The following is a 72,089-nucleotide window of genomic DNA, read 5'->3' on the forward strand; positions in this document are numbered from 1 at the left end:
ATATTTATTTCTAACTAATTAACTAACAAATACTAGAAAGCAGTAAAACTATCAATTAACAAGGATAAGGATTGGAGACAAGATTAAGGAGGTCTTGAGTTATGATTTTTTCTATTGTCGGAATCCTTTCCGCTACGTCTTCTATAAATTTGCCTAAGTCTTCTCTACCGATCATGAGTACTCTGACTGTCGTAACTTTCTCCCAATTAATTATCACAATTTACTAGACATATTCTCCCGAATTACGCTAACTAGCATTAAGTACGGCTCACTCGGATCGCACCAAGATTTCGTTATCCCTAATCCCACCTTTAAACCCTTCGTATTGATCCCTCGTATACGTTAGGAGTGATGTTGTTCAACAACTACCTAAATATGCTCTCTCTCCCGAGTAATACACATTAAATAGACACAGTCAATTGAGAGCTCTTCAACCAACCACAATAATAACGTAGTTGAACAAATAGAGAAAATACTACAACAAAATTATATTAATGTAACAGGAAAATCATCCTCCAATAGGTTCAATTAAAACCCTAGATAACAAATTAACTATTCATAATAGGATGCATAATTACAATTGTAGAATTCATAACCAATAATGAAAACAGGAAGAAGGAAGTGAAAATCTCGTAGAAGAATTCTCTGACTTGCTCCTAGTGTGTTTTTTCCTCCTTAGGTCGAATCCCCTATCAAATCTGTCCAATCTCGATCTCCCTCGACTGTCTCCCTTAAAAGTGACGTTTTGGGTCTATTTATATGTGTAGGAAAAGACCTAAACGTGTAGGTCAAGTCCTAGTCAAACCAGGAGACGAAATAAATCTTCAAAACTCGGAATGGATCTCGCCCCAGGCCTGACGTCGCCAGCCTAACGCCTGGTGGACCTGGACTTAGTCTGGTCTCGCTAGCCTAAATCCAGCTTCAAGCATGGCCTTTACCTGGCCTCGCCATCTTCAAGCTTAGCGTCGCCAGGGTCTCTCATTCACTGTTCTCGAGCGCACTTTTAATGTTTAAGTAACCCTTTTGCTCTACTTTCATCTTCAATTCACCTACACACAAAATAGACTCCATTACATGTAAGTAAAGTGTAATTTATCATTAAAGCATAAAAAATGCAAGGCAAATAATGTACGAAACTATGGAATTATAGACACACATCAATATATATAACTAATGTCGTAGCAGTAGTTGAAGAAGATCCGAATGCACAATTGTCAGAAAATAAGATCAAGATGAACCAATAACTATTTGATTAGTTAGTTTAGAAGTTTCATTTGTTATAAACAAGATGTTTGAATCATTTCATTTTTTTCTTGTATTGAACTTTTCATGTTTTGTTAGTCTAAAAATTTCATTAGTTATGGACAAGATGTTTAAATATTTTCATGGTTCTTTCTGGTATTGAACTTTTCCTATTTAGATATATAAAACAGACAATGGATTTAACTTAGTAGAGAGGCTACTTGAACTTGCCAGTGTTAGTTATTTTTGACCGATTTCATTATTACATCGGTTCTATATATGGTCGGAGAATTTTTTTTATGTTCTTGATTGATATAGTTCTCCATCAAGCTATCTAGACTGAAGCTTTATTATATGACGGGCAACCTTGAATTGATGCCAGGGTGAAGCTATCTCATTATGTTGATAGATTTTTAATAGATGTAACGAGCATGGCAAGTTTAAGGCATGAAGAGTATGGTGAAGTTGAGCTACTATTTTATATATACTATATGAAGAACGACAATTCATTTCTCAATCAATATGAGACACTTAATAGGATGACTGAAGTACTGTGCTAAATTTTAAGCCAAATAATTACTAAAATTAGTGATTTAATTCTCCAAATAAATTTTGGGTACAATCATCTGATATTCGAAAGTCATTAGTCCAACTAATTCAGTTTCATGTTGGGTAGGTGTCGCACCCCCTTTTCTCCCTCCGCGGAGAGAGGTCCGGGTTTTGACATTCCATGGGGTATGACAACTCATTTCCTTTTGGGAATTGGGTATTTGAAGAGTAGCCACCTAACGAATTACAGTGTGTTAGGGCACCTAGAGTGATTAACTCTTGGATTGGTTTGCATTACCAGAGATTTGGGGTAAGGGCTCGAAATAACCTCGAGGGAAAGGTGTTAGACACCTCTCTTGGTCCACAACTGTGTGTCCCAGCCGTACTCATATTCACAAATTAGTCCATTGCAAATAAACAGTTGAATCAAATAGGTTACAAGTAAAGCACATTGGATAACTCAAATAAGATAAAGACTTTGAACAAGTTGTATAAAATAAAGGTTTTAACAGAATAAGGAAAATTGGAAAATGAGGAGTCCTAGGTTGGTTAGCCTATAGGATCACCCCACACAATGTCCGGTAAACACTCCTCAATGAATTGCTACACGTGGCATTAACGCGTAGTCATCATATTCCATATCTACCCTTCCTATCCCCTCAGTGGTCATTTAAAGTGAGTGTTTGGTCAGCGATCTCTATTGCGTGCTGTTACCCGTCCCTTCTTAATTGTCCTGGAGGGATTTAGGACCTCTACCTATAGGTGGTTCTAGACAGACTCCTAAGGTTTTAAAGGTGAAAATACTAAGGCGACAGACAAGAACAATTAGGACTCTTAGCAAATAAGAACAAAAGAGAGCAATTAGAGGCTCAAAATTTCCTCCTCAAATAAGGCACATAAACAGCACGACTCAAGCACAAAAAAGGTCTTTTGTTAAACAGTATCCTAAGGCATAATGTCTAAGTGAATGTATAGAAAAACAGGCAGTTGGTTTTAAACCCAGAAGTAATGACCCTATCAGTTGCCTACTGATGTTTTAAAGCCTGTTAAAAAGATCAGAATGACATCAAGTAACAAAAACATTTCAGCATTGCAAGTTTTGGAAACGCCCTATAGGCTTGCCTACGCGTGGAATAATGATGACTATATTTTGTATAGAACGAGACAAGGCAGGTTTAAAACGGAATCTTTTAATCTTTATAGGCATGCTGTCTAAGGCAATTTTAAAAGAACTCACTTCAAGGAAATATAAACCACTAATTGAACTGATTTAGAAGTGAACTAATCGTTAACCAGATTAATTATTTAAAACCAAACTAGTTAGATCTATAGGAAGAATTTGATGTTGTTCCCTATAAGCATGATATCTATTTTAATATTGATTTTAGAAGCTCGCAGGCATGAACACACGTAAACACTTGTTATAACAGAATTTGGATTGAATTATATCCTATAGGCATGACATCTACTTGTGAAACTTATTAAGACCTATTAAACATGATATCTATTATGGAATCAATTGAGACCTATAGGCATGATTTCTAACATAACAAGATACAAAAGTCCTATAGGCAGGGTTTCTACTTATAAAGGCAAACACAACAAATTATAAAGTCCTATAGGCATGGTTTCTACCCGGATTACCCACAAACATGTAGCTACCCACCCTTTCACTAATTACCACAATATTCGTTTACAAGTTATTACAGACCATATGAATGAATTACATAAGTAAAAAAGAAAATAAGAAGTTATTCTATAGGGAGCCTACAGATAGGCCCAGATTTCCCAAAGCCTCAAATACCTCAATTCCATAGACAATATCATAGTCTAGGTGCATCAAAGTTCCCTAAGGATCTCAAGGATCCCGGGAAGTGCTTACACCTAGACTTGGTAACCAAAATGGACAAGTGTAGTATGGAAGGGCCAGCCTCAGTATGCCAGAGTTTAGAGGGTTCTCAAGAGGATCCCAAGGCAGTACACATACTGGAGGGGGCGGAACTTATTGACTTAAGAGTAGAGTGAAAGTGCTTGACACAAGTTGAAAGGTTTTAGTGGGAAGACTGTACTAAGAGGAAGTTTGTTTGAAATAACTTAGTAAAACAACAGAGACAGTTTGAAAAGATAGTGGAGGAGCAAACAACAATCCAAACACAACGCCTTTAAGATAGGTTCATACACAGCCAGGGGTCACATAACCAAAGCAGGTTCAGTAGTCAGGGGTCAAGGAATTTGGGGATATATAGAACACCCGATGGTACACACATTACAATTAAAGGTCTTAGGAATTGGTATAGACATGCCGAGACACAACTAACTAGACATAGTCATAGAACCAGACATAAAGAACAAACTTACATACATGTGTGATAGGGATTTGAGGGGTACATGGAGCACATGATGGTAAACACATAACAGGTAGAGATAATTGTTGCAGACATGTTTAGAAACAACATAGAGGGAGTAATATACCGATCCTAAGGAAGGGGAGTACATAACATGCTAATAATGTAAACATATCAACTACAAATTTCATAGCAAAACCATAAATAGAAGCAAACTAGAAACATGATGAACTGAAGCAATAAAAGAACCATATTGTTGTTGGAACTTGAATTGAAACTAGAACATACCAGTAAAGAAGACATCAAGCAAAGTGAAAGAGCAGGAGAATATAATGGTTAGCCTTGGCTTGCAGCCGGCTAACTTAGAATAGTAGGAAGTAGCACAAGAGAGAGAGAGAGAGAGAGAGCAGAAAGTTTAAGTGAGAGAGAGAGAGAGCTTTTGAACCAAGAGTGTTCGTCTGTTTGTGCTAATAAGAGAGTGTGTATATATAGTTTGAAAGCAGGTAGTAAATAAGGTAAAAGTTAAAGTTCATCCGTAATTATGGGGACTCAGAATCAATAAGTCGCGAAATCAAGGTAAGTACTCCTTTAGTTGAGGAGTCAACTTCAAATGGTAATAAACATGTGGCAAATAAGGAAGGAAATCTTATAAGGCTGAGCATAACAAATAAGGAAATATTTTTGCATAGTACCAGTACCCAACATGTAATAGAGGCTTGGTTCAGCATATTTCAATCAAGGAAAAGACTTAAGAAATCAATTAATAGCATAATTGACCGTAGAATAAGATTAGAAAATATTTTACAATGTTAAAAATCAGTAGAGATATCACGCGAAATCAGTGAAAAATCAATCACAAAGACTCAAGGATTCAAAAGTAGAAAATAATACTGATTTAGCACCACTTTATAAGAACAAGCACATAGTAAGCAAAAACCAGAACTCTAAGAGGTCGAGTAGGACAAAAATCGTATATAAATTAGGGATTCATGTAGAGCATAGTCTGAATTAATAGAATAAGCATGATACAGGTAGAAGAAGTGAAGAATCAGAAACATTGGTGAACAAAATAGGGTAAAATCACACAATAGGCAGGGATAACCATAATTAGGAACCTTAGCAAGCAATCACAGGGTAAAATCATAGAATCGCAGAAACATATAGATTAACTGAACACACTATCAAAACAAAACTCAGAAACCCAAGATTGGAACTAAGAAATTAGGGTTTTCAACATAGGCAAGTTGAAAAGGTAGTAAAATCATAGAATCAATCGAAATATGCAAGAGATAGAAGTTTAACATAAAGAATCAGTTTAAACAAGTTTTTTAGAAGAAGTTCTGGAAACCCTAATTTTAGAAGAAGGTGGAAACACTTTGAAATCGATGATTCTTGTAAAGAGTTACCAGGAGAGTGTAAAACATCAAAGAAATAGACTCAAATTGTTTAAGAATCCTACAGATCTAGGAGATGTAAGCAAAAATTAGGGTTTCAGAAGAAACCCAAGTAAAGATGAAAGAACCTGTCTAAAATCTCCAAGATCGTAACAAGTACAACAAGATTTCACTTAAAATCAACTAAAGTAGCCAAGAACAGAAAAATAGCAAATCCTAGATGCAAGTCGGCATGGCCCAGGGCCCTTGAAGGCCTCAGAGAAGGCGAGCATGACAATAGAGGAGCCATTGGATGCTTAGGAGTTGAAGGGAGGTCACCGGAGAAGACCGGAGAAGGGAGTCGGTAGTTGAAGGAGCTAAGGTTAGGTTGAGTGGTTGAGAGAGGAGAGGAGATGAGAGAATACAGAGGCAGCAAATTTGAGAAATGAGATAGGGTTAGAGGGTCGTTTGGGATAAAAAAAGGAAAGAACTCATGAGGGCCGTTGATCTTTTAGATCAACGGCTAGGATTTAATGGGTCTTGGGTCGGGAAGGTAGGTTCAGGTTTAGGTCGGGTGTTTTGGTTAGAAATTGGGTTGGGGTTGGGTTTAAATTAGGCTACAATTGAAATGCAAATCTGGCTATATTTTAAATAACCAATTTTCCCTATATAATTTATAATAAATAATAAATAATTTCTAGAAAATAATTTTGTATACAAAAATGATTTAAAATATATATTTAACATTTTAAAAATATAGAAGGTCGATTTTATGCATATAAATGTAATTATACCTTAAATGGGCTGATATTGCAATTATATGCAATTTAGTTTTAAAAATACCAATGCAATTATAAAAATGCATAAAAAATATTTTAACCATATTTTGGCATAAATATAGAAATTAAATGACTAAATCATCACAACAATAATTTGAGAGATAATTATTGGGGATTTTATGAATAAAAGGGAAGGAAATAAATCAATTTAAATCTTTAAAATTATGGAAAAAATTATAAAAACCTTGTGCATGCCTATATATGCATATATATACTATTTTGAAGGTATTTATGCATATATAAAAAATATAGGGAAAAATTGGGTATCAACAACTGTCCATCTTTACCCGGGAATGATGAAAGAGTTTTCGGGTAAAGAAATGATGGCCAATTTTTATCGGATGGGATGTTTGAAAGACATAGGCCAGACTCTGGTTTTCGAGTAGCCTATATATCCTTGGTTTTATAGGAATCAGGCCATGTATAGTTCTGGATTCATCTGCAGAGTATGCCGATGAAATTATTGCAAGAACGGACACACGATGCGGAAGCGGCTATGGTGAGTGGTTAAAGCTCGGGATAGTTGAAGGAACTGGATCGAGATCGCTCCTACTAGGATAGTGGTTGGTTACCTGCAGATAAAAGATGCTACAAACGTATTTTCGATAATTTAAACATGATGCAGATTCCCTTTGCACCATGAAGGTTGTCTTTGGACGGTTAAAGATGACATCCTTGGACCATGAAGTCCTGGGCCATGAATTGTTTAGTGAGGGATTCGTAGGCCATGAAATGATGTTCTTGGTCCATGACAATGGTGCCTCCGAACCATGACACCTTTGAATAATGATATGCAAATTTGAGAGATCCTTAGGCGATGACATGGTGTCTTCCGGCTATGAGGATGATGCCTTTAGACTATGACACCTTCGGATAGATTGGCTATATTTCAGCCCATGATATGCAATAGCCATGATGTTATCAAGACAATGATTAGTCTTTTGAAATGGAGGGCAGAGCTTAGCCCGATTGGAAAGCAAATAGATAGTAAAATAGAGCAATATCTATGCAAAAAGGGACAGTGCTAGGTCTCATGCAAATGTGGAGGCAAGGATTAGACTCATGCAAATAGAGAGGCAGGGATTAGCCTCATGCAATATGGAGTCAAGTATTAGACTCATACACGTACGGAGGCGAAGATTAGCCTTATGCAAATATGGAGGTAAGGATTAGCCTCATGCAGATATGGAGGCAGGGATAAGCCTCATGCAGATATGGAGGCAGGGATAAGCCTCATGCAAATATGGAGGAAGGGATTAGCCTCATGCAAACATGGAGTCAAGGATTAGACTAATGCAAGTAGGGAGGCAGGGATTAGCCTCTTGCAAATGTGGAGGCAAGGATTAGCCTCATACAGATATAGAGGCAGGGATTAGCCTCATGCAAATGTGGAGTCAGGGATTAGACTCTTGCAAATAGGGAGGCAAGGATTAGCCTCATGCAGATATGAAGTCAAAGATTAGACTCATGCAAGTGGGGAGTGAACGATTAGAATCATGCAAATAGGGAGGCAGGGATTAGCCTCATGCAAGTATGGAGGCAGGGATTAGCCTCATGCAGATGGAGAGGCAAGGATTAGCTTCATGCACGTAGGGAGGCAGGGATTAGCCCCATGCAAATGTAGAGTCAGGGATTAGACTCATGCAAATAGGGAGGTAAGGATTAGCCTCATGCAAATGTGGGAGTCAGGGATTAGACTTATGCAAATAGGGAAGCAAAGATTAGCCTCATGTAAATGTGGATTTAGGGATTAGACTCATGCAACGAGCGAATAACAGATAAGAGTAGTGTATTTCTTAGCTGGAGATGTATGTTCGGTGTCTGATAGCCGGTTGGATAGTGAATTTACTTTTTGTATACATGTTTTGCGAATGCTATTGTTACGTCAAATGTACCTGTGTTCAAAGAAAAGTTGTAAGTTTTGTGGGGGGAAGGTTGGTTCGTGCTTCTGTCGGTTGGCTTTGCTTTGCTCTGTTCTGAAAGCCTTTCGAGTTCCACTAGGTGACACCTAACTGTTATGGAAGTAGAGTTTTCGAAAATATACAATTTGATAAAAAAATAGAGTTGTTTTGGAAACGTATTGATATATCTAATAATTTTGATGAACTAGTGACTGCGACACAACTCAAAGACGTTGCAATTCTCTTATGGAATTTTGAGGGTCCTCCTCAAAATTCTGCCCCAATTTGGTAGATGATCCTTTGGCTGTTTGCGGATAGTAGGCCTTGCTGAACCTTCTTCGAAATTTTGAGAATCCTTCTCAAAATTCTTACCCAATTTCTTAACTGATTACTGGCTGTCTAACACATGTTGGTGTTGGATGAACTTGCTTCGGAATTTTGAGGGTCCTCCTCAAAATTCTGCCCCAGTTTCTAAGCTTGCGGGAAAATGAAAAATTTATTATGATATGACCGAACACATAAGGCTGCCTACGTATCCCCTCTTAAATGGGAATCAAGTCAAGCGTAGTTCAATATATCAAATGAGGAAATGTAAAGTATCTAAGCATAGTATCTCTTGACTGCGTCTGAATTGATCGGTTTTGGCCAAATTTCTCCATCCATTTCTGCAAGTATGAGTTCTCCTCCTGTTAGTACTCTGTGAACCATGTATGGACCTTGCCAGTTGGGAGAGAATTTCCCTTTGGCCTCATCTTGATATGGGAAGATCTTCTTCAGCACCAGTTGCCCTGGTGCGAACTATCTTGGTTAGACCCTTTTGTTGAAAGCTCTGGACATTCTGTTCTGATAAAGTTGGCCGTGACATACTACGTTCATCCTCTTTCCATCGATAAGGGACAATTTCTCATAACGGCCCCTTATCCACTTTTCATCGCTGAGTTCAGCTTCCTGTATGACTCTTAAAGAAGGAATTTCCACTTCAGCTGGGATGACAGCCTCGGTACCATAAACCAACATGTAGGGAGTTGCCTCGATTGATGTGCAAACCGTGGTGCGGTACCCCAATAGAGCAAAGGGTAACTTCTCATGCCATTGTTTGTGGTTCTCTACCATTTTCCTTAGTATCTTCTTGATGTTTTTGTTGGCGGCTTCTACGACTCCATTCATTTGAAGTCTGTAGGCTGTGGATTTCTTGTGCTTGATTTTGAAAATTTCACACATAGCTTTCATCAGATCACTATTGAGATTGGCAGTGTTATCAGTATAATGGACTTGAGAACTCTGAATCGGCAGACAATACGATCCTTGACAAAATCTGTGACAACTTTTTTGGTTACAGCTTTGTAAGATGCAGCTTCTAACCATTTTGTGAAGTAATCAATGGATACCAGAATAAACCTGTGTCCGTTTGAAGCAGTGGGCTCAATCGGACCAATAACATCTATTCCCGAAGCGGCGAATGGCCAAGGTGAACTTGTTGCATTGAGCTCATTTGGCATCACTTTTATCATATCGGCATGCACTTGACATTGAAAGCATTTGCGGACATACTGAATGTAATTCGTTTCCATGGTCATCCAAAAATAACCGGCTCTGAGTATCTTCTTAGCCAAGACAAAACTATTCATGTGTGGACCACAGGTCCCAGCATGCACATCCTCAGGTAGCTTAAAAGCTTCGTTTGCGTCGACACATCTTAGTAAACCCAAATCAGGAGTTCTTCTATACAAGTTTCCTCCACTGTGGAAGAAGTGGTTTGACAATCTCTAGAGTGTGCGTTTCTGGATGTGATTTGCATGCTTCGGGTATGCTCCTTTCGATAAGTACTCTTTGATGTCATGGAACCAAGGCTTTCCATCTGCTTCTTCCTTGACATGAGCACAATATGTCGGCTGATTATAGATCCTCACCGGAATGGGATCAATGTAGTTCTTATCTGGATGTTGTATCATGGATGACAAAATGGACAATGCGTCGTCAAACTCATTCTGAATTCTAGGCACATGGCGGAATTTTACCTTTGTAAACTTCTTTCTCAATTCCTGAACGTGGTGCATATATGGCAATATCTTGGAATTCTTGGTGGCCCACTCTCTTTTTACCTGGTGCACAAGAAAATCTGAATCACCGATTACCAACAACTCCTGAATGTTCATGTCGACTGTCATGTTGAGCCCTAGTATGCAGGCTTCATATTCTTCCATGTTGTTGGTGCAGGGGAATCTGAGTTTAGTAGATACCGGATAATGCTTACCTATTTCTGATACCAAAACTGCTCCAATGCCCCCTCCTTTGAAATTTGCAGCTCCGTCAAAGAACATTCTCCAACCATCATATGCTTCGGTAATATCTTCTCCTACAAATGGTACTTCTTCATCAGGAAAATACGTTTTCAAGGGTTCGTATTCTCCTCCCACCGGATTTTCAGCACGGTGATCTGCCAATGCTTGTCCCTTGACCGCCTTTTGAGTTACATAAACGATATCGAACTCACTTAGTAGTATCTGCCATTTAGCCAACTTCCCAGTAGGCATGGGTTTCTGAAATATGTACTTCAGAGGATCAATCCTGGATATGAGGTATGTAGTGTAGGCACAGAAGTGCCTCAATTTCTGGGTTGTCCAGGTCAGAGCGCAGCAAGTGCGTTCAAGCAGAGAATACCGTGCTTCATAAGGTGTGAAATTCTTACTCAAGTAATATATGGCTTGCTCCTTTCTTCCTATTTCGTCATGTTGTCCCAAAACACACCCAAAGGCTCTATCCAATACAGACAGATAAAGTAGCAAAGGTCGTCCTAGTTCTGACGGGACCAGAACTGGTGGTGTGGACAGGTACTCCTTGATCTTGTCAAAAGCTTTCTGGAAATTTTCGGTCCAGCTCGTTTCGGCATCCTTTATTAACATCTTAAAGATGGGTTCACATATGATTGTGGACTATGCTATGAAGGGACTGATGTAGTTGAGACGTCCTAGGAAGCTCATCATTGTTTTTGCTCTTAGGTGGTGGTAACTCCTGAATAGCTTTGACTTTAGTCGGATCCAGTTTGATCCCTCGACGACTGATGATAAATACCAATAACTTTCCTGCGGGAACCCCTAATGCACACTTTGCGGGGTTCAATTTTAAATTGTACCTCCTGAGACTGTCAAAGAACTTTCTCAAGTCCGCTATGTGATTTGCGACCCTCTTGGATTTGATAATGACATCATCCACTTACACCTCTATTTCTTTGTGTATCATATCATGGAAAATAGTTTTCATGGCTCTCATGTAAGTGGCTCTAGCATTCTTCAGAACGAATGGCATCATCTTGTAGCAATATACACCCCATGGTGTAATAAAATCTGTCTTCTCTGCGTCTTCTTCATCCATGCAAATCTGGTGATAACCCGCGAAGGAATCTACAAAGGATTGGAGCTCATGCTTGGCGCAGTTATCGATCAGGGTATGTATATTTGGCAGTGGGAAGTCATCTTTGGGACTTGCTTTGTTTAAATCTCGGTAGTCAACACATACTCTGACCCTCCCGTCTTTCTTTGGAACTGACACAATGTTAGCTAACCAGGTTGGATATTCAACCACCCTGAGAACCTTGGCTTTGATCTGCTTGGTAACTTCCTTCTTGAATTTCAGACTCATGTCTGGTTTGAATTTTCTGAGTTTCTGCTTGACTGGCGGACACATGGGATTAGTAGGCAACTTGTGAGCTACTATGGAAATGCTCAAACTGGTCATGTCATTATACGACCATGCGAAGATGTCCTCATATTCCTTGAGGAAATGAATGTACTCTTCCTTCTCTGTTGGTGACAAATGAATGCTGATGCGGGTCCCCTTGACGGTCTCGGCGTTTCCCAAATTTACTGCTTCTGTTTTGTCCAGGTTGGACTTAGGCTTATTCTCAAAGTTTTCAACCTCCCTGACAATTTCCTCGGGTATCTCATCTTCTTCCTCTGAGTCACTGTTCTCATGTTGCGTTGCCTCATTACATGTCGCAGTCACTGGTTCATCAGGAAAAGTAATAATAGCACCAAGAACTCGGCAGGCTCGGGATGGTGTGGCGGTCCAGTTTCTAAGAAGAGTTCCATTCGCCACAGTCTGAATAGTGAGGCCTTCTTCCTTTTCCTCCTCAATTATGGAGCCGCAGTCCATGTCCTCATCTTCCAAGAATAAATTCTTTAACCTAGCTAGTGCTTCTTCTTCTGCAGTTCCCCATATTGTGTCGGCCTGGTGGAAAGCTTGTTCCAAACGTGGCACTGGTTGCTCAAGAGGGTAATATGGTCCACACCAAGGAGGCGACCAATTCCTGTATTCTTTCCATACGTACTGGTATCCGAGCCCAAAGGTGGTACCATGATTTTTCTTTCGGATACCACTTAAGTCGTCCATTTTTGCTTTTCATCTGCCTTTTGTGTTGCTTGTAGGAGGAGGAGGTGGAGAGCCTCTAGATCTGGTATGATATACTGACGAGGCCAGTATGAGTGAACCAACCTAAGGGGATGAGAATAATAAAAAATAAGCAAAAACAAAAAGGTAACAAGTCAGCGAGGATTTCTAAAACGCTTGCAGTATTTAAACACATATTGCGAAATGTAAACTCGTGTCCTATTTTGGGAACCTCGTTGTGCCAGAGATAGGCCTAGCGACAAATAAATTTGGAGAACTTTTAATGCCAATAACTGCTTTATTTCATAATATAAAAATAGTTGAATCCCAAAACGACACTAAGATAATAATAAAATAAGTCACTACTTGACTTGGCCTTATTACATTTGGAAAGCGAGTAAACCTAATCTATTTAGTCTCGGAAGGGCCTCCCTCAGGTTGAATGCTCTCGTTGATCAAATCCTCCAGTTCGCATAGGTTCACCAGTAAAAATGCCTTTGCCAAATGTTCTCCTTCATTTCGCTTAGCGTTTTGGCAATCGGTGACTCTCTTCCTCACTTTTCCTTCCAATTCCAGAAAACTATATTCCAGATATTCCAGGTTTTCGCTAGCTTTGACAGCCCTCTGTTTCCATTCATTGATTTGGTCACTCGACGGAAGATTCCTCCACAATTCTAGCAAGGGTGAAGATATGATAAACCATACCGAAGTTGGGGACCTTGTGCCTCATTTTCTGCAAAACAAAAGGGCTAGAACTTACCCCCACCAGACTCGACTATTTATACATTTATGATCAACATATCGACATTTAGTTCTCAAAATTAATGCACAAAACGTGGTTGTGTCCGTTGGGATTATGGAAAATCCGATGGACTTTGGATAAGGATTATCTTAAAGGATTATTATGTGGACAACATAACTGATCCGACTAGGTTTGACCATGATGCATGCATAATTTTAACTAGAGTAAGGTTTCTATGGGGTTTTAGACTGGTACCCTCAAGCACACAATTCGAGGGGGAAGGCACGGAACCGTCGACTGCACCGTTGATCGACTGGTTTTACCACAAATAAGCCTTTTCAAATTTAAGGGTAGTAAATAGGAAGAGCGCAACCACTCATTAAAGTGTTTCTATAGGATTTGATACGCACGAGTGGAATATGATGCGGAGCATAATTTATGCAGCAATTAACAACATGTAGTCAAGTATTTTTACGTAGGAAAAAGTAAATACAGTTTTTAAATAATGGAAAGATGGTTACAGGAAAAGAAAACAAAGAGACAAGTCAGTTTCAGGGCAATAAAGAAATCATAAATGTGAAAAATAGACAGTTAAATTCAAATAAGGGAAAAGGGTACGAGATAAAGCATGTTTGGCTAATTTGTAAAAGATGAGTTCATTATGGTAAGAGCATAAAGGTATTCTCAGCAGAGTCGCCATACCGTCGCGCCCCTTTTTCTCCCTCCGCGGAGAGAGGTCCGGGTTTCGACATTCCATGGGGTGTGATAACTCATTTCCTTTTGGGAATTGGGTATTTGAAGAGTCGCCATCTAACAGATTACGGTGCGTTAGGGCACCTAGAGTGATTAACTCTTGGATTGGTTTGCATTACCAGAGATTTGGGGTAAGAGCTCGAAATAACCTCGAGGGGAAGGTGTTAGGCACCCCTCTTGGTCCATAACTGTGGGTTCCAGACGTACTCATATTCACAAATTAGTTCATTACAAATAAACAGTTGAATCAAATAGGTTGCAAGTAAAGCACGTTGGATAACTCAAATAAGCTAAAGACTTGTGAGCACATAATTTTTGCCCTATATGAATTACTCCCATAAATTCAAGAAAATACATTTTTCCCATTATTTGCAATTTTATTGATTTTTGTAGAAATTTTATTAATTATTTGCATTAAAAATCAAAAATACCAAAAATATCACACATTTGCATGTAGGACTTATTTTACATTTTAGGTTAATTAGTAAGTTAGTTGCTTTATTAAAAAATAAAAATCATGAAAATTGGCTCACTTTTGCATTTTTAGCCTTTTAATTTTAAATTTGTAGTTCTTCTTTTAATTTAGGGGTTAATTAATTTTTGAAAATATTATGGTGGGTAATTAGCTTAATTTTATAGGTTATTTTAATTTAAGAGTGAATTTGGGTTTTTAATTAATTTAAAAGGAAAAAGGAAAAATAATTGAAATTTGGGAAAATGAAAAGGGAATTAAATGAATAGGGTTGTTGTAATGGCCCAAAGTGCAAGCCCAACCCCTTTCTTCTCACTAACCCGCCCAACCCGCCTAACCAACAATCCGACCCGTTCCCAAACACTAATAACACAAAGAAGCAAGAACCCTAAATCCCCAAGGCCCAAACGGCGCCACTCACTGTTCACTCGCCTCCCTCACCCAAATCAGACCCTAAATCACTCAAAATCCATGGCGAGTAAGCACCAATCTCATACCACACGTTTCCCCTTCCTCTTCTCCTGCCATATGGTAACCGCTTCTGACATATTCCCCCTCCCTCACATGCTTTCTTTGATTTTATTTCAGATTTTTCACCCTTCAAATGAAAACAAGGAAAAATGGGGAGCGTTAGATTGGATTCGAGCTAATCTACTCCCTCCATTTGTCCCTCTTTCATCAGAAACGGGGTAAGAAATCAGTTTGGGGGAGGATTTTTGTTTTGGGAATTTTCTTGGAGAGAAAGGAAGAAGGTTCGAGAAGAATCTGAAACTCTATATAAGGTGAGGGCATTTCTTGTGTAGGGGGGATTCTTTCCTGGGGGAAATTTTAAGAAAATTAGCAGAAATCTTTAGGGCTCTTAAGTTACTTTTGTGAGACTCTTCAATTTTTAGTCGATTACTTTTTCGAAAAAAGAAAATGGGTAAAGAAAGAAGAAGCACAAATGGCTGAAAACCGTTTTTCTCAAAAGGTTCTTAAGAAAATTTTTGAAGCTTCCTTCTATTTTGAGATCTCTGCTGGGAGTTTCAGAGTCTTAAGCACTAAATTTTGATTACTTTTGTGGCTATTCGAGTTAATCAGTTGCTCTTTCTTGTTGTGGCTCTGTTTGCGTTGCAAACGAGTTTTCAGTTTTTAGGACCTGAGTCCATTGGATTGATGTTTGCTGAAGTTCCATTTTAGGTCATTTCAAGCCTCTTATTTGGTTTTCCATATTTACCTTTCACTTTCAATAGGTATGTCCTAACTACTAATGTATCCATATCTCTTTTTGAATGCAAAGAAATGTTATCCTCATGGTCCAGTTTGTTGAATGTTTGCATTTGATATATGAACTCATTTATGGCCTGAAATACTTAAAATGAACTTAAGCTGATTGTGAAACATGATGCATTCAATTACCTTTGGGAGTTGTGATTTGATTTTTATGTATTACTGCTGATTAATGTTGCATATAATGGTTGACTTTGGTCGAGTTGCATTCTATTTCCCTTCCTCTGTCAGTCTGTCGATTTAGAGCTTTAGATATTTGTTCATTGGTTGTCTATACTTGTTTTCTTGGTTGGGATTCTGATGTCTTTTAGCCATTCTGGGAGATCGTTTTTGTTGATCTCTTTTACAGCCAGCTATTAATTTGGCATTCATATGCTATGGTTGTTGCTCTTCCCCAAACAAACAGTTCTAAAAAATGGAAGTATTTGTTGTGAACTCCATTTCAGTAGTAGGATGAGTGAATCATGTATTGAAGTTCATGTTAGAAATATTGGTCCCCTTAGTCTGTTGTTCGCTTCTCAATTTATCGTGATTCAGTGATTTTCATTTTGTTTCTCTACCTCTGAGATTGGTTTATGGAAGTTTGATTCACAATTATGTTAAGTAGCTGCTTCAACTGCTTAATCCAATTGTTCAAACTGGACATGTTTTGTCTATGTGTTTTGTCTTTGTAAAAATGTGAAATAGGCAGATATTTATTGTTGTGAAGCTGGAACCTTTCCTATGAGGTTGTTGGCATGGGAATTGTTGGAAAACCTGACTAACCGACTCGTAGGAAAATTAGTAGTACCTAACTTCTAATTTTATTTTATTAGTTTGATCTATTTTGCTCCTCCTCATTTTATTAGTAATATCAAAATTTTGGGTAGCATGTCAGTTGCGTTTTGGAATTGGTTGTTGAAGAAAGTTTTTTGTTTCAATTAAATGGAGCCTTAGCCCAGAAGGAGCAGATCATGTGAGCTTGAATAAGGGTCCTAATACGGACGACGGTGTTTCAATTAATTTTGATAAAAGGAATCTGGTTGGAAGGGTTGTTAATTTGGGTAAATTAATGTGGTATTGAAATATTTCTTGGCCCACATATCCATGATGCCATAAATTAGCCCAATCTTTTACAGTTTATTTGCTTTGCTTTTCACGGTGTTATTAGCTCATAACTCCTGGCCTTAACAATCTCAAATTGATTTCAGGAAAATAATTAATGAATGTTCGTAGAAAAGCCTTTAGGGCCGTTTAAAAATCAATTGTGATTGTATACACGTTCGCGTGCCATAATTATAATTTTAAAACCAATGCGGAGTATGCGTTCGCGCAATTTCAATCAAAACTTTCTTAATAATAAAATTATTTTAATAGGCCACTAATTAATTTTAGTTCATATAGTCCGAGGTGTGTCATCCACCATTTAATCATACATGGACCTCGTATCAATTTTATCATTTTGATATAAAAATGACAAATATTCGTAGTTTGCTTTAGGCACGTTTAATATACTATTGCGATTGTGGACACGTTCGTGTGACATGATTGTGCTTTCTAAAAACAAAATCAGAGTATGCGTTCGCGCAACTTTGGCCAAATTTTCTTATATAATAATGAAGCGTCATTAATTGCGGACACGTTCGCGTGACATGATTTTTGACGCGCCAAACAAATGGGTACACGTACACGTGACCCGTTTCAAGATAATTTTCTTAATTTAAAAGCGGTAAAAGGTAGAATGCACATAGGTTCCAAAATAAGTAATTTGACAATTTTAATAAGCCAAGTATAATCAAAGCGACCGTGCTAGAACCACGTAACTCGGGAATGCCTAACACCTTCTTCCGGGTTAACAGAATTCCTTACCCGAATTTATGTGTTCGCAGACCATAAATAAGAGTCAACTTCCTCGATTCGGGATTCTAAACCGGTGACTCCAACACCATAAATTATCCCAAGTGGCGATTCTGAATTTTAAATAAAATAATCCCATTTCGGTTGTCACTTAAATTGGAAAAAACCCCCCTATACACCCTCTCCGGGGGTAGTAAAAAGGAGGTGTGACAGCTCTGGCGACTCTGCTGGGGATCAAACCCAGAATCTCTGGTTCAGGGTTCAGAATTCGAGCTTGTCAATATGATTTTGCTTGGATTTATTTACTATTAATATTGCTGTATTCTGTGAACCTTTTTGTGCTAAATGCTATCTGTTTACCGCTTAAATATTATTTGAATTATATATAACCGTCTTCTTACGCCACTCCTTTGAGTCTTTTGAAAATGGTGCACACGTTCACGTGGCCCGATTTTTCTGTAGAAATTATACCAAATAGAACGAGGCTGGGCCAGCGACAAGGTCGGGTAGACTTTAGTACTCCCGATACGTCACCCCCTCCTCAGCCCCAGTTGTCCGCTCGGGTAACCTAAGTCTAGAACAAAACCCAAGGATTTAAACCTAGAAAAACTCAGTCTCGTACAGTATCCCTAGTAGGAACGCTTGCCTGCATCACATGCATTTGTCTTAGGGGACTCAACATAGGGGTTGGGTCCGTCTAGGACAGGTGTGCCCAAAATAACAGACCATCCTGATGCATCCTATATGCTATGTAAACATTTATTTGTTTCGGCTTGCATGCTGACCGGCTAGGAAAAAAACAAAAGAAAAACCAAGAGTGATGTAGGAAATAAAACCCGATTCTGAAAAATCTCTGATATTTGGAAATGTCCCGAAACTCTGCCAAAATTTTTCAAAAAAAGGGGTAAAGAAAGAGAATAATTTCAAAATGAGTCAATACTGTCCTTTTCAAATGTGTCAAAACTGACCGAACTACGCACGTCTGATTCTCACCGGATGTGGGATACGTAGGCAACCTACATAAGGTTCGACCTTATTTTTAAAGAAAAAAAAAGGAAAAAAAGTCAACGGTCAAAAAAATGTAGTTTGGAGTTTTGGTCAAAATAAGTCGATCCAGCTTCGGTAATGTCTTAAACTGTTCTTGCCGAGATAGCCTTAGAGTATCTTCAGTTGTCGAAGGGCTATTTTCGTGAAAGAACGGACAAGTTTGTAAAGTGTCATTTTCCCATAAAGTAGTCCTCCTCGACCTCAAAATTCATTTGGAATTGGGAAGGGGTCACGTTTGCAAAACAGTCATTTTTGCTAAATTTAGCATATAAGGGAAGGAATCATGGTCCATTTATTTTTTGTAAAAAAATAATAATTGAAAACCTGCTTTACAAAAGAAGGTCCACCAGAGTCAAACCTAACCTTAACATTCCACAGGTACAAATGAATACTGTCTGGGACCCGTCACAAATGAGCACTACCCAACAATCGTTAGAGGTAGTCAGAAAACAGGCTCAATTGCAGTTGCGTATGTGGTAGAATGATCTAGAGGAAGATGGTCAGACGTGGGTGGAAAAACAGTTGGGTGCCCTTATAAACATTTTGGAAATCAAGCCATGGGAAGATTTAATCAGGGCTTTGGTAACTTTTTTGGGACCCTGTCCATAATGTTTTTCATTTCTCGGACTTTGAGATCACCCCTACTTTGGAGGAAATAGCCGGGTATATCGGGTTTGGCCGAGACTTGAGGAAGCAACAACTTATATTTCCAAGGGCTCCTTCGGTGCACAAGTTCTTTGACCTCCTGAATATCAGTAAACAGATGAAGAAGGCCCATGTAAGCAAAGAGTGTTATTCTTTCCACTTCTTGTACTTCAGGTTCGGCTACTCGGTCGGGTTCGAAATGCATAAAAAGGGTTTGAGCAACAAGCAAGATAAAGGCATTTGAGAAATTCATCGCTGATTCGCTTTTATTGTGGCATTTTTGAGGATCATGGTTTTTCCAAATGAATAAGGGACGGTGGATACTCGTATGGTTAGAATTACACAAATCCTCACTACCAAGGAAGATCATACACTTGTACCATTAGTGTTGGCTGATATTTATCGAACATTGACATTATGCAAAGTTGGGGCTCAATTCTTTGAAGGTTGCAATATCCTTCTACAAATGTGGCTGATAGAGTATCTTCGCCATCATCCCAGATTCATGAGTTATGGTTTTAGCCTGGATAACTTTATTACCAGTTATGAGGAAAGGGTAAAGGACTACAACGTTCCAGAAGGGTTTGAAGCATGGGTCTCCCACTTGAAAGCTCTCAAAGCAAGTCAGGTTGAGTGGACTATAGGATACCTCCCAATGACAGAAGCTATATATATGACTGCTAACAAGGGTTACCTAAGGTTAATGGGTGTAAGGAGTATCCAGCCATATGCACCGTAGAGGGTTTTGAGGCAAATAGGAAGATAGCATATCGTGCCCAAAGATGAAGATCTTACCACCCAGGTCATAGAGCTACATCCAGTAGCTGCATTTCCCGATGCTTTAGTTCAGCAGGATTGGAATGGCTGCCGGTATATAAAAAATGGCACCCAGGTACTAGATGTTGCAAATGGGGAAGTAGATCCAAATTATGTTGTCTGGTTTAAGAAAAGATCTTATGTAAACAACGAGCTAGATCTTGAGCCCGAGCCCGAGAGGCCTGCCAAGAGACGTCATGTTCAAGCTTTTGATGACAAAATCCAAGAAAGGTTGGCATGGGGGGAAAAGGAGAAGAAATATCAAGCCGAGATTCATGCCTTGAAAGAGAAGCTGAGAATATGGAATTCAACAATGATCTCCAAGCACAAGAAGCCGAAGGTGAAAGAAAAAAGTTGGCCCAAGAGAATGAAGCTCTCCGAGCCTAAGTTCGAAAATTAAGAATAGCAATTGAGAACCCGGGCAGGAGCAGAAAAGATGAAAAGCTCATCTACAACCTTACCCAAAAAGTGCGTGATTTTGAGGATGATTTGCAAAAGACCGAAGCGGAGCTAGAAAATGCCCAAGCCAAGTTAGCTAAGAATGCAGAGGGGGGGCCAGTTTTGTTCGGAAACTGAAGGAGAAGTATGACAAGGGAATGTTGAATATAAAGAAAAAGGTCAATGTCCTCGAAAATGAAATGGCCAAGCAATCGAGAGACTTCAAAGCAGAAAGGGAGCACTGTTATGCGCTAATGGCACAACTAGAGAAAGACCTTCAACAGCTTCGAGAGCAAAACCATGCAGCCGAACAAGTTTTGGGTTCCAGATCTCAACAGATCGGACGGTTGCTACAGGAGAAGGGTATTATCAGGGAAAGGGTTAGGAGAATCGCGGACTACATTGTGATGAAATGCAACGAGTGTGAAGACATGACCAGGTCCATGTTCTTCGCTTCGATTATGATTTTTGTCCGACAGATTATGGATGATTTGTTACGCCTCCAAGAAGACATTGTGTAGAGGCCGCAGCAAGGCCAACTGGAGCAGCAGTTGAAGTACTTATGAATTCTTGACTTTGTTTGTTCGAGTCTGTGTTTTAGTTTATTTTCGAGTATGTATTGGCAGTTTGTTAGTTCATTTCGAGTCTATATTTTCAATTTTCTTTTGAAGTTGTCGGTCCACTCATCGAGTTTGTTAGTCTTTATGTTTAAATCTGTATGAGAAGTTGTTGTAATCAAGATATTTTATTTTATTTTGTTTGAAAACCCCAAAAAATATTTTTTTATTTTGTTATTTATTTCACACATGTTCCCAGAACTACGCTTGGTCTGCTTCATGTGGCGTCATGATACGTAGGTAATCCCCATAGGATTCAATCATAACCTTGAAATAAAAAGAAGAAAAAAAAAAGAGAAGAAAAGAAAAAGAGAAGAAAAAACAAGAAAAGTTATGGGAAAGAAAGATTGTGAAAAACGAGAACAAAAAGTGAGAGAATAAGAGAATTAAAGCAGAATCAAGCAAAAAATAGTAGGAATGAAAAATGGAGAGAAAAAGAAATTGGAAATTAGTGAAAACCGGGATGACGCAAGTAGCCGTTCAAATGCATAATGGAAATGGTTAACTGCTTAGGTGCATTGCATCCCCAACGTGCAATTGCCTATCTGTTAAGCTCTAATTGCTAACGAGTTTGCTTGTTGTCATCGAATATGGGCAGATGGTTAGTTTGTTTGGCATTCTGGCAACTCACCCGTACAACACTAGGTCCAAAGACAAGTTGATCATGGCTAACCAAGAATTGGATGCAAGTGTTATTGATCCGTCAATAGAGGGGGAAGAGTCTAATGTTAATTTGAAAGAGGAGTTATACAAGTTGAAACACCAGATAGTAGAGATGTACCAGGCATGAGTGAAAGGGCATCCACCACCATCATACCCCGCCAACCCGGTTTTCGTCCCGCCGCTGGCTCAATCCCAAGATCCTCCTACTGTTGATTCATCTCCAGGCTTCCCCATTTACCACCACTACCAAGGCACCACCTCACAAACTCTACAAGCACCACTACCCAAAGTAGTCTCATACCCTCCTCCACCAGCCACCCCCTGGTTTAGTGGCACCACCACCCGCTACACTTCATCGATCCTCCAGTGGCCTTTATTCCAAACCCAAGATAGCCAATACTATCCCCCGGAGCCTACTTTCAAGGCGCCAGAGCACTACTCTTATACTCCTCGTTTCGACCTCCCTGATGAGACTGAGAAAATACCCAAAAACCCAGAACAGGAGGAGATGTTCAGAAAGGTTAGAAGCCTGGAACATTCATTTAGAAATATGCAGGGATTGGGAGGTCAGGTGAGTGTAGCCTACAAGGATTTATGTCTATTTCCCGATGTTCAGTTGCCTGTGGGATTCAAGATGCCTAAGTTTGATCTATATGACGGGAACGGAGACCCGGTGGCCCATTTGAGGGATTCTGCAGTAAAATGAGAGGGGCCGGCGGGAAAGATGAGCTATTGATGACATACTATAGCCAGAGTTTGAGTGGCTCGGCATTAGAGTGATACACTCATCAAGATCACAGCAGATGGTATACCTAGGATGATTTGGCCCAAGCATTCGCTCGTCATTTCCAGTACAACATTGAGATTGTTCCAGATTGTTTATCTTTGACTAAGATTGAGAAGAATCCTAGTGAAAGTTTTAGACAATATGGTTTTCGCTGGAGAGAACAAGCGGCAAGAGTTAACCCCCCAATAGAGGAGAGCAAAATGGTGGAGTACTTTCTGCAGGCTCCGGAGCCCACTTACTTCGGCCATCTGATATCGGCCATAGGCAAATCGTTCAATGAGGTAGTGAAGATGGGTGGCATGGTGTAAGAAGGGCTTAAATCAAGCAAAATCATGAGTTACTCGGCAATCAAGGCAACTACCCAATCCATTCAGAACGGTACTAGGGGAGTGATTAGAAAGAAGAAGACAGAAGATGTGGCAACAATTGATTCGGGATCATGGTTTGGACCTAGGGGCCCGTCACACCAATATACCCATCCTCGACCTCATCACCGAACCTACACTCAAACCTCATATAATCCATCCCAACACTACTTCCCATCACCAGACCCTCATATTTCTGTCCACCACGCCCAAATATATACTCAACCTCCTGCCTACGCGTTGTGAGCACGTGATTTTGCCCTATGTGAATCACTCCCACAAATTCAAAACAAAATAATTTTTTCCATTATTTGCAATTTTGTGAATTTTTGTGGCATTTTCTTTTAATTGTTTACATTTGTCCGTGCATGTTTATTTTGTTTAATTAATAAAAAATACAAAAAAAATGTATTGCAATTTTGCATTTAGGATTTAATCCCACAATTTAGGATTAATTAATTAATTAATTAGTTGTTTTAAAAATGGAAAAATCATGAAAAATAGTTTATGTTGCACTTTTTAATTTTAATTTTGGAATATTGGTAGTTTTCCCTTTTAATTTAGATCTCAATTAATTGTGATAATAATTATTTAGTATTTTTAATAAGCTAATTTATTTTTATAATTTAATTTAGGATTTTAGTTTCAATTTTTGAAAAAAAACAAAAAGAAAAAAGAAGAAAACAAAAAGGAAATTAGAAAAACGAAAGAAAGAAAAAGAGAAAAGAAAGAAGAGTAAAATCTGTTTGGGCCCTCTCTAATTCTACTCAACCCAAATGATTTTCCTTCCCAAAACCCGGCCCAAAACCCGTTCCCAAACTACCCGGTCCCCCTTACAATCCAAACGGCCCCGTTTTGTGTTGAGTGCATCTCAACCGTTGATCTCCTCTCATCCGACGGTGGGGAACTAGGGTGGGGGTTAGTATAAGGGTGTCTGAATTGAGCCCACCCACCCTCATTCCCGTCTCCCTCTTTCAGAGACCAACCTCCCCAAACCCTAATAGCCGCCTTGATTCTCACCACCCCCAAACCCGACGGCGCCACCCCCTTTCGCCATCAAAATCACACCCCAAAACCCCCTTACTCCCTTCTTTCTAAATCCTCACTCCACTCCCCTCGAATAGGGGTAGAACCTCTCAAATCTTAGAATCTAGGGTTCGAGCCTTAGAGTTCAAAGTCAACTTCGGCCATGCAAGATTATCCCTCTATGTTTCTCTGAGTTTTCAGAGTCTGGTTGATCTCAAAATGATGTTATTCGTGTGTTCTCGCCAAATAATATGCGAGTTACACCATTTTGGGGTTAAATCAGAAGTATCCGATGTTTTCAAGTCTAAATCGGTAAGTCTTTACTTTCTTTCTTCGCTTTTTGTTTGTCTTTCTACCTCGCCTTTTCTTTTCTTTTTTCTCTAGCATGCATTGAGTGAAATCATTGTCGAGTCTAGTTCCCCTTTGGGGACAATTTGTTCTGTGTGTGTTTGCGTATTTGTTCCCATTTCTCCAGTTCTTCTTTTCAAAATCTTAGCCAATGTCCTCTGTTTTCTTCTTGATTTTATGCTAATTTTTTTGATATATAGTTTAGGATTAAATTGTTAATAAACTGGTAAATTAGTGTTACTTTCAGTTTGATACTTTAGCTTAAGGAAAAAACCATCTTTTGTTAGTTTAGTTCTGAGTTCTGAAATCGCAAATATTTTCTTTGTTTGCTTATCATTAATTTGATTGGGTTCTGAAAGTTCAAAGGCCCAAAGAAGAAGGGTTAGCCCAATTGGCAGGCCAGAGTTTGGGTCCTGGGTCAACTTGACCCGGGTTGGTTTTAAGAGTAATATTCAGGGGGTTGAGGGGTAATTTAGGTAGTCTGCTTAGGGGAATCTTAGTATAACTGAAATGGAAGTTTCCTAGAAGCTGGGGTAGGGACTTAATAGGAAAATTTGATAGTTGAATAGGGATATCTAGGCTATTATGAAAATTAATAAAAGGGGCAAAATGCAAAAACTAGTTCCTAGGGGCTGCCCTAATGCCTTGCCTATAAAGGCATCTCTATCTTGCATTTCAAGGCAGAGTTTTCAAGAGATAAAAAATACAGAAAATACAAACGGCTGAGCTCTTTTACTGCTTCATTGAATTTCTTCAGTAATCTTTGATTTGTTCAATTTTTGAAACAATTTGGACTTATCTAAGTGTGGAATGGGTTGAATTTGGTCTTTGGAAGTTGGTTTTTGAAATTAGACTTAGTATTGTTCGATTGGGAGCTGTTTTGGACTGCTTCATATTATTTTTTTGGTTGAACTGGGTTGTTGGTATTGAATCCTGCCATACTGTTGCTGCTGTTTATTACTTCTCACCTCTTTTTCTTCTTTGCAAATTCCAGGTACATGCTCTAAAACCTGTATAATGTGAATTGCTGGACTTGAAAGGTGAAATGGAAATGGAGTTGTTGAGCTTGGCCTTAGTTTGTTATTCATTATTTAGTTCATCTCTTTCTGTTTTCTTCCTCTAAATCTCTAGTCTCTGAATCTGAAGAAAAGGTTCTTGTATTTAATAGGGGTTTAGTATCTTACTTGCTTTGACAACCATGCAATGTAAAGATTGAAGTTGGATTTTTAACATTATGCTAGATTTGGGTGTTGTAGGAGTCATGTAAGTAACACATTATGTCCACTTTCAGCTTTTCCTTCTTGTCTTTTACTCGTTAAAGGAATGAGTCCATATGCTTGAAAGTTCGAGTGTGGTGTTGAGTCTCTAATCATGTATGCTGGTTTCTATTAGAATTCTAGTAATGTTGAAGAAAAACTGTTTGAGTTTGACTTGTTAGGTAATGGACAGTATGAGGGTCATGTGGGGAAAAATAAAAATTGTCAAGTTTGCTGTAGGAATGAAGGCTTTGTTATCAACTCAATGGTGGTTATGCATGAACATAATGTTTAGCTATTAGAGTGTTTAACTATGTTCATTTGCACTGATTAAATTGAAAGTCGAAAGTAAAGTTGTTGGTTTAGTGGTATATTTCGATTGGATTTTGCATTTGGTATCTATGCTAATGAATGAGTGTATAAATTTGAGCTTGAGTTAGCTCAGCAGAAAGAAGCCTTTCTTCGGGCTCGTTGTGTGCATCTGGAATCTTTGATGCCATTTATTTATGAGAATTGGGCTCACCTTGGGCCCAACTTTGGAAGGAGTTGTAAGAACTTGGATCATATATATTGTGTATCGGGGGGATCTGTTTTTGTCTCGTGGGTCCAGGCTCCTTTGTTTGATTAGCCGTTGGGATAGTAACACAATCTGCAGACAATTGCCCATCAAATAAAACACCTAGGAGAAATTATTTAAGTTTAAACTTTAGCAAAAAGGGATTTTTGTATTCCTTGAAGCTTTTTCTTTAATTAACTTTGACTCTTTTAAAAGTAGATTGGAGGTGTGCCATATTAGACAATATGGGTAGTTTATGGCCCTCCAAAATTTAATTTGAATTCCTTTTTTAAAAAATTAGAATTGAGGTGCGCCGCGCCAAATCAAACCCCAAATGTGCGGCCCTCATTTAATTATTTCTTTTAAATCCTTAGAATTCGAGGCGTGTCATTTAACAAATTTCCATGGCCCTGCAAAGTTAAAACGCGTAGTTGCTTTAGGCGCGTTATTTTAATAATATTACCTTCCTAAATCCGGGTGTGCATTTCATGTGACCCAAATCTAAATCTTAATAACGTTGAATAAAATGTGTTTCGGATTGCGGGTGCATTTCATGTGGCGCGATCCAAAGACATGTTTTAGACGACGTTAAATCTTCTTTAAAATAAATAAAAGTGGTTTTGAAGTAAAAATGCACATAGGTTCAAAATGTTTTAAAATCAGATAATTATACCAATAATAATACTTGAGCGACCGTGCTAGAACTACGGAACTCGGGAATGCCTAACACCTTCTCCCGGGTTAACAGAATTCCTTACCTGGATTTCTGTGTTCGCAAACTGTAAAATAGAGTAAATATTTTCCTCGATTCGGGATTCTAAACTGGTGACTTGGGATACCATAAATTATCCCAAGTTGTGACTCTGAATTTTTAATAAAATGATCCCGTTTCGATTGTCACATTAAGATGGAAAAAACTCCCTTATGCCCTTCTGGGGGTGGAAAAGGAGGTGTGACACACACAATGGCGTGCCCCAGCCCCACAAAATACTTACCCAGCTCTACAAAATGCTTACCCACCCCCACGAGCTTACCGAAACCCTGCCGGCCTAGGTTTCCGACCCAATCCAGCATTCAAAAATGAGAGGTTGCAGCGGAAGAAAACTTTCACCTCGTTGGGGAAGCTTATACCAGTTTATTCCATAGATTGAGGCAGTTGAATATGCTGAGGCCAATTGAGTCGAAATTGACAAACCCTCATCCGAAGAATCTTGATTACTCTGTATGATGTGAATATTGTTCTGGTACTCGGGGGCATCATACGGAGAAGTGCTGGCACCTGAAAAATGCCATCCCGGAGCGCATTGACACAAACCAGATTGAAGTCCAAACTTTAGAGGCATCCAACATCAACCAGAACCCATTACCAACCCATCAGGAAACTAACATGATCGAGATAGTATATAAGGGAGGGGAGCCCAAGAAGCCTTCACAGACCGTCATAATGGTTTGGTCTAGTGAGGTCAAGACAGTTAAAAAACCAATGGTTGAAGGATCAGTGAATACGTTGAGCAAGACAAACGGTGAACCACCTGCGGTGGTCAAGAAAGGATCCCCAAGTGATGTTGCAGCAAAGCAAGAAAAGTCAAAAGTGGTTGTGCCAGGAGCGGCAAATAAGCCTATCATAATTGTAGAGGGTGCCCGTACAGATCCTGTCATCATCAAGCCTGTAACCCAGTTGCCAGTAATCAACAGCAAGGCTATCCCATGGAACTATGAACGAGTGATAGTGACCTACAAGGGAAAAGAAGTGAAAGAAGAAGTCAATGAGTCCCAGGGATTAACTTGTTCGGGGAGATGCTTTGCCCCGGAAGAGTTAAGGGAAGCTAAAACATCTAGACATAACCCAGTTCTAGTGAAGAACGCAGTGACTGAAGAAGAGGCGGAGGAGTTTCTGAGAAAATGAAGGTACAATATTATTCCATCGTGGAGCAGTTGAGAAAGACGCCTGCTCAGATTTCATTATTGTCATTGTTAATCCACTCAGATGAGCATCGTCGGGCCTTGGTAAAAATTCTGAACGAGGCTCATGTTCCCAACAAAATTTTAGTAAACCATCTGGAAATGATCGCCAACAAAATATTTGAGGTGAACAGGGTCACTTTCTCTGATGATGATTGCCTATGGAAGGTACTGAACACAACAGAGCTCTCTATCTTACGGTAAAATGTGAAGATTCTGTCGTTACCAGGGTATTAGTTGATAATGGTTCCAGTGCAAACAATTGCCTTCTCTCTACTATGAACAAGTTGAAAGTGGATGATGAGAGGATTCACAAGAACAACATCTGCGTTCGAGGATTTGACGATGAAGGGAAAGATTCAGTTGGTGATATAGTGCTTGAGTTGACAATAGGACCGGTGGAATTCACCATGGAGTTCCAGGTGCTGGACATAGCTATCTCTTACAATTTGTTGTTAGGTCAACCTTGGATTCATACCGCCAAAGTAGTCCCGTCCACTCTGCACCAGATGGTTAAGTTCGAATGGGATAGACAAGAGATCGTCGTGCATGGCAAGGATAATTTGTGTGCTAGTGATGCCTCTGTCCCATTCATTGAGGTTGAAGATGACAAAAGGCCTTGGGTCTATCAAGTTTTTGAAACAGTGCCGGTCGAGAAGGTAGGGGAATGTGTTCCAACTCCAAAGATAACCTCTGCATCTGTCATGGTGGCCTTTGAAATGTTGAAAAATGGCTTTGTGCCCGGTAAAGGTCTAGGTGCGTCTCTGCAAGGTATCATACAACCAGTGTCCCTCCCTGAAAATTTGGGCATGTTTGGCCTTGGATTCAAACCTACAGCGGCAGATGTGAAAAGGGCTAAAAGGTTGAAACAGAAGGCGTGGGCACTTCCAAAGCCTGTTCCGCATCTCTCCAGGTCTTTTGTCAAGCCCGGTGCAGGAAATGCCCAGTGATGACAGTTCCAAGTTCTGTGGTTGACATTGATGAGGAAGTTAATTAAAAGGTTCCTGAGGTTGTTTGATGATATGAACATGGTTGAAGTTGGAGAAGGTTCTGGCAAAGAGGACGCGCAATTCGTGGGGCCGAATGCAAAGCTTAACAATTGGAAGGCTACTTCTCTCCCTACCCGAAAGGAGTCTTGGTAGTTTGTTTTGTTTTCCTTTCTATCTGGGTCATTCCCAAGTTGTGACCCAGAATTTTATTTTCCGCTTGTTGATGTACAAACCCTGTTATCCTTTATTTTAATGAAATGCAATTTTCCTTTCCATCACTCCTGATAGTTTTATTTTTTGTTTTCTTTTCTTCTCTGTACAGTTCTTTTCATGCTGGTTTCAATGACATGACATGCATGAGGAATCTTCGGCCCAGTTTTAAAAGTCAATCTAATTCTTAAATAATAATCCAAGAAATAGAGTGTGATGATGAATCAGAATATGATGAGGATGAGGCCTTTGAAGAGATTAGTAAAGAACTAAGTCATTTTAAAGAAAAACCCAAGCCTAATCTGAATGATACGAAAGCAATCAATCTAGGGGACCCAGATAATGTCAGAGAAACTAAGATAAGTGTCCATCTTGAACCACAAATCAGGGAAGAAATAATTAAAGCATTGTTTGAGTATAAAGTTATTTTTGCATGGTCGTATGATGACATGCTAGGCTTAAGTACTGATTTGGTGGTCCATAAATTGCTAATTGATCCAGCATTCCCTACCGTCAAGCAGAAGTTGAGAAAATTCAAAACTGACATAAGTGTGAAGATTAAAGAAGAGGTCACAAAGCAGCTTCATGCAAAGTTCATTTGGGTCACGCAGTATCCCACGTGGTTAGATAATGTTGTGTCAGTGCCAAAGAAGGATGGTAAGACCAGAGTGTGTGTTGATTACCGTGATCTCAACAAGCCAAGTCCAAAGGATAACTTCTCATTGTCGAATATCCACATTTTGATTGACAATTATGCCAAGCATGAGATTGGGTCTTTTGTGGATTACTATGCGGGCTATCATCAGATTTTAATGGATGAGGAAGATGCGGAAAAGACGTCATTTATCACGCCATGGGGAACATATTGCTACAGGGTCATACCTTTTGGTTTGAAAAACGCTGGGGCAACTTACATGAGGGCAATGACGACCATATTCCATGACATGATACACAAGGAGATTAAGGTTTATGTGGATGGTGTGATCATAAAATCCAGGAATCAGTCTGACCACGTTAAAGATTTGAGAAAGTTCTTCCAAAGGCTCCGCAGGTACAACCTTAAGCTCAACCCTGCAAAGTGCGCATTTGGTGTTCCATCGGGGAAATTATTGGGATTCATAATCAGTCGGCGGGGAATTGAATTGGATCCGTCAAAGATCAAAGCTATCCAAGAATTGCCACCTCCAAGGAACAAGACTGAGGTGATGAGCTTGGTCGGGCGATTGAATTACATCAGCATGTTTATTGCTCAACTCAAGACAACTTGTGAGCCTATCTTTAAGTTGCTGAAGAAGGATGTTGCGGTCAAGTGGACTGATGAGTGTCAGGAAGCATTTGACAAGATAAATGGGTACTTGTCAAACCCACATGTGTTGGTCCTGCCGGAACCTGGGAGACTTTTGATTCTTTATTTGACAATCCTAGATAATTCATTTGGATATGTATTGGGTCAGAATGACATCACTAGCAGGAAAGAGCAAGCCATCTACTATCTCAGCAACAAGTTCACATCTTTTGAGGTTAAGTATACTCCCCTTGAAAGGACATATTGCGCCCTGACTTGGGTAGCACAGAAGTTGAAGCATTATTTGTCATCTTACACCACTTACCTCATTTCTCGCCTGGATCCCCTAAAGTATATCTTTCAGAAGCCCATGCCCACAGGAAGGCTCACAAAGTGGCAGATCTTGCTCACAGAGTTTGACATCGTATATGTGACTCGGACGGTGATGAAAGCCCAAGCTTTGGCCGATCACTTGGTCGAGAACTCGGTCGACGAAGAATATGAACCTTTGAAGACTTATTTTCCTGATGAAGAGGTAATGAACATTGACAAGGTCGAGAAGGAGGAAAAGCCCGGTTGGAAACTCTTCTTTGATGGGGCCGCTAACGTGAAAGGCGTTGGGATAGGAGCTGTGCTCATTTCTAAAATAGGGCATTACTACCCTGTCACTACTCAGCTTCGTTTCTATTGCACCAACAACATGTCCGAGTACGAAGCGTGCATTTTGGGTTTGAGATTAGTTATAGATACGGGAATCCAGGAAGTCTTGGTCTTGGGAAACTCGGACCTTCCGGTGCACCAGATTTAAGGAGAATGAGAGACACGAGATTTAAAGCTTATACTGTATAGACAATGTTTGCATGATATTTGTCAACGGTTTCAATCTATTGAATTCAGACACATTCCAAGGATCCATAATGTGGTTGCCGATGCCTTGGCTACTCTGGCGTCGATGTTATATCATAAAAATAAGGCTTATGTTGACCCTTTGCTTATTCAGGTCCATGATCAGCATGCTTATTGTAACATGGTAGAAGAAGAACTTGACGGTGAGCCTTGGTTCCATGATATCAAGGAGTATATCAGGTCGGGAGTGTATCCAGTACAACCCACAGGGGATCAGAAGAGAACAATTCAACGTTTGGCAAGCAGATTTTTCTTTAGTGGAGGAGTTTTGTACAATAGAACTCCAGACCTCAGATTGTTGAGGTGCATCGATGCAAAGCAAGCCACGACTACCATGACCGAAGTACATTCCGGGGTTTGCGGGCCGCATATGAGTGGGTATGTTCTAACAAAGAAGATTCTTCGAGCAGGTTACTATTGGCTCACCATGGAGCGAGATTGTATCAGTTTTGTTCGCAAATGTCATCAATGCCAAGTACACGGAGATTTGATTCATTCTCCACCATCTGAATTGCACACAATGTCCGCACCATGGCCCTTTGTTGCTTGGGGTTATAGATGTCATCAGGCCAATTGAGCCAGCATCCTCCAATGGACACAGGTTCATTCTGGTAGCCATTGATTATTTCACTAATTGGATTGAAGCTAAAACCTTCAAATCTGTGACCAAGAAGGCAGTGGTCGATTTTGTGCATGCAAATATCATTTGTCAGTTCGAGATTCCAAAGGTGATCATCACAGATAATGGTGCTAATCTTAACGTCATCTGATGAAAGAAGTGTGTCAACAGTTTAATATTACACATCGAAATTCTACCCCATACCACCCTAAGGCGAATGGAGCAGTCGAGGCAGCCAACAAAAACATAAAGAAGATATTTCAGAAAATGGTGCAAGGTTCCAGGCAATGGCATGAGAAGTTGCCCTTTGTGTTGTTGGGTTATCGCACTACTGTTCGCACTTCAGTAGTTGCAACCCCTTACTTGTTGGTATATGGCACAGAAGCAGTGATACCCGCTGAAGTTGAAATTCCATCCATTCAGATTGCTCCTGAAGCCAAAATTGATGATGATGAGTGGGTCAAAGCCCGTCTGGACCAATTGAGTTTGATTGATGAAAAACGATTGGCAACAGTGTGTCATGGCCAGTTGTATCAAAAGAGAATGGCAAGAGCATACAACAAGAAGGTGCATCCCCGAAAATTTGATGTGGGTCAGCAAGTATTGAAACGCATCCTTCCACATCAGGCTGAGGCAAAAGGCAAGTTCGCCCCAAATTGGCAGGGGCCGTTCATCATAACGAGAGTGTTGTCCAATGGTGCTTTGTATTTAACAGATATAGAAGGCACATGTGTAGATACGGCTATCAATTCTGATGTCGTCAAAAGATATTATGTATGATTTCTTTGGTTTGTCTAATTTGTTTGGACTTGGCATATATTGGAGATTAGAATGAGGAAGGCATTTTATTCTGCTATCTAAACACTTTGCCCTTTGTTACCCCTTTGAGCCTTATTTATTTCCTTTCATACCCCTCTTTTGGAATCAGTAGCAAAATTCAAAAATACGAACGCAAAAGGTAAGCAAAGAAGAAAAGAGAAAAAGAGAAAGAAAAGAATGGAAAAGAGTGAAAAAAAGAGAGAAAAGAAAGAAGAAAAAGAAAATGAGAAAAAGAGGGGAAAAAAGAAAAAAAAAAGAGAAAATCATAACAACAAAGTAATTCCTATGTCATGAACTACGTTCGACCTGATTTCTTTTAAGGATACGTAGGCAGCCTCACGGTTTGGTCCCATCAAAATAAAAATTCAAAAGTACCCAAGCAAAGAAACTGGGGCAGAAGTTACGGTTGTTGTTAGAGATCTGATTCCAAAAGTTGTAATTTTGACCTCATTCAAGTTGTTTTGAGCCTTTGTGATATCTTTTCTTTCTAACCCTATCCAAAAGCCCACATTACGGTCCAAAAAAAGACCTTTACAGTCTTCGAGAAATACCAAGTCGAGAAAGTAGAGGTGTGATTCATATCAGGGGCAACACTCCGGTCTAAGTAGGAAAAATGAAAATGAGAGAGTCTTATTGGTGAAAACCCTCACGGGCACCGTAAGGCGATTGAAAGCTGATAGAAATTAAAAATGAGACAGTCTTATTGGTGAAAACCTTCACGGGCACCGTAAGACGATAGTGAGTTGAGAGATGAACGAATGAGAAAGGTTCGTTGGTGAAAACCCTTTAGGGCACCATAAGCCGAACAAGGCCAGTGATTTGGCAAAGAAATTGGGTTATAGAAATCCCGGGGCATACAGTATGACAACTGAAAGGTGATTGGTTGAATAGGCTGGGCGGATTAGTCCGAAATGCATGTCATGATCATTGGTGCCAGCTGTTCCACTCAAATAAGTCTCCTTTCCTTTTCTCCCTCAAATAGTCGTTCAGTTTTTGGACTTTCTTCTTTATTCATGGTTCTTGGCCAGTTCAAGGCAACCAGTCAAAGCAAGGCACGACAACGAGAGGATCACCGTCAACAAGAATGCTGCAAACTAACCACCACATTTTAAAACTGACAAGATTTTTCTTTGATTGAAACATAGGAAGAAAATTTTGTTTGTTTCAGGAGAAACCCTCCGTGAGGAAAGCAAGTACCGGACAGGTTCGATCATAAATCCTCAGGACCCTCCTGGACAATGAGACTTAGTTAAAATTTAAAACATTTATGAGTAACAAGATCTAGCATAAGCTTTACCTTGAGGAAATATAAATTGGCTTTGAAGTTTTCATTCTTAGGATAGGATTCAATTTGAAATTTTTAGGACCCTCCTGGATAATGGGATTTAGTTTTGAGACCTTCATAGATAACAAGATTTAGCGGAAGTCATACCCAAAATATAATTTAGCGTTAAAATGTCATTTTACTAGGAGTTTTCAGGACCCTCCTGGATAATGGGATCTAGCTTTTAAATTCTTAGAGATATTGGGTAACACAATTCAATTAACACTCACAGATGTTCCCAGCTACCAAACTGGGGCAGAAAATTTCCTTTGTTTTGTCTATTTTGTTGTAATCAGGAACCCACTTAGAGAGCAAGGGAAAACAACATGAGTTTTGAGAATAGAAAGCAGTCCAGGGTCAAGCAATCAGGCACCCATCTGGAGAAACAAGGGATGACAGTTCAAAGGAAAAGGAAAATTCAGGTTCAACCAATCAGGCACTCACCTGAAAAAATAAGGGAAGACAGTGCAAAGGAAAAGTAGTCGCAAGAAGAAGTAGTTCATGTTCAGCAATCAGGAGCCCACCTGGAGAACAAAGGGAAAAAAAACCAAGTCTCAAGGAATACAGTTAAAGTTTTGGCAATCAGGTGCCCACCTGGAAAGCAAGGAAATGCAGTTAAAAGTTTTGGTAATCAGGCGCCCTCCTAGAGAACAAGGAAATATAGTTCAAACGTTGGTAATCAAGAACCCACTTGGAGAACAAAGGGAAAAACAATTCAAGTGTTGGTAGTCAGGAACCCACTTGGAGAACAAAGGGAAAAACAATTCAAGTGTTGGTAGTCAGGAGCCCACCTGGAGAACAAAGGGAAAAACAATTCAAGTGTTGGTAATCAGGAGCCCACCTGGAGAACAAAGGGAAAATCAATTCAAGTGTTGGTAATCAGGAGCCCACCTGGAGAACAAAGAGAAAGCAATTCAAGTGTTAGTAATCAAGAGCCCACCTGGAGAACAAAGGGAAGAAGTTCAAGATTCGAGGAAAAACAGTGCAAATGTTGGTAATCAGGCACCCTCCTGGAGAACAAAGGGAAAACAATTCAAATGTTGGTAATCAGACGCCACCTGGAGAACAAAGGGAAGCAGTTCAAGTTTTGAGGAAAAACCATATAAATATTGGTAATCAGGAGCCTGCCTAGAGAACAAAGGGAAATCAGCAATGTGCAAAGGAAGACGATGCAAGTTCGACAATCAGGCGCCCACCTAAAAAACAAAGGGGAAACAAGTCAAGTTCCGGAGGAAAAGAAGATAATTCAAATGTTGGTAATCAGACGTAATTCAAATGTTGGTAATCAGACGCCACTTGGAGAACAAAGGGAAAGCAACAGTGTTCAAAGAAATACGATTCAAGTTCAGCAATCAGGTACCCGCCTGGAGAACAAAGGAAAAGCACCTCAGAATATGATTCAAGTCAGCAACAAAGGAATTTCGCCTGGAGAGTACAAGTCAACAGAGCAACAGAAATTGCAAGATCAAGTTTGAAGATATAGAAAGGATTCTTGTAATTCATAGATCATAGTTTAGTCTAGCTTCTTTTATTTTGTCTTTAGTGTAAAAAGGAGCTCAGCAAGTAGTAGCAGCAGCAACAACAGTGAAATCATAGCTTCCTGGTAGTCCCAGCTATTGAAACTTCCCAAACTACACTAACCTGATTCATTTATAGCCAAGGATATGTAGGCAACCTCGGAAGTAGGGTGCGGTCAAAGTTTTTCAAAAAATGCTTCCCACAGAGTATTCAAACGTGCAAAAATCGCTCGTATTCGCTCACTTTATCTTTGCACGAAAACTCTTCATGTTTCCGAGCAAAGAGGGGAAGCATTGAGCACGTGATTTTTTTCCTATATGAATTACTCCCATAAATTCAAGAAAATAATTTTTCCCATTATTTGCAATTTTATAGATTTTTGTAGAAATTTTATTAATTATTTGCATTAAAAATCAAAATTACCAAAAATATCACGCATTTGCATTTAGGACTTATTTTATATTTTAGGTTAATTAGTAAGTTAGTTGCTTTATTAAAAATGAAAATCACGAAAATTGGCTCACTTTTGCATTTTTAGCCTTTTAATTTTAAATTTGTAGTTCTTCTTTTAATTTAGGGGTTAACTAATTTTTGAAAATATTATGGTGGGTAATTAGCTTAATTTTGTAGGTTATTTTAATTTAAGAGTTAATTTGGGGTTTTAATTAATTTAGAAGGGAAAAGAAAAAATAATTGAAATTTGGGAAAATGAAAAGGGAATTAAAAGAATAGGGTTGTTGTAATGGCCCAAAGTGCAAGCCCAACCCCTTTCTTCTCACTAACCTGCCCCAACCCGCCTAACCAACGACCCGACCCATTCCCAAACACTAATAACACAAAGAAGCAAGAACCCTAAATCCCCAAGACCCAAACGGCGCCACTCACTGTTCACTCGCCTCCCTCACCCAAATAAGACCCTAAATCACTCAAAATCCATGGCGAGTGAGCACCAATATCATACCACGCGTTTCCCTTCCTCTTATCCTGCCATATGGTAACCGCTTCTGACAGATTCCCCCTCTCTCACATGCTCTCTTTGATTTTATTTCGGATTTTTCACCTTTCAGATGAAAACAAGGAAAAATGGGGAGCGTTAGATTGGATTCGAGCTAATCTACTCCCTCCATTTGTCCCTCTTTCATCAAAAATAGGGTAAGAAATCAGTTTGGGGGAGGATTTTTGTTTTGGGAATTTTCTTGGAGAGAAAGGAAGAAGGTTCGAGAAGAATCTGAAGGTCTATATAAGGTGAGGGCGTTTCTTGTGTAGGGGGTTCTTTCCTGGGGGGAAATTTTCAGAAAATTAGCAAAGGGCTATTAATTTCCTTTTGTGAGACTCTTCAATTTTTAGTCGATTACTTTTTCGAAAAACAGAAAATGGGTAAAGAAAGAAGAAGCACAAATGGCTGAAAACCGTTTTTCTCAAAAGATTCTTAAGAAATTTTTTGAAGCTTCCTTCTATTTTGAGATCTCTGCTGGGAGTTTTAGAGTCTTAAGCACTGAATTTTGATTACTTTTGTGGCTATTCGAGTTAATCATTCACTCTTTCTTGTTGTGGCTCTATTTGCGTTGCGATCGAGTTTTCAGTTTTTGGGACCTGAGTCCATTGGATTGATGTTTGCTGAAGCTCCATTTTAGATCATTTCAAGCCTCTTATTTGGTTTTTCATATTTACCTTTCACTTTCAATAGGTATGTCCTGACTACTAATGTATCCATATCTCTCTTTGAATGCAAAGAAGTGTTATCCTCACATCCCAGTTTGTTGAATGTTTGCATTTGATATATGAACTCGTTTATGGCCTGCATTACTTGAAATGAACTTAAGCTGATTGTAAAACATGATGCACTCAATTACCTTTGGGAGCTGTGATTTGATTTTTATGTATTACTGCTGATTAATGTTGCATATAATGGTTGACTTTGGTCGAGTTGCATTCTATTTCCCTTCCTCTGTCAGTCTATCGATTTAGAGCTTTAGATATTTGTCCATTGGTTGTCTATACTTGTTTTCTTAGCTGTGATTCTGATGTCTTTTAGCCATTCTGGGAGATTGGTTTTGTTGATCTCTTTTACAGCCAACTATTAATTTGACATTTATATGTTATGGCTGTTTCTCTTCACCAAACAAACAGTTCTAAAAAAATGGAATTATTTGTTGTGAACTCCATTTCAGTAGTAGGATGAGTGAATCATATATTGAAGTTCTTATTAGAAATATTGGTCCCCTTAGTCTGTTATTCGATTCTCAATTTATCGTGATTCATTGATTTTCATTTTGTTTCTCTACCTCTGAGATTGGTTTATAGAAGTTTGATTCACAATTATGTTAAGTAGCTGCTTCAGTTGCTTAATCCAATTGTTCAAACTGGATGTGTTTTGTCTTTGTAAAAAATGTGAAATAGGCAGATCTTTATTGTTGTGAAGCTGGAACCTTTCCTATGAGGTTGTTGGCCTAGGAATTGTTGGAAAACCTGACTGACCGACTCGTAGGAAAATTAGTAGTACCTAACTTTTAATTTTATTTCGTTGGTTTGATCTGTTTTGCTCCTCCTCATTTTATTAGTAATATCAAAATTTTGGGTAGCATGTCAGTTGGGTTTTGGAATTGGTTGTTGATGAAAGTTTTTTGTTTTAATGAAATGGAGCCTTAGCCCAGAAGGAGCAGATCACGTGAGCTTGAATAAGGGTCCTAATATGGACGAAGGTATTTCAATTAATTTTGATAAAATGAATTTGGTTGGCAGGGTTGTTAATTTGGGTAAATTAATGTGGTATTGAAATATTTCTTGGCCCACATATCCATGAAACCATGAATTAGCCCAATATTTTATAGTTTAATTGCTTTGCTTTTCACGGTGTTATTAGCCCATAACTCCTGGCCTTAACAATCTCAAATTGATTTTAGGAAAATAATTAATGAATATTCGTAGAAAAGCCTTTAGGGCCGTTTAAAAATCAATTGTGATTGTGTAGTTCGCGTTACATAATTACAATTCTAAAATCAATACGGAGTATGCGTTCACGCAACTTCGATCAAAACTTTCTTAATAGTAAAATTGTTTTAATAGGCCACTAATTAATTTTAGTTTATATAGTCCGAGGTGTGTCATCCACCATTTAATCATACATGGCCCTCGTATCAATTTCATCATTAGATATAAAAATGACAAATGTTCGTAGTTTGCTTTAGGCACGTTTAATATACTATTGTGATTGTGGACACATTCGCGAGACATGATTGTGATTTCTAAAAATAAAATTGGAGTATGCGTTCACGCAACTTCGACCAATTTTCTTAAATAATAATAAAGCGTTATTAATTGTGGACACGTTCGGGTGACATGATTTTTGACGCACCAAACAAATGGGTACACTTAAGCGTGATCCGTTTCAAGATAATTTTCTTAATTTAAAAGCGGTAAAAGGTAGAATGCACATAGGTTCCAAAAAAAGTAATTAGATAATTTTAATAAGCCAAGTATAATCAAAGCGACCATGCTAGAACCACGGAACTCGGGAATGCCTAACACCTTCTTCCGAGTTAACAAAATTCCTTATCCGAATTTCTGTGTTTGCAGACCATAAATAAGAGTCAACTTCCTCGATTCGGGATTCTAAACTGGTGACTCCAACACCATAAATTATCCCAAGTGGCGATTCTGAATTTTAAATAAAATAATCCCATTTCGATTGTCACTTAAATTGAAAAAAACTCCCTCATACCCAAAGGAGGTGTGACAAGACTTTGAACAAGTTGTATAAAATAAAGGTTTTAACAGAAAAAGGAATTTTGGAAAAGGAGGAGTCCTAGGTTGGTTAGCTTATAGGATCACCCCACACAATGTCCGGTCAACACTCCTCAATGAGGGGCTACACTTGACATTCACGCGTAGTCATCATATCCCATATCTACCCTTCCCATCCCCTTAGTGGTCATTTAAAGTGAGTGTTTGGTCAGCGATCTCTATTGTGTGCTGTTACCCGTCCCTTCTTAATGGTCCTGGAGGGATTTAGGACCTCTACCTATAGGTGGTTCTAGACAGACCCCTAAGGTATTAAAGGTGAAAATACTAAGGTAATAGGCAAGAACAATTAGGACTCTTAGCAAATAAGAACAAAAGGGAGCAATTAGAGGCTCAAAGTTTCCTGCTCAAACAAGGCACATAAACAGCACGACTCAAGCACAAATAAGGTCTTTTGTTAAACAGTATCCTAAGGCATAATGTCTAAATGAATGTATAGAAAAATAGGCAGTTGGTTTTAAACCCAGAAGTAATGACCCTATCAATTGCATATTGATTTTTTAAACCTGTTAAAAAGATCAGAATGACATCAAGTAACAAAAACAGTTTCAACATTGCAAGTTTTGGAAATGCCCTATAGGCTTGCCTACGTGTGGAATAATGGTGACTATATTTTGTATAGAACGTGACATGGAAGGTTTAAAACGGACTCTTTTAATCTCTATAGGCATGCTGTCTAAGGCGATTTTAAAAGAACTCACTTCAAGGAAATATAAACCACTAATGGAACTGATTTAGAAGTGAACTAATCGTTAACCGGATTAATTATTAAAACCAAACTAGTTTAGATCTATAGGCAGAATTTGACGTTGTTCCCTAGAGGCATGATATCTATTTTAATACTGATTTTAGAAGCTCGCAGGCATGAACACACGTAAACATTTGTTATAACAGAATTTGGATTGAATTATATCCTATAGGTATGACATCTACTTGTGAAACTGATTAAGACCTATTAAACATGATTTCTATTATAGAATCAATTGAGACATATAGACATGATTTCTAACATAACAAGATACAAAAGTCCTATAGGTAGGGTTTCTACTTATAAAGGCAAACACCGCAAATTATAAAGTCCTATAGGCATGGTTTCTACCCGGATTACCCACAAACATGTAGCTACCCACCCTTTCACTAATTACCCCAATATTCATTTACAAGTTATTATAGATCATATGAATGAATTACATAAGTAAATAAGAAAATAAAAAGTTATTCTATAGGGAGCCTACAGATAGGCCCAGATTTCCCAAAGCCTCAAATGCCTCAATTCCATAGACAATATCATAGTCTAGGTGCATCAAAGTTCCCTAAGGATCTTAATGATCCCAGACAATGCTTACACCTAGACTTGGTAACCAAAATGGACAAGTGCAGTATGGAAGGGCCAGCCTCAGTATGCCAGAGTTCAGAGGGTTCTCAAGAGGATCCCAAGGCAGTACACATACTGGAGGGGCAGAATTTATTGACTTAGGAGTAGAGTGAAAGTGCTTGACACAAGTTGAAAGGTTTTAGTGGGAAAACTGTACTAAGAGAAAGTTTGTTTGAAATAACTTAGTAAAACAACAGAGACAGTTTGAAAAGATAGTGGAGGAGCAAACAACAGTCCAAACACAACGCCTTTAAGATAGGTTCATACACAGCTAGGGGTCACAGAACCAAAGCAGGTTCAGTAGTCAGGGGTCAAGGGATTTGGGGATACATAGAACACCTGATGGTACACACATAACAAGTAAAGGTCTTAGGAATTGGTACAGACATGCCCAGACACGACTAACCAGACATAGTCACAGAACTAGATATAAAGAACAAACTTACATTCAGGGGTGATAAGGATTTGGGGGGTACATGGAGCACATGATGGTAAACACATAACCGGTAGAGATAATTGGTGCAGACATGTTCGGAAACAACATAGAAGGAGTAATATACTGATCCTAAGGAAGGGGAGTACATAACATGCTAATAATGTAAACATATCAACTACAAGTTTCACAGCAAAACTGTAAATAGAAGCAAACTAGAAACAGGATGAACTGAAGCAATAAAAGAACCATATTGTTGTTGGAACTTGAATTGAAACTAGAACATACCAGTAAAGAAGACAGCATGCAAAGTGAAAGAGCAGGAGAAGACAATGGTTAGCCTTGGCTTGCAACCGACTAACTTAGAATAGTAGCAAGTAGCACAAAAGAGAGAGAATAGAAAGTTTAAGTGTGAGAAAGAGAGCTTTTGAACCAAGAGTGTTCGTCTGTTTGTGCTTATAAGAGAGTGTGTATATATAGTTTGAAAGTGGGTAGCAAATAAGGTAAAAATCAAAGTTCATCAGTAATTATGGGGACTCAGAATCAATCAGTCGCGAAATCAAGGTAAGCACTCCTTTAATTGAGGAATCAACTTCAAACGGTAATAAACATGTGGCAAATAAGGAAGAAAATCGTATAAGGATGAGCATAACAAATAAGGAAATATTTCTGCATAGTACTAGTACCCAACATGTAATACAGGCTAGGTTCAACATCTTTCAATCAAGGAAAAGACTTAAGAAATCAATTAATAGCATAATTGACTGTAGAATAAGGTTAGAAAATATTTTACAAGGTTAAAAATCAGTAGAGATATCACGCGAAATCAGTGAATAATCAATCACAAAGACTCAAGGATTCAAAAGTAGAAAATAGCACTAATTTAGCACCACTTTATAAGAACAAGCACATATTAAGCAAAAACCATAACTCTAAGAGGTTGAGTAGGACAAAAATCATATATAAATTAGGGATTCATGTATATCATAGTCTGAATTAGTAGAATAAGCATGATACAGGTAGGAGAAGTGAAGAATCAGAAATATTGGTGAACAAAATAGGGTAAAATCACACAATAGGCAGGGATAACCATAATTAGGAACCTTAGCAAGCAATCATAGGGTAAAATCACAGACTCAAAGAAACATATAGATTAACTGAACACATTATCAAAACAAAACTCAGAAACCCAAGGTTGGAACTAAGAAATTAGGGTTTTCAACATAGGCAAGTTGAAAAGGTAGTAAAATCATAGAATCAATCGAAATATGCAAGAGATAGAAGTTTAAACATAAAGAATCGGTTTAAACAAGTTTTTAGAAGAAGTTCCGAAAACCCTAATTTTAGAAGAAGGTGAAAACACTTTGAAATCGATGATTCTTGTAAAGAGTTACCAGGAGAGTGTAAAACATCAAAGAAACAGACTCAAATCGTTTAATAATCGTACAGATCTAGGAGATGTAAGCAAAAATTAGGGTAAAGATGAAAGAACTTGTCTAAAATCTCCAAGATCGTAACAAGTACAACAAGATTTCGCTTGAAATCATACTGAAGTAGCCAAGAACAGACAAATAGCAAACCCTAGATGCAAGTCGGCGTGGCCCAGGGCCCTTGAAGGCCTCAGAAAAGGCGAGCATGGCAATAGAGGAGCCATTGGAGGCTTAGGAGTTGAAGGGAGATCACCGGAGAAGACTGGAGAAGGGAGTCGGCGGTTGAAGGAGCTAGGGTTAGGTTGAGGGGTTGAGAGAGGAGAGGAGATGAGAGAATACAAAGGCGGAGGATTTGAGAAATGAGATAGGGTTAGGGGTCGTTTGGGATAAAAAAGGAATAAACTCATGAGGGTCGTTGATCTAAAGATCAACGGCCAGGATTTAACGGGTCTTGGATCGGGTAGGCGGGTTCAGGGTTTGGGTCGGGTGTTTTGATTAGATATTGGGATGGGGTTGGGTTTAAATTGGGCTACAATTGAAATGCAAATCTGGCTATATTTTAAATAGCCAATTTTCCCTATATAATTTATAATAAATAATCTTTGGAAAATAATTTTGTATACTAAAATGATTTAAAATATATATTTAACATTTTAAAAATGTAGAAGGTCGATTTTATGCATGTAAATGTAATTATACCTTAAATGGGCTGATATTGTAATTATATGCAATTTAATTTTAAAAATATCAATTGCAATTATAAAAATGCATAAAAAATATTTTAATCATATTCTGGCATAAATATAGAAATTAAATGACTAAATCATCACAAAAATAATTTGAGAGATAATTATTGGGGATTTTATTAATAAAAGGGAAGGAAATAAATCAATTTAAATCTTTAAAATTATGGAAAAAATTATAAAAACCTTGTGTATGCCTATATATATGCTATTTTGAAGGTATTTATGCATATATAAAAAATATAAGGAAAATTGGGTATCAACAGTAGGGATCATTAAAAGGGGCCCCTAATAATTGGTAAACCAAAAATTATATTGGATCTAGCTCTGATACCATGTTAACAATAACAACAACAACAACAACCCAGTATAATCCCACTTAGTGGGGTCTAGAGAGGATAGTGTATACGCAGACCTTACCCCTACCCTGGGGTAGAGAGGTTGTTTCCAAATAGACCCCCGACATTCTTCCCTCCAAGAACTTCCCACCTTGATCTTGGGGAGACTCGAGCTCACAACCTCTTGGTGGAAGTAGAGGTTGCTTGCCATCAGAGCAACCCCTCTGATATCATGTTAAGAAAATAGATATTGAGCGTAACTCAATTCCAAAAGTTAGCTCATGAGATAAGAATTGTCCAAAATCATATATACTATATGAAAAACAATAACTCATTCCTCAACTAAGATGAGACATTTAACATGGATAACTGAAGTATTATACCATATTTTAGGCCAAACAATTATTGAAAATTAATAATTTAGTTCTCCAAATATTTTTTGGATATAATCATCTAGTATTCGAAAGTCATTGGTTCAACTAATCCAGTCTCACGTTGCGTATGGATTATTAAAAGAGAAGTGCTTCCTACCAGGGGTTTCTCCTTTCTCAAGGCTCGAACCTGAGACATCTAGTTGAGAATGAATCGATCTCATCTATCTCACCATACCTTTTAGTGGTAAGATTCTTGGCCCCCGACCATAGATTTTGCCAAAAATTTTAATTATTTTTTTGGCAAATACCTATTTGTTTATACATTTTATCTATATTTTGACAAATTTTTAAATTCCAAAACCAGCTCAAAAGCTGTTTTTGGCCCAAAATATTATCGTTTGATTTTTTAAAAAAAATAAAAAACTGTCCTAAACTTTTGTATTTTATAAAAAACTCACTTTCTGTTATTATGACCCGATTAATCCATATCTACCCACTTTTTCCTCATTAAACTCATGCGGCTTTGCCCTTCTCTATAAACCGAACAAAACCTTCGCTAAAGTTATTGTGCCAATCTGTGTCAATCCACTATAAAGATAAAATTTGAAGGTAATTTGCTAGAATCTGCTAATATTTGTATATTTTTTTCAGACTTGTTTCGCTAGTTTTGTATGAATTTTCTTCAGAGTTGTTGGGTATTTTTGATAGTTTTTAAAACTTATGGGTATACGTCACATTTTATATATATATATATATATATATATATATATATATATATATATATATATATATATATATATATATATTTAAAAAAAAGCGAAATATGTTTTGAAAAATTATGTCCAAACAAATTTTCATCTTCAAATCAAACTTCACCTAAATTAATTTTTTTTAAAGAAATTTGAAAATCTATGGCCAAACGCTAGCTTGAAATTAATTCTTAACTTTTTTGACAACTAAGGACACAAAAAAATCAGATCAAAACAATTTAAATACAATTTTCTACAGTCACAACATTACAAAAATAAAAATAAAAAAATCAAATTTCAAAAATTTATCATATTAGAATAGACTTATAAGCATCATAAATCATTGAATTCTTATTTCCACTAAGCTGAACGGTATAGTGAGACTTGGAGAAACCATATTTAACTTCCAGATTTGAACTTCGACACTACTGAAAATATAATGCCAAGGCTTATACCCTTTTTCTTTTTTAAGTCTTATTTTTTGTTTATTTAATTATTGTTTCTGCTTATTTTTATTTATTGAAAACCACTTAGTTTATATTCATACCAATCGATCAAACTGGTCTCAATTTCATATGAATTAGAATCGGCTATATGAATTATCGATACTATTCATTGTATTTGAATCTTCTTCACTATTATACAAATTACAATATATTTTAGGGCAAATCGTGATTTTCTAAATCTCACTCTTATATGAACATGAGCAACTAATTAATATCAACCAGTTGTACTGATTCCACTACTCATATTATTTGTTCTTAAAAGTTCTTGCACACCCGTATGAAAGATATTCAATAAGCATTACTCTCTCCGTCTCATATTATGTGTCGTGTTTCTCTTTTACACGCCCCTTAAGAAGTATTAATTAGAAAAATGATTGGACTATTCTACCCTTATTTATGTCATAAGATATAATCTCTCTTCATTGAATATTTATTCTATTTATGTGTTATCACCATCTTCAAGAACAATTATTACTAAAGGTAAAAAAGAAAAAGGAAAAAAGGGTTTTATCTTGAACTTCTAAAATGACAAATAATTTGAGACAACTATTTTTAGTAACCACGACTATTAATGTGAGACCGAGGGAGTATAATTTTTTGTCTAAATTACCCATGCATCTTTCCTTAAATGTCTTACTTAAACGATACTAGTAATTCACTGATTAAACAATAAGGGTAGTTATGAAAAAGTGTAATAAATGACTTTTTATTTTTTTAGAACGTCAAATATTTTCAAACAAATGCAGTGCTTCAAAATAGAACCTGAACTAATATTCTTATACTGATATTTTGCTTTCAGTGTTCTATTATTAATTAAATTTGCATAAATTTTGAATTTTTTTAGATAGTTAAAGGTAACTTGTCTGTTTGATTCTATATCTGATTTTTTCATGTTAATAGCTTAACCTAGCACATTTGCATACTAGAGGTGCAACACATCTAGAAGTTTATGTATGTCACGATCAAACTATATTACCTGATTATTCAGAACCATTCCATTGGAGATCTTTAATTTTTCAGAAAATCAAATTTCTAACCGGAGCACTTTAATCTTATCCAATCTTATATAATCCTACAAATATTTTAACATCTATATATATTCTTATGACGGTCATTTATGGGCATATTGGATCTCTAAGACTCAATTCACTGTCATACGCCATTGTTGTTTAAGATCCATATTCCATATTATAAAATTTGTTTTTCGCCTTCTTATGTATCTTTCAATCTATATTCAATAATCATAAAATTTTATATCATGTGATTTGATCGATTATAGTGGTACATTAGTATATATCATCTCCTATAGACGCTTAACGTATATAAATAAGTGTCCTTATTTTTTAAGAAATTTAATTTATTAAATAGTTTTAAAAAATTAAACTCAAAATATAAAAAAGTTTATCCTCTTTCATATCGTCCAGTTGACTGTTTCAATTTAACGCTGTTACAAATATGAAAGTGAAATTCTCCAAGGTGAGCTGCTGAGGCGTCTGTAGCCTAATAGGTTGTCAAAAAATAAAAATAAAAATTTATTTCCTCTATTTTAATTTAAGTGAAATTTTTTTCCTTTTCTGTTGGAAAAAGAACAATACTTTCTAAATTTGAAAGTAAATAATTTATATTTTTTATTTTATTTGAGAAACTTTTATAGTCATATTAATATTATGATATATATAAAGTTACAAAGTTTAAAATTTTATAACTATATAAATATTATACTCCCTCCGTTTCAATTGATGTGAACCCATTTGACTAGGCACGGAGTTTAAGAAAAGAGAGAAAACTTTTGAACTTGTAAAATGAAGCACATATATTTTGTGTGGCTATAAATCATTGCATAAAGGTAAATTGTTTCCAAATAGAGAAATACGTCATTCTTTTTGGCATGGATTAAAAAGGAAATAGGTTCAAACGGAGAGAGTAATATGTTTATGACCACAAGCGCTAAAAATAATTTTTCATTTTATAAACTGAAACGAACGAAATAATAATAACGAAAAATGCTAAATACTTTGGACGACGTCGTATATTGGAAAACCCTGGAAATAAAAATAGAAGACGTCACTCCACCGCGCACTTTAGCACCTACGATTTTCAGAACCCCAACGTTAAAATCGCCTTCTCTCTCTCCTCCTCTGACTGCCTATATAAACTTTACGTTCCCGGCGATTTCACGTAAACTCATCTAAACACAATACACAAACCAAAAGAATAAAGGGCAAAGCTTGAAAAATATTACCAGAATATGAAACCCATTTTCTCTCTCCCTCTCTGATGTTATTAAATTGTTGTTAATCAATTGAGCAAATTAGTGAAAGAAAGGTTAAAGAACGGAGCTTTGAGTCGTAGCTATTTGAATTGTCTTGAGACTATTAATGGCGATGGGACCAGAAAGATCAAAGCCTTTACACAATTTCACCTTACCATGTGGGCTTAAGTGGGGGAACCAGAAGTTCTTGAGGTGCGCTAAGGTAGATTCCGACGGAGAAATCTCTACCGTTCATCGCAGGTCATATGAGAAAGAATCGATCGGACGGCGGAGGGAACCGGAGGCGGTGGAACGGCACCGGTTAAATGATCGGTTCACTCGGAAATTCAGGTCGGTAAATGCCGGCGATAGTGGAGAGGGAATCGGAGCTATGAGAGAGAAGCTGATGTTTGATCTTCAAACAGAAGCTGATAAGATGAAAGACGCGATTTTCAAAGAAGGTTTGGATGAGCAACCGGAGAAGGAAGTGTCGCCGGCGCTGGCAAAAACTCTGACGGCGGGTGCAGCTGATGTCGTCGACTTATCCAGGCCGTGGAACTTAAGGACTCGCCGAGCGGCTTCCAAGGAGCCTAACGGACTCATAGCCGGCGCCGTCGCCGGTGCTGGTGGATCGAAAGGAGGGTTGAAGATTGAGGTTAACAGAACTAATGCTTCGTCTCCGTTAAGGACGGAGAACAAATCTCCGATACTTCGAAGTGGTTTTGCAGGTGGAGCGGCGGCCGGAGCTTCTACCAGCGGCGAGAAGAGAGAGAGGGTGAAGTTCTCGGTTCCCCTTTCGCGAAAGGAGATTGAGGAAGATTTCATGGATATGGTGGGACATAGACCCCCTCGTAGACCCAAGAAACGAGCTAAATTTGTTCAAAAGAATTTGGACGTAAGTTAAATTTTCTCTTTTACTTATGATAGTCTCTAACTAAACGGCTCCAAATTGAGCTTAATGAATATAGAGATTTATACGGCCGATCACCAACTAGTTAGGATTGAGGCATAGTTGTTTTGTTCGTGCTGTTTTTGTTGATGATCTTTTTAATATACAGCGTAATGTGAAATTGATGTTTGGTTTATATATTTTGCAGACGTTATTTCCAGGGTTGTGGTTGACAGAAATTACAGCTGATTTATACAAAGTGCCTGATGATCAGTAGATTAAAAAGGTAAAGATTCATCATTTTGTTCTTTGAAGACTAGTCAGGATTCAGATTTGTATATCAAGATTCAAGAATGATTTCTACAGATGGAAGTGTGTTTTTTCGTCAAAAGATGGTAACTTTGTGATAGATCAACTAGCTAGTCTAGAGTATAGAACACAACCTGAATTTGGGAATTCGATGAAATCATCGAATTTCCTCTGACAACAAAATTGGTGTTTAAAAAAGCAGATGCTCTGGCGATGCAATTTTGTTTAATCGATTCAATTTGTTCATAATCTTCTCTGTTTATGTTCGTTGGATAAGTATAATATAGTACTGATGTTGTCAATTGTTTACAATGTGAGCTAATTTTTAGTGTTTCAAAGTGCATTCATTACTTACTGCCTTGCTCTTCTCTGAAAATTCAACTGTTTGTATTTCTCATGACAGTGGTTGCTTGGTTTCTTCTTGTCTGATATCAAACACAAATTTTTCTCTATCCGGCATGGTTTTTCTGAAAGTCCAAACTGCTCTCCTCCTGTGGTATGAGATACTAGTGAAGATCTTTGATTAGAATTTTTTGAGTTGAAGGCGAGTTGAGATGATTTTTCTGAAAGCGCCAAGCTTGCTGCTTCCTATATATAAGATTATATTCTAGTGCAGCTTTTTGAGAGATTTCTGAAATGCAACTGAAACCTGCAACACTAGAGCCTGTCTTTTTAGCTGAGGTTCTTAGTAAAATGTATATCCAGTTAGTGATTTCACGGCTCTTGCTTTTGGTTTCATCTTTCTCCTTGCATTTTCTTTTGATAATAACTAGATTAAGCATGTTCAAGCTCAATTCCTACCTCCCATTGTTTTCCTGTGAAATCATTCTTGAATTTATTATTGCTATCTCTGAAGATCTAGTGTACATACCTTGAGGTTGGTCGGGAAAAAATCCATGTGCTATTTGAAATTGCTCAATTTTTTCATCCGTTAAACATTTGGTTCATTCATGTTGTTATATAGCATATTATCATCTCGTATTTGCCTTTGTCATTTTTTCTGCCCTTTTCGGAGTAGGGTTTAGGTCTGTGTACACTCTACTCTCCCCAAACCCTACTAGTGAGATTTTATTGAGTATGTTGTCGTTGTTGTTGTATTTGCCTTTGTCATTAAGGGAGGTCTGGCGTGAAATGAATGAACTCCATGTATCCAAATTAATTTTCCTTGGTTGGAGCTCCTCCGGGAGTTAAAGGGCAAAAAGGGGACTTTCTCATAATGGAGCCCAAAAGTTTAACGAAGAACAAAATTACTCAATTCCGAATAGCATGAAGGGCAAAAAACAATGAATAGTATAAAGCGCAAATTTGACCCTAGGGATCTACTCTGTTTGGAAAAACTCTTAAGATTAGATTTTTAATATGCCAGAATGACCTAAATGACACCTATACTTGTCCCATTTTGTCATGCCGGTCGTCTTACTTCACTTGCTTTCATCCACACACTTTAACTTTAACTTGATCAAAGCCTATTATTTAAACCCCTCTGATCATTGACCAAGCACATATGGCAAAATAATAGTTGAGCTGGACAAAGTGAATGTAATTCACGCGGATAATGAGCGTGAATATGAACATTTTGAACCAGAAATAATTAAAATAAGAAGAAAAAATCATTCAAATAAGAATGAATAATAATTGTAGCAAAAATTTGAGGCTGTGATGATAATTTTTTCTTTTGTCTCTAATCAAATTGATTAGGGCAAGGGAACAATCGGAGCAGTAACTTGGCAGGGCAACCCGGACGGTGACGACTTGCAACCGGTGTTTGCAGCCATGGCGATGTCTCCAATCTCTTGCCTCATCTTCAATATTATAGATCTGAGCCTCAATTGGAAGGTTATTTTCTTAAGTGCAAACCTACAAGCTCTTTTCCGTTAAATTTTGAAATTCGGAGGTGAAAACCAACAGCCCTTGTTCCGCCATTGATTTTCCTCCATTTTCAATTTCTGTTCCGCCATTTATTTTCCTCCATTTTTAATCTCTGTTCCGCCATTGATTTTCCTCCATTTTCAAAAAAAAAAAAAAAAACCAACCCTTGTTTATGACAAAAGCAGAAACAGACAGGATTTAAGTGGGCTTTGGACATAAAAATCCCGGCAACGATGACGGAGAAGAGAGGAGAGATGGTTCATACTTTCTAGAGGAGAGACAGAAGTGGTTCATACTTTCTAAGCCCTAACTAAGCGGGTAAGTGTAAAATGAGGGAAAAATTTGGGTTTGGGGGGATAATAATTATTTCCCGTTTTATTTTCCTATGTGGCCATAATAAATGACTTGGAGCCTACGTGGTTTAATTTTCTTGATGTGGCGTCCTACGTATAGGAGATTGTATTACAAGTACTGGCGGCCTCGTGTCATAAGCGTTTATTATACACGTTTTGTTGGAGTATAAATATTCAATTGCCAAATTGTTAAGTTTAAGGACCGGCGTGACAAAGTGGGAGGTGCCATTTAGGCCTTTCTGCCTTTTAACATCCCAAAACTGTAATTCTTTTGATTGAATAATGGAGAATCAAACACTTTTTGTCAAACAAGGGATCAAAACTAAGTTTACATCGAAAAATTAAATCCAATCTTCTAATGTTCATTTAATTTTCTCATTTCCATCTAGCCTGCATATTTGAACTCCATCATTCAAGACGCAGTGCCCAAATATTACCCTATAATTGTTATTCTTGATAGTGTAGAAATCTTTTACACGCCATATATTTACATGTTATCTATCTTTTTATATTATTTATACGGAAAAGGGCAAATAATGCTCCTCGGCTATGGGAAATAGAGTAAAATTGCTCTTATTTTGAATTTGGCCTCGAACATACCCTTATCACTAATGGATTATTTAAATTTACCCTTCAACTATGAAAAATAGAATAAAATCTTCATCCGTTGAATTTGGTCCCAAATATGCTCATATTATGAATGGACTAGCTCATATTTGCCCCTCTAAACTAACGGTATCCAACTTCTTATTTTTACCCATTTAAAATATATTTTACTATTAAGATGTAGTGTCACCATGTAAGACAATAATTTTAACTCCAAAATTTCTTGAAAAAAATTTAACCATAAAAACTACACATACCCAAATGGTTAAAAGAGCCGATACCATCTAATTACTCATCATATTCATGTCTTTTTCCTATTAAAAAAATTCACTCCTGAAATTTAACAACTATTAAATATAACACTAATTCGAGCCAACAAATTATTTTTTAGGGAAAATAAATAATCAGCAAGAACATAAATACAAATCGAAAGTTTACATCAATAAAAAATAACCGAAAGCAAATGAAGAAATTGCAGGGAGTTATTATGTACGCTTAACAATAAGTTTTGATCTTGCTGAAGGAATTATAATTGATGTCACGCCAGAGAGAATAAAATTTATAAGTTATTAATGTAATTTTTATGAACTAATTTTATGCATATAATTGTAATTGTATAGACATAAGAGTATTGATCTTTACCAACACATAAACTAAAAGTGAGAAGACTTATTAGTTGCTCTTTGAGAAATAGAAGGCAAATTTTTAACCTCAAAATAAAAGGATTGATAAAAAAATGAATTCAATTAATTTTGAGGGGCAAATATAATCTAGTTCACTCGTGATAAGGGTATATTTAGGGGCAAGTTCAAATCCAGGGCAAATTTATTCTATTTGTCATAGGCCATTGTTAAGGGACATATCTAAACTAATCCACTAACGAGAAGGGTATATTTGAGACCACATTCAAAATAACGGTACAGTTGCTCTATTTTCCATACCTTAAGGGGCATTTTGGCAAAATACATCGACAACCCTTTAAAAAATTTTCCCTTAGATATTTTATCTTTAAGTCTATTCGAGTGAACACTCCAATCATATCTCAAATATGTCATTGAGACATAAAAATTTAAAGGCAGCCAAATATACAAGAAGCGTGCAATTCACATGACAGAGCGACGAATAAGACGAGGACATGTGGATTTAATTTAAGCTATTTTTTTCTAAAAAAAACTTTTGATTTTTTTAAAAGAAAAACAAAAACCCCACCCCATCCCTTGTCTTCTTACCCACGACCCCAACCCGTGCCACCATTCTTCTTCCTCCTAATCTCCACCCCCAAAGTAAATATCAATGGCACCATCGACTCCGATTCTTTCTTTCTTTGATGTTTCTGAAGCATCGTGCCCTGATATTGTCAAAGAATGTTTTCAAGCTTTTTAATAAATATTTTTAAAAAAATTCTAGTGGGCTAATTGGAGAAGAGAGAATTTGATTTGAGAAAAGACCAAATAAACGAAGAAGAATAAATGTTTGGGATTTTAAGGATTCAACTTTATTTTTTTTCTGTTTGGTGAAATTTTGGATAAATTTATAAGTTTAGATTGTTTAGAAGTAGAAGCCAAAATAAGGTATTTAATGGTTTCCTTAATTTGGGGATTTGAATGAGAAGACGAAAAAGCAAAAGTGGAAGAGAATGGTCTGCTGAAAATTGCTGAATCGATTTCTTTCACAGCTAAGTCGCAATCAAATTCCTATAGAAGATAGCAGTGAGAGTGAGGAGGAGAAAGCAAAGGGAAAACACACATAGAGACAGAGATAGAGGGAGAGTGCTTACATCGCCGGCGATTGTGCGGAGAGTTGTGGATGGTGGTGGATTGGTGGAGGGAGAGAGAAGAAGATGGCGGACCTGGACGATGGTGTGTGAAAGAAAGAAAAAATTAAAAAAATTCAATCACTCATGCTCTGAAATATAGTGTAATACACACATCATACCACATCATCAAATTGTGCTTATATGGCGAGATATAGTTAGAGTGTTCAAATAGAATAAACTTAACATAGAGTATGAAAAGTGTGAACAACTTTAAATGGTTGTCGATATAATTTGCGGGGCATTTTTGGTCCTTTCTCCTTATTTATAAGGAATTTTTACATTCTTATGTCATATAGGAAACTATATTACTTTCAATGTTTAAAGTTTGATATAATTACATTTAGTATACCTAATTACCAATTATATACCATTAGTGGTTTTTAAGGGTATTAATTACACTCCTAATTTAATGGTACCGTATATTCCTTCTAATACCACCCCCTCCCCCACGTTTCTCTCTCCAATTCTCACACCTTCACGCACGTTTCCCTCCCACACCCACGGTTTATGTATCAAAATCTCATTATTTCTTCCATAGACAGGGCTTTGAATTCGAAATTGGGTTTTCAAAAGACATTGTTTGTTTGGATTGGATGTTGTTGCAAAGAATTGAGAATTCTCTCTACGTCTCTCTCTATCTCGCAATCCCAAATTTCAGTAATATAAGAGGAAAGGAAAAGAGAGCAGCAATTCTATCATTGACAACCATTAAAAAGCTTTGAAGCTTTGAATTCTAATTGGGGTTTTCAAAAATCATTATTTGTTTGGATTGGGTGTTGTTGTAAATAATTGGGAATATGGTTTGGAGTTAATATCTCAATTTTGAGGGGTTTTGGTGAAGATTAGACTTGGTTTTGGCTAAATTTCAGATTGAAACTCGAAGAAGAAGAAGAAGAAGAAGAAGAAGAAGAAGAAGAAGAAGAAGAAGAAGAAGAAGAAGAAGAAGAAGAAGAAGAAGAAGAAGAAGAAGACATGACATACATTATATTGCAGAAATTGTAGAAAAATTGTAAACTATTGTTTATTTATTTTTGAGCTTTGTGTTTTTGTGTTAAAAGTTTTGATGGGAGCTTGTTATTCCACTTCGTCTGTTTTGGAGCTAACTTGTGCAGAGGAGAAGATGTTTTTTAAGTTATATATATATATATATTGCTATACCTTTAAATTCAAGAAAGTATGGTTGTATTGTATTTAAAGAGGCGTGAATTTGTAGAATAGGTTGAATGTGAGGAATGAGTCAAATAAGACTCACAATGGCTTGTTTTCTACATTTAATCTACAACAAAACTACATATCATTTGAAAAATTAATATGAAAATACAGAATTTCAATGTTTCTACAAATTATCTACAAAATTTCTTAGGAAGATCTATCCCTTCATCATGTTTTTTTGGATTTCATATTTAGCATCGCAGTTTTGTAAGGAGTAACAAGAGCATATAAGAGAATCACAGAATTGTAGCATAATTGGAATTTTTGACATAATTGCTTTTTTTGTAGAAGATTTATAGAAGTTTTAGTCATTTTTAATTTTGTGAAAACAGAAAATAAAGCATCTACAATCAGAAAACAAATAATCTACAATTTATCGACAAAATATCTACAAACTGGGTACATTGAATTTTAATATCTCAATTCTCATTCAATTGTAGCATAATTCAAATTTTCGACATAATTGCATTTTTTGCAGAAGATTTGTAGAAGTTTTAGTCGTTTTTGATTTGTGAAAACAGAAAACAAAGCATCTATAATTAGAATACAAATAATCTACAATTTATCTACAAACTGGGTACATTGAATTTAATATCCCAATTCCCATTCAATTGTAGCATAATTGGAATTTTTGACATAATTGCGTTTTTTCAGAAGATTTGTAGAAGTTTTAGTCGTTTTTTATTTGTGAAAACAGAAAATAAAGCATCTACAATCAGAATACAAATAATCTACAATTTATCTACAAAATATCTACAAACTGGGTACATATTTGGACTCGACATGCTTCCCCTGAAATGTATGTTTCACATATTTGATACATATTTTTGTCCAAAACAGTACTAAATCATCCACTTATATACAATGTTTATACAATATTGTTCAACTTTTATACAATAGGTAAATGAATAAAAGAAAAATAAATAAATAACAGTCTACAATTTTGCTACAATTTATCTACAATTTCTACAATATAATGTATGTCATGTCTTCTTCTTCTTCTTCTTCTTCTTCTTCGAGTTTCAATCTGAAATTCAGTCAAAACCAAGTCTAATCTTCACCAAAACCCCTCAAAATTGAGATATAAACTCCAAACCATATTCCTAATTATTTTCAACAATACACAATCCAAACAAATAATGATTTTTGAAAACCCAAATTTGAATTCAAAGCTTTCAAGCTTTTTAATGGCTATCAATGGTGGAATTGCTCCTCTCTTTTCCTTTGCTTTGTATTACTGAAATTTGGGATTGAAAGATAGAGAGAGATGTAGAGAGAATTCTGAAAACAGAGTGTATCGCAAAAATAGAGTATGGAAAATCTTGATATGCGTTGTGGAAGATCAAAGTGAAGCCGACGATAATGATGGAATGTGTGTGATCTGCGTTGTGGAAGATATTGAAGAATATTTAATTTCCCAATTTTAGCGCGCCTAAATAAGGAATCATGCAGGTACAATGATTCCTTATTTAATGCATTGTCTATATTTTGTAGAAATACTATTAGCATGAAGGGTAATATGCAAACTATTAACATATTTGGTAATATAGTTTCATATATGGTATAGGAACGAAAATTTCCCTATTTATAATCCTATTATATTGGACATAAAAATGGAAGAATTACACAATAGATCACTCCATAAGGTGACCTTGCAGTATTTTAACTCAGTTACAAGTTTGCAAATGTGTAGCCAAATATCAATAAACTCATATCCGAATTTTTCTTTCTTTTTTTTGATTATCCAGATCTTCCGGCGTGAAAGATCCTTGAGTTTCCATTCTCCTTCCTCAAGTTTATATATACCTATTCCATTTACAAAAATGCAAAAATAGATGCGAGAAACCTAAAATCTCTTCTTCTTCAATGCTAATCTAGTTAAATTTTAAATATAATTTTGTGAGAAATTTGGAGTGGGTATTATTTGAACTTATTAGAAATAGTCTAAGTAGGTTGTATACAAAGTTTGAAGTCATTTGATGGAGTTTTGGACTAGTTTTGAACAAGAATTACAAGTGAAATCGTATAAGAAGTTCGTTAGAGATGCTTATACATTTTTATACGACATTATATACTTTTATACAAAGAGGTACATTATGTATATAGTTATATAAAAGTGTATAAAGATGTATAAGTACTATAAAAATGTTCGTCATACCTATATATATATATATATATATATATATATATATATATATATATATACGTATAGAAGAAGAAGAATATGTGAGAAATTTACCAAATACATGTGAATAATGTATTATTGTGTATGAGAGTTGTTTATACACTATTATATATTATTTATACAATTTTATACATTATTATACAGATGAATCCTATCAATTGAACTTCACATGTTCTTCTTTATTGGGATTTTCTGAATTTTAACTCAAATCTAGCTTAAATCTACTCCAAATCAATTCAAATTTAAGTTTTCAACTCCTCTTAATGATTTCAATCAATTGGGACAACACCCAATCCAAACAACTAACAAATCAAAAAGTGCAATTTCTGAAATCGAAGCTTTGAAACACCTTTAATGGTGACTTCTATTTTCCAAGTTTTTAATAAACCATTGGAATTAGAATTATACGTGGAATGAGGATAAGACTGAGACCATGCCAATACCTTCTTTCTAGTTTGGTGATCCAACAACCTACCAAGTGAACCTCTGTAGTGCAAACATAGTTTTTTCTACTCTATTGAAGGAAGTGATTTTCGTATGACTCCAAAAAACTAATTCTTTTATGTATTATTTTTTCTTCTTCATCCAAATAGTGATTATCGGCTTTGAATCTGGAGGAGTGTTGATGGAGAAAGTTTGGGATGCAAAGTTGGGACACGAGGAGAAGAAGAATAGAGAAAAGAAAAGAAAATTAAAAGGAGTGGGCTAACGGGTGAAAAGTAATCTTCACATTATATACAACCTGTGCTATAATGGGTAAGGGCTTCAAACTTGAGCCATTTTTTGATGGGCTATTGAGCCAAGTGATAAGGAGGGTAATTCTCCCCCATAAAAATTAGCATTTAATTTGAATCTGAATAATATAAATAATAAAAACTTTAACAAGTTTCATGCATTCTCAAACGCAACAAATTATTGTGTTGGACTTTTAACTAATTTGACGCGTAAAATGATAAAAATCAAACTCAAAAAACATCCCTCCTTCATGCAATACACTGAGGGATTGTTTGATTTCTAGACTATTTGTGAATTGGTACGAGTTAAATAATAGTCAGTACTATTATGTAATGTGCATATTGTATATGGAAAGTTAATATAGGGTTTGTTAAGAATATTTACATACTTTAACCGTATTTTGTCTTTATATATTTTTATCTAGATGTTGTTAATGTACAATTTTTACATTCTTTATTTGGCGGAGGGAGAGTATTATTTATGGGTTCGGACGATTCAGTAGCTTTTTGCTTAGATATATATTTGTAATAAAAAAATCTATTAAATATATAGATATTTAATTGCGAACCCAGTAACTAACAAGTTATGGGTTCGATTACAAATTCAGAACTCATAAACTTTAAATCCTGGCTCTTCATCTGCTTCATTCATAGTCCACATAAAATAATTAGTGTCACACCTCCTTTTTTGGCTACACCCCCGCTAAGGGAGCGTAAAAAAGAGTTTTTCCAATTAAAGGACAATCGAAACGGTATTTTATTTAAAGATTCAGAGTCGCCATTTGGGAGATTTATGGTGTCCTAAGTCACCGGTTGAATCCCGAATCGAGGAAAATATTGACTATGTATTACAGTCCGCGAACCAGAAATCCGAGTAAGGAATTTTATTAACCCGGGAGAAGGTGTTAGGCATTCCCGAATTCCATGGTTCTAGCACGGTCGCTCAAGTGTCATATTCGGCTTATATCTTATTTTTAATACATGTTGAATCTATGTGCAAATTTTAACTGTGTACCGCTCTTATGATTATTATTTTTTACCTAGAATTGCAACATCGTGAAAATACATCTCGAACCACGTCACATCAATGCACCCGTGGTTATTGACACATTTCAACTCTGTTGAGTTTTGGATTTGGGTCACATAAATGTGCACCCGAGTTTAAGAAGATAATATTATTAAATACGCGCCTAAAGCGACTAGCATATCATTATTTTGGGTAGGGCCATGAAATTTTGCTAAACGGCCCATCCCGAAGTCTAAGTAAATTTACCAACACGTATAGAGGACTCCGCAGCTTGTGTATTTTTGTTTGTCGAGGCTCGTCTCATTCATTATTTTTAAAAGGAATTTGCAACGTCGTGGAAATGCATCTCGAACCACGTCACAATCAATGTACCCGTGATTAGCGACACATTTCGACTTCGTTGAGATTTGGATTTGGGTCACATAAATGCGCACCCAAATTTACGAAAATAACTTTATTAAAATATTGCCCTTAAAAGCCACTACGCATTTTTAACTCTGCGAGGCCATGGAAAATTCACTAAATGGCACACCTCGATTTCTAAAGGATTAAAGTTAATTAAGTGAGGGCCATAATTGTTGGCTTGGCTAATATGGCACATCTCAAACCAATCGCAAGAGCCTAATTAATTAAGGAGAGCTTAAAGGAATTCTAATTATTTTTAGGCTAATGTTCAAGCTAACTTAATAACTATTGGGCTTGTGCTAAATTGAAGCTAAGCGTTCAGCTGAAATGGCATTGGGCTGGCAGCTGGCCCAAAGGAGTTGCAAGGCTATACATTCCTTATTTCAAAATGGCCTTATGGCTTAAACATTTATCGAAACGGCCCATTAACAGAATAATTCAGAACCAAAATCAGCACAACCAAACAAATATTATATGACATCATTCAAAATCTCAAGTTCGTTCGCCTCTGTTTTCGTCGCTTATTAGATATAAGCTTTTATAACAATAATCAACTAGTATTCAAGCATAAAGAGATGAGTTGTTGTATTTCATTTTTAATGAATTTTGTTGCCTGGACTCCTGGAAAGAACATGGTATAGAAATAGAAACAATAGAGTGTACCCTTTGTCAATTAGCAGTAAACAATAAGTCACAAACATATTTCAATCAGTCACTAAGGTGGAGCCATAATAGGAATCAAACTTCCAACTAATCAGGAAGGCCAACAAAACCTTATAACAATTGAGTTCTACCTTAAGATCTTCAACAAACAGATACGCTAACCAATGGCTGAATACGTTCTAGTGCCAACAATCACAAAATCATCCTTTAAGTAAGTTCACTCCTAAAATACCAGCGCAGCAGTTATAACCACAAACTCTAGCTCATATCATGTTTAGGTAAAGCGAACTGACAACCTAGCAGCTCAAATTTGTAAACTAACAGCATGTCAACATGAGCATAGCAGTTCAAATTTGTAAACTAACAGCATGTCAACATGAGCATAGCAGTTCAGTTAGCTCTTAATTATAATCCGTATGTCTCCACTGTTCACATAATACAAAACACATAACCAATATCGACTAGGTATAATTAACTACCAATTCATCCAATTGTAAACAACAGGCAGCCTACAAATGAACACAAATTTGTGAATATTTCCATTTGTGAACTTCGAGGAAATACATCAAGGGAGTTCGAAGCATGTACCTGGTATTGACAATGCAAGAAGAAGAAAAAGAGGATCAGCAGCAGCAGCAGTAGCAAACAAAAGTTGCGACAGCAGTGCAGCAACAAATAACCAGCAGCTATAAACTTCCCCAAGTATAGAGAAGAAGTAAAAGGAAGAAAGTTCTAGCTATTTCAGATCCTAAACCAGACAATGAAAAATAGTAGCTATTCTTTTTCAACTTCACAAGCTCTCAAAATTCAATCCCTTTCTTTTAATTTCCCAATCCTCCCTCTTCAGTCCTAATTCTGCCCTCTTATACAAACCTGCCCTCTCTTTCAAACTTACTGCCCGACCTTTCAAACTTACTGCCCGACCCCCTTTCCCACTCAAAATCTGCCTTTTTCTCCACTTAAAACCCACTAAGGAAAACTTTTTCTTTATTGTCAGCCCCCATTCCCTCTTGTTCCTCATTACCTTATTAATTTAAGGACATTTAATACCCCACTAACAAGTCACTAACACTAAAATATGACCCTACTGTTCCATTCCCAAATCACCCCTGAAACCCCTTAATATTACTGCCCCTAATAATCTATTCATCCGTATTAAAACCTTCTAACTCAAAAATCTGTTCAAACTAACAATGATTTAAAACTAAATCTGACTAACAGCTATAACTAATTCTCCTAACAGCTGAATGACTAAGGTTGAGTTCCAACTCAAACAAAAATGAACTGGATTTAAATCAAAACCAAACTAACATAACATAGAACTCAACTGAACCAAAATGAACATGAATGCAGGTAACATGAATGCAGGTTCATTGTCAGCCTATTGACAATGCCCTGAAGCTAGGTGTTCACAGATCAAGCATACACAACAACCATTTGACGAACTTATTGGTTTATAAACAAGAACGAATTAATCGACGAAAACTAATTAACTGATTGCCTACAACAATTGACATCAATCAATCCGAAATAGATAATCAGGCAATTCAAGCAGCATTGACAAGAACAGGGATTTGTAATAAAACTTAAAAAAATCGACGAAACTTATTTGAATCGATTACACAGCCTATAATTATACACAATAGAGAACAAAAACAAATTCGACCAAATAAAAAGGCCTGAGGGTGAAGAACAGAACAATCGACAAAACTGAAAAATTAATATAACAATACTAAACACATAAACAGACATTTAAAACATCAAAAATAGAATAAAAGAAAAAAAAATACCTTAAAATGGAACAAAGAACAAACGGACTTGAATCAACTCGTACTTGAGCTTTTTTGAGGTCAAACGGACCTTAATCGAGTGTTCTCAACTGAGAATACTTCGACTAAGGTCAGTTAAACACCAAAAACCTTTTAAACTTCACCCAGAAACCAATTTTGGTTTTTCTAGGGTTTTTACGTTTCGATTTGGGGTTCGAGTGTTTCTAGCCATATTCGAACCAAACCAACGGTGGTTTGGTGACGAGGGAGGTCATGGACATGTCCGGTATGAGTTTGGGACTGGTTGGGGTAGATCTAGGTCTTGCTCGAATCTTCGATTAAAGATTCGAGAAGTTGGAGGTTGATTCGAGGCAAGCAGTCAACAGATCCGTAACGAGGGTGGTTAGGGGGTGCCTTGGTGTGAGTTTGGGACTGGTTGCGGTGGGTTTCAAGTTTTGCTCGAATCTTCGATTGAAGATTCGAGAAGCTGCAGGTTGATTCGAGCAAAACGGGTAAGGGATTTGGATTGGGGGGTGGTTAGGAGGTTCAGGGGTGTTATTTTGGTGGCCGGTGGCATCGTTGCCGTCGGGTTTCAGGCGAAGGGATGCCATGGCGGCTAGGGTTTGGGGGAAGGTCTTCGTCTCTAAGAGACGATGATGAACAGGGGTTTGGACTGGGGGGGCTGGGTATGAGGTTTCATTTATATAGTGGGGGGGGTGGTTTGATCTTGGCCGTTCGATCAAGAGAAATTGAGGGTCCAGATCAGTTCACTTAACTCAAACGGTGTCGTTTGGAGTAGTACTGGGGCGGTCCGGGTATTGGAGTGACGGGTCGGGGGTCGGGTTTGGTCAAAGCTTTGGGACCGTTTGATCAGCTGAGATCAACGGTCCAGATTGAAACGCCTGAAACGACGTCATTTGGTTGAGTCGCAGGGACTGGATTTGGGGCAGGTATGGGCTGGTTTTTGGCCTAGTTTGGCTGTAAGGATTTGGGCTTGGCCAAATTGGCCCAACTGAATTTAACTCTTCTTAATATTATTATTTTTTTTCAATTTTTTCTTTTTAACAATAAAACTAAAAATCCTAATTAAATTGTAAATTTGGCAATTAACTAAAAATATTGACACTTAATAATAACTATTACGCGAAATTAAACATCAATAACGATAAAAATCACACAATTCGGACATTAAATGCAAAAGATGCAAAGTAAATATTTTTTTTGTGATTTTCCCATTTTGTAAACAAACTTGTTAATTCCTAAATTGTAAAATTAAATCCTAAATGCACATGCAACACATATTTTTTGTATTTTTTCTTAATTAAAGAAGAAATAAACAGACACAGACAAAAAATACAAATAAATCACAAACAAACCAAACCATTTTATTTTGAATTTTTGGGAGTAGTTCTCATAGGGCAAAAATCACATGCTCACAGCTGCTCATCTTTATCCGAAAACACAAAAGGTTTTCGTGCAAAGATAAAGTGAGCGGACACGAGCGATTTTTGCCCGTTGGAATACTCCGTGTGAAGCATTTTTTGAAAGGCTTAACCGAACCTTTGCTTCAAAGGTTTCCTACATATCCCTGGCTAAAAGGGAATGCGGTTAATGTAGTTCGGGAAGATTTGGTAGCTGGGACTACCATGGGACTGCAATGTTGCTATTACTGCTGTTGCATGCTGTTACTACTGCTTTCCGACCTCCTTATTATACCATTGCTAGAAAGAAAACAAAAAGCTAGACTAAACTAATGATTACAACATCTTATCTATCTTCAACTTGCTCTTGTAGTCTTCTTTCTGATTTCTGAAATGGGATTCGTGCTGGGGGTATTTTTGTTGTGACCCTCCGCATTACTGACTTCTGACTTGCTCTTGGAATGTATTCCTCTGTTCTGCAGGCGGGCTCCTGACTTCATCAACTTCAAATATAACAACCTCCGTTCTAATAAGCGGGCTCCTGACTCCTTCAACTTAAAATTTAACAACCTCCATTCTACAGGCGGGCTCCTGACTCCTTCAACTTAAAATTTAACAACCTCCATTCTACAGACGGGCTCCTGACTTCAACAACTTCTCAAACATATAATACCTCCATTCTCCAGGCGGGCTCTTGACTTCAACAACTTCTTAAACATATAACACCTCCATTCTCCAGGCGGGCTCCTGACTTTGACAACTTCTTAAAAATACAACACCTCCATTCTCCAGGCGGGCTCCTGACTTCAACAACTTCTTAAAATGTAACACCTCCATTCTCCAGGCGGGTTCCTGACTTTGACAACTTCTTAAAAATACAACACCTCCATTCTCCAGGCGGGCTCCTGACTTCAACAACTTCTTAAAATGTAACACCTTCATTCTCCAGGCGGGTTCCTGAATTTGACAACTTCTTAAAAATACAACACCTCCATTCTCCCTGACTTTGACAACTTCTTAAAAATACAACACCTCCATTCTCCAGGCGGGCTCCTGACTTCAACAACTTCTTAAAATGTAACACCTCCATTCTCCAGGCGGGCTCCTGACTTTGATAACTTCTTAAAAATACAACACCTCCATTCTCCAGGCGGGCTCCTGACTTCAACAACTTCTTAAAATGTAACACCTCCATTCTCCAGGCGGGCTACTGACTTTGACAACTTCTTAAAAATACAACACCTCCATTCTCCAGGCGGGCTCCTGACTCCAACAACAACTTAAAAATAACAATGAGTTTTATTGCTGTTGTTCCTTCCTGCCTCCCGAAACATTTTCCTTTTAACTTTAATCATCCCCCTTCAGAATTGCTTCCCTCAAAACTGGTGTCTTATTCCTCCGAAAACTGTCGGGGATAACACCGGTGTTTTATTCACAACTATGTTATTTTCCTTCTTCACAGACTACTTCCTTTAAAGCTGGCGCTTTCCTTCCACTGGAACTACTTCCCTCAAACTGGTGTTTTCACTTCTCTGAAACCTGCTGGGGAAAACACTGCTGGGGAATTATCTTCCTTCTTTAAGACTAGCTACTTCCCTCCTTTTAACAATTGTGGGGATGACACTGATTCAAAGACCACTACCCTTAAAACTCGGGTTATCTTGCTTCTTCCAAGATTGCTTTCTTTAAAACTTGTATTGCCTTTTCTCGCATACTGCTGGGGATTTTACTTCCTTCAAAACTTGTGTTATCTTCCCTCTTTCCCAAGTGGCTATCTGATTTCAAGAAAATTTTCGCAATGAGAGAAAATTTTCCGCCCCAGTTTGATAATCTTCTTTGTGGCCACGTCTTCCTGTTGTCAATAATATTTCCTTTCCCTGCTTCAAATCAAAGAAAAAGTCGTTAGTTTAAAACATGGTGAGTGGTCGTTCCACTTCTGCTGGGGATGGTTTTTTCCCTTTTCCCTTTCCCTGCTTTGCGTTTTATTACAAAACTTGCTGGGGATGATATTATTTGCTGAGGATGATACTCCTGCTGGGGATGGTTTTCTTTTCTCTTCCTTCCCCACTCTGTGTTGTCCGACCATTGCGGAACTTGGTCGAGAATTTATCGGAGTTGTTCCTGTATCTCGCAAATCTGCTGGGGATCCTCATAACCTTTTAACTGTTGCTTTTCCATTTTTCTCCAACTTCCCCTGGAAATTTGGTCCTCTTGGGATCTAGACCCATTCATCATTTGGTCTTTCGACCAACTTCTTTTCGCTTTGTCGCTTTATTTTTGGCTGCCTTTTTGCTTTGCACCGTTTTGGAAACTGGTAGTAAGCTCTGAAAATCCTTTTAAAAAACAAACTGCTGGGGAGGTAAAGTCTTTAAACCAAGAAATGAAAAAGTGATGATTTCAAAAAATAGGAAAAGAAGAAATCTTTCTGAACAAGTGCTAGGGAAAAGGAAAGAAAAGAACTCATCTGAATGATATAACCGATCCCAACGATCATGTCGTGCATTCTAGATTAACCAACCCACTCTATTTGTATCAACCAATCTTTCGGACACGTCATCTTGCTGGGGATAAACAAGCACTCAATTCTTTGCCAAATGCGGATCCTTTTCGCCAATCTTGTCTTGTCGTCTCATAGTGCCCTTCGAGGGGTCTTCACTAATAAGACTCTCTCGTTTCTCTCAACTCCCATCGTCTTATGGTGCCTGTGAAGGTTTTCACCGATAAGACTCTCTCATTTTATTTCTCTCATCTTCCGTTGCCTTATGGTGCCTGCGAAGGTTTTCACCGATAAGACTCTCTCATTTTATTTTATTTTTCAGCTAGGGATTGGAGTGCTGCCGATATGACTCCTCTGCTGGGGATTCTTTTCGGATATCAATTCATTTCCAGTTCATGATCCTCTTCTCTGCTGGGGATCGGGGTGTTATCCCCGACTTCCGTTTGCATGACTTGGCACTTCTCGGATACTGATCGGGAGGTCTTTTTTGGATATCGATATGGGTTTTCATGTATGGCCAAAGAAAAAGGGGTATCAAGAGTTCAAAATAATTTTGATGGGTAAAACAGTACAACTCTTGGAATCAAGCTTTCTTTCCGAAATTACAAACACAAACTTCTGCCCCAGTTTTTCTTGCTTGGGGATTTTTATTTTTTTTGTTACACTATGTTACACTATGACCGAGCCGTGAGGCGCCTACGTATCCTTCTTTGAGGAATCAGGTCAAACGTAGTTCTTATTCCTTTGTTTTTTTTCTTGTTACTTTTCTTTTGTCTTTATTATCATTATTTATCTCTTCTCTTTTTCTTTTATTTTCATTACTGATTCCAAGAGAGGGGTATGAAAGAATAAATAAAGCTCAAAGGGGAAGCAAAGGTTAAAGTGTTTGGATAGAAGAAAGAATTGCCTCCGTCATTTCATTCTCCGATAAATGCCAAGTACAAACAAACAACAATTACAATTAAAAGAAATCATACATAATATCTCTTAACTGCGTCAGAATTGATAGCTATGTCGACGTATTTCCCATTGATATCTGTTAAACATAAAGCGCCATTGGACAACACTCTTGTTACAATGAATGGCCCTTGCCAATTCGGGGCGAACTTGCCTTTTGCCTCAGCCTGATGTGGGAGGATGCGTTTCAGCACTTGCTGGCCCGCTTCAAACTTCCGGGGACGCACCTTTTTGTTGTATGCTCTTTCCATTCTCTTTTGATACAACTGGCCATGACACACAGCTGTCAATCTCTTTTCATCAATTAGGTTCAACTGCTCCAAGCGGGCTTTGACCCACTCGTCATCATCAATCTCAGCCTCAGCGACAATCCGAAGGGATGAAATTTCAACTTCCGCCGGTATCACTGCTTCAGTTCCGTATACCAACAAATAAGGAGTTGCACCTACTGAAGTACGAACAGTAGTGCGATAACCCAATAATGCAAATGGTAATTTCTCATGCCATTGTCTAGATCCTTCTATTATCTTCCTCAGTATCTTCTTTATGTTCTTGTTGGCTGCCTCGACTGCTCCATTTGCCTTGGGACGATATGGGGTGGAATTACGGCGTGCAATCTTAAACTGCTGACATACCTCTTTCATCAAATTGCTGTTAAGATTGGCACCATTATCCGTGATGATCACCTTTGGGATTCCAAATCTACAGATGATATGGGTGTGAACAAAATCTATCACTGCCTTCTTGGTTACAGACTTGAAAGTTTTAGCTTCAACCCACTTAGTGAAATAATCGATGGTCACCAGAATGAACCTATGACCGTTGGAAGCTACCGGCTCAATAGGTCCAATGACATCCATGCCCCAGGCAACAAATGGCCATGGTGCTGACATTGTATGCAATTCTGTTGGCGGAGAATGAATCAAATCTCCGTGTATCTGACACTGATGGCATTTTCGCACGAAATTGATACAATCACGCTCCATAGTGAACCAATAATACCCTGCTCGAAGAATCTTCTTCGCCAATACATATCCGCTCATATGTGGCCCACAAACTCCAGCATGTACCTCCGTCATAATTGTCGTGGCTTGACTAGCATCTATACATCTCAGCAATCCCAAATCTGGTGTTTTTTTGTATAACACTCCTCCACTGAGGAAAAATCCATTTGCCAGTCGCCGGATGGATCTCTTTTGATCTCCGGTGGCATGCTCTGGGTATATCCCCATCCTGAGGTACTCCTTGACATCATTAAACCATGGCTCGCCATCCATTTCTTCCTCTATCATGTTGCAATAAACATGCTGATCACGAACCTGGATATGCAACGGGTCAACATGAATTTTGTCTGGGTGGTGCAACATCGATGCTAAAGTGGCCAAAGCATTGACAACCTCATTGTGAACTCTTGGAATGTGTCTGAACTCCACTGATCGAAATCGCTTGCTCAGATCGTGCAAACATTGTCGATATGGTATAAGCTTTAAATCTCGTGTTTCTCATTCACCCTGAATCTGATGCACCAGGAGGTCCGAGTCTCCCAAGACCAAGACGTCCTGGACATCCATGTCTGTAGCTAACCGTAGACCCAAAATGCATTCCTCATATTCAGCCATGTTATTGGTACAATAGAAATGTAGTTGTGTCGTAACAGGATAATGATGTCCTGTTTCAGAAATAAGTACTGCTCCTATTCCAACTCCCTTCGCATTTGCGGCTCCATCAAATAAGAGCTTCCAACCTGGTTCCTTGGTCATTTCCAACTCATCTATATGCATCACTTCTTCATCAGGAAAATACGTCCTCAAGGGTTCGTATTCTTCATCAACAGGATTCTCAGCCAAGTGATCCGTCAATGCTTGGGCCTTCATGGCCGTCCTCGTCACATAGACGATGTCGAATTCTGTGAGTAATATCTGCCATTTCGCCAATCTCCCTGTGGGCATAGGCTTCTGGAAAATATACTTTAGTGGATCCAAGCGAGAAATGAGATAAGTAGTATATGATGACATATAATGCTTCAATTTCTGGGACACCCAAGTTAGGGCGCAACATGTCTTCTCGAGTTGAGTGTACTTAACCTCATAGCCTGTAAACTTCTTGTTGAGATAATAGATGGCTTGCTCCTTCCTTCCTGTAATGTCGTGTTGCCCCAGTACACAGCCAAATGAATTCTCCAGGACCGTTAGATAAAGAAATAACGGTCTCCCCGGTTCAGGTGGAACCAACACAGGTGGATTTGATAAGTATCCCTTGATTTGGTCAAATGCTTCCTGACATTCTGCCGTTCATTCTACCGCAGCATCTTTCTTCAGTAGCCGAAAAATGGGCTCACAAGTTGTCGTGAGTTGCGCAATAAACCTACTGATATAATTCAATCTTCCCAACAGATTCATTATTTTTGTCTTGTTCTTCGGCGGTGGCAAATCTTGGATGGATTTGATCTTTGACGGGTCCAACTCAATGCCTCGCCGACTGACGATGAATCCCAACAACTTTCCAGATGGAACACCAAATGCACATTTGGCTGGGTTGAGCTTAATATCGTACCTTCGAAGTCTTTGGAAAAACTTCCTTAGGTTTGTTACGTGGTCTTCCTGATACTTGGATTTTATGATCACATCGTCCACGTATACCTCAATCTCTTTGTGCATCATGTCATGAAACACATTAGTCATTGCTCTCATGTACGTTGCCCCAACGTTCTTCAAACCAAATGGCATTACCTGGTAGTAATAAGTCCCCCACGGCGTAATGAAAGTCGTCTTTTCCGCGTCTTCTTCTTCCATCAGAATCTAATGATACCCCGCATAGCAGTCTACAAAAGACCCGATCTCACGTCCAGCACAGTTATCGATCAAGATATGGATGTTGGGTATTGAAAAGTTATCCTTTGGGCTTGCCCTGTTCAAATTGCGGTAATCGACACACACTCTGATCTTCCCATCTTTCTTCGACACTGGCACCACATTAGCCAACCAATCAGGATATCGAGTGACCCGAATAACCTTTACTTGCAGCTGCTTGGTTACTTCTTCTTTAATTTTCACACTCATATCTGTCTTGAACTTCTTCAATTTCTGCTTGACGGGAGGGTATGCCGGGTCAGTGGGCAATTTGTGAACCACTAGATTGGTGCTTAAGCCCGGCATGTCATCGTACGACCATGCAAAAACATCTTTGAATTCAATGAGTGCTTTGACTAGTTCTTCCCTGATTTCTGGCTCGAGGTGGACACTTATCTTAGTTTCTCGGACATTGTCTGTGTCCCCTAAATTGACGGCTTCTGTGTCATTCAAATTGGGTTTGGATTTTTCTTCGAAGTGAATTAACTCCTTACTAATTTCTTCGAAGGCTTCATCCTCATCATCATATTCTGATTCTTAACAACAATCTACTTCTTGAACTATCATTTTGGGATCAGATTGATTTTTAAGATTGGGCTGAGGATTCCTTATGCATGCCATGTCATTAAGACCAGTATAAAGAGAACTGTACAGAAAAAGAAAAGAAGAAAACAAAATTAAAAAAATAAAATAAGGAATGAAGAAGAAACGTTTTTATTTTATTGAATTACGGGATAACAAGGTTTTACACTTTGATGAACACAATAAAAAATAAAAAGAAATCTGGATTACAACCCTGGAATAATCCAAAAACACGAAAGAAAAATCAGAGCCCACTACCAAGACTCCCTCCGAGTAGGAAGGGGAGTAGCCATCCAATTGTTGATATTGGACCTAGGCCCCACAAACTGTATGTCTGCCTTACTGGAACCTTCTCCAGCTTCTATCATGTTGACATCAGCGAACAGCCTTTCAAAGCCTTCATTCAAATCTCTATCCGGCCCAATCAGTGGTCCGAGAACTTTCGGGACCGACAGCTTTCTGATACCTGCTCTAACAAATGATCTGGATAGGCGCGGGATTGGCTTGGGAAGGACCCAGACTCTTTTCTTCAACTTGCGGGCCCGTCTCACATCCGTCGTTGTAGGCTTGAATCCCAACCCAAAGGTGTCCAGATTTTTGGGCAAAGAAACCGGCTGAACAATACCCTAAAGATCAGCCCCTAAACCTTTGCCTGGCACAAACCCGTTCTTCAACATCTCCGAGGCTACCATGATAGTCGCAGCTGCGATCCTAGAAAGTGGAAGGTTCTCGCCTTCAGAAATTTTACCCACTGAGACTTGCGTCAAAAACTTGATAAACCCATGGGCCCTTGTCATCGTCGGTTTCTATGAAGGGCACAATGGCATCATTAACGGCGCCTATACCATCATCCCCGAGTACCACAATCTCTTATCTATCCCATTCAAATTTGACCATCTGATGAAGTGTAGAAGGTACTGTTTTGGCTGCGTGGATCCAGGGTCTCCCCAACAGAAGATTATACGACACCGCCACGTCTATCACTTGAAATTCCATGGTGAACTCGACCGGGACAATTGTCAATTCTAGTATGATATCATGCACTGTGTCAGTACCACCCCCATCAAAACTTCAGATGTAGACACTGTTCTTGTGAATCCTATCATCATCAACTTTTAGTTTGTTCAGAGTGGCCAAAGGATAGATATTGGCACTGGACCCATTATCAATCAGTACTCGAGTGACCACCGAGTCTTTGCATTTCGCAGTCAAATAGAGTGCTTTGTTGTGTTCTGTACCCTTTACTGGCAACTCATCGTCAGAAAATGTCACTCAGTTTACCTCGAAGATTTTGTGCACTATTTTCTCCAAATGGTTCACTGAGAGCTTGTCCGGAACATGGGCTTCGTTCAGAATCTTCATTAATGCCCGACAATGATCGCTTGAATGGATCAACAAGGATAGCAACAAAATCTGGGTCGGGGTCTTCCTCAACTGCTCTACAATGGAGTTGTCCTGTGCCTTCATCTTCTTCAAAAACTCATCTGCTTCTTCCTCCATCATTGGCTTCTTTACTGTTATAGGATTGGCCCTTCTCAATTCTGCGGGAGCAAAACACCTTCCCGAACGAGTTAACCCCTGGGCCTCGCATACTTCTTCCACAACCTCCTTCCCCTTATGCATCACCGTCACTTGACTGTAGCTCCATGGCACAGCTTTCTCACTTGTTATCGGCAACTGCATTACTGGCCTGATAATAACTGGTTCTACGTAGGCCCCCTTCACAACTAACACTGGTGTGCTTGGTACTCCCTGCAGCACTACCTTGACCGGCTCTGGCTTCTTCGCAACAACAGATGATCCTTTCCCCATTACCACAACTGGCTTGTCATCTACCCTTCCCAACTGTACCACTGCCTTTCCACTGGTCGGTTTTTTGTTTGGACTGGCATGAATTATCATTACCGTTTGTGAGGGTTTCTTGGGCTCCCCTCCTTCGTGCACTAGTTCGATCATGTAGGCCTCATGGTGCACCGACAACGGGTTCTCATTAATGTTGTGTGCCTCTGGTGCCTGAACCTCGATCCTATTTGTGTCAATAAG

General features: G+C 37.9%; 4 protein-coding genes across 6 annotated transcripts; 3 read left to right on the top strand and 1 right to left on the bottom strand.

Moving 5' to 3' along the window:
- Nucleotides 1-9,056: 9,056 nt before the first annotated feature.
- LOC138889460 (uncharacterized) lies at nt 9,057-9,362 on the bottom strand. The gene has a single exon (XM_070172770.1). It carries the CDS (start codon nt 9,360-9,362, stop codon nt 9,057-9,059), a length of 306 nt encoding a protein of 101 aa, XP_070028871.1.
- A 21,800-nt stretch (nt 9,363-31,162) lies between these two features.
- On the top strand, nt 31,163-32,393 carry LOC138889461 (uncharacterized). Its single transcript, XM_070172771.1, has 3 exons — nt 31,163-31,486; nt 31,718-31,926; nt 32,192-32,393. The coding sequence occupies exons 1-3, from the start codon at nt 31,163-31,165 to the stop codon at nt 32,391-32,393; spliced, it is 735 nt and encodes a 244-aa protein (XP_070028872.1).
- A 116-nt stretch (nt 32,394-32,509) lies between these two features.
- LOC138889463 (uncharacterized) lies at nt 32,510-33,022 on the top strand. Its single transcript, XM_070172772.1, has one exon. It carries the CDS (start codon nt 32,510-32,512, stop codon nt 33,020-33,022), a length of 513 nt encoding a protein of 170 aa, XP_070028873.1.
- Nucleotides 33,023-47,738: 14,716 nt separating this feature from the next.
- On the top strand, nt 47,739-51,001 carry LOC104231037 (uncharacterized). 3 transcript variants are annotated; one of them, XM_070171575.1, is made up of 3 exons: nt 47,739-48,798; nt 49,001-49,078; nt 50,800-51,001. In XM_070171575.1, exons 1-2 carry the CDS (start codon nt 48,031-48,033, stop codon nt 49,067-49,069), a joined length of 837 nt encoding a protein of 278 aa, XP_070027676.1. In that variant the 5' UTR covers nt 47,739-48,030; the 3' UTR covers nt 49,070-49,078; nt 50,800-51,001. The 3 variants fall into 3 exon arrangements, with proteins under 3 accessions (XP_070027676.1, XP_009782262.1, XP_009782263.1); XM_009783961.2 differs by lacking the exon at nt 50,800-51,001 and adding an exon at nt 49,505-49,956 and having other exon boundaries at nt 47,922-48,798; XM_009783960.2 differs by lacking the exon at nt 50,800-51,001 and having other exon boundaries at nt 47,839-48,798; nt 49,001-49,350.
- The last annotated feature ends 21,088 nt before the right edge of the window (nt 51,002-72,089 follow it).

Source organism: Nicotiana sylvestris, chromosome 4 (assembly GCF_000393655.2).
Source record: "Nicotiana sylvestris chromosome 4, ASM39365v2, whole genome shotgun sequence".
Taxonomy (NCBI): Eukaryota; Viridiplantae; Streptophyta; class Magnoliopsida; order Solanales; family Solanaceae; genus Nicotiana; species Nicotiana sylvestris.

Coding starts and splice junctions, on each gene's coding strand:
- LOC104231037 (XM_070171575.1), top strand. CDS start 48,031: ATGGCGATGGGACCAGAAAGATCAAAGCCTTTACACAATTTCACCTTA. Junction 48,799..49,000: donor TTGTTCAAAAGAATTTGGAC/GTAAGTTAAATT, acceptor TATATTTTGCAG/ACGTTATTTCCAGGGTTGTG.
- LOC138889460 (XM_070172770.1), bottom strand. CDS start 9,362: ATGGTAGAGAACCACAAACAATGGCATGAGAAGTTACCCTTTGCTCTA.
- LOC138889461 (XM_070172771.1), top strand. CDS start 31,163: ATGAAAGCCCAAGCTTTGGCCGATCACTTGGTCGAGAACTCGGTCGAC. Junction 31,487..31,717: donor CGGGAATCCAGGAAGTCTTG/GTCTTGGGAAAC, acceptor TTGCTTATTCAG/GTCCATGATCAGCATGCTTA. Junction 31,927..32,191: donor CCAGACCTCAGATTGTTGAG/GTGCATCGATGC, acceptor AGATGTCATCAG/GCCAATTGAGCCAGCATCCT.
- LOC138889463 (XM_070172772.1), top strand. CDS start 32,510: ATGGTGCAAGGTTCCAGGCAATGGCATGAGAAGTTGCCCTTTGTGTTG.